Genomic DNA, 72,089 nt, shown 5'->3' with positions numbered 1-72,089 from the left:
TTTATAAGTGTTACTATATACGGTATAGATTTTGCTCATTGTTGAAGGCTGTACATTGACATATAGTTGCATACATCCACGTTATTTGTATCCTCATGTCACAACTTCTTATTTACATAATGTATCAATATAAAGAAAAAGGTCAGCAGTAAAACAGAACCGATCTTTTTGGTATTGTACTATTTCTAAACACAATACAAAAGGTACAAGAATCATGCATTTAAAAAGAAAGAATAAGATTAGAAGCTAATATAATACATCATAAGAAAAAAAGAGGCGAATATGGAGTTCTGAATTTAGATATCGATATTTTAAGATCACACATGAAACAAAAATAGACTAAATAAATTGTCAGGTGAGAACGTTAAATTGTGATAACAAATAAGGAACGAAGCAGATGACGTCTGAATAGGTGATAATGAAAAACAATTATAAAAGAAACATCCACAGGAAATTCAGCATACTTCTAAGAAAACACGGGAAAATGAAAGACAATTCTTCAACTACAGGATGTACTATTGAGGTTGTTCATATTGAACTGTATCATAAAGTGGTTTATATATTGTTGACAATCTTAATAGGTTTTGCTGGAGTTGGTTTAAATTTCTATGTGTTGTACGCCATTAGAACTCACACGACACTGCAGACGTACGCTAATGGATTTGTTGTGAATCTCTGTATAACCGATCTCCTCTGTATAATTTCTTTATTAGGATGGACATCGACATGGATTTACAGACACCCTATTCTAGAATTGATAATGAACAAAACCTTCAGTGTGTCAAACTCTGTATCAATTATGATATTGGCGGCGATTGCAGCAGATAGGTTTGCCAGCCTGAAGTATTCCTTAAACTACTCATCCAGGATGACGGGCACAAAAGTGATGACCATAAATATATGTTTTTGGTTCTATTCAGTTGTCGTTTCTGTTCTTCCTTTGACAATTAAAATGGTGCCAGGTTTCACAAATAACAAGTGTCCAGGAAATTTATTGGCAACTGTCATTGGTAAATCCACCATTGACAAATTGCTAGTTTGCTTGCTGTATCTTCCGTGTCTCATAATAATAATTGGGTCTTATTTCAGAATTTATAGAATAGCTAGGTATCATTCTAGAACTATAGAAGCTGTTGACAGGTCAGTTGTTTATAACTATCCACGTCATCGTGTTCAAAGAAGCGTTAAATACTTGCGTACATTGACATTAGTACTCTTCCCAATGCTTGCCATACTTCCAGAACAAGTATATGGAATATTAGAAGTCATGGATAAGAAGATTTATTTCTATCTGGTACTACTAGCATCAGTTAATTTAATTCTCAATCCATTTATATATGCTTACAACCGATCGGAGTTTCAAAATGCACTGAAACCTCCAACTCCAATTAGAATTCCGGATGCGCAACGAAGGGAACAAGAAATTGCTGAAGCTCTCTCCACAATATTTGGGAAGGAAGGTAACGAATCAAATTGCTCACATTCAGAAAGTAAGTCGGAATTAGAAAGAAAACAATCAAAGGAAAATGAAACAGCCAATGACAATATTTCATGGAAAGGCTTCACCAAGAGGGACAATTCATTTTCTAGAGTATCTGTTAAACTAAATGATGACAAAGGTGATATGCAACTAACCATTGAAGATCTTGATTATATCAATTTATCACGAGCAAGCCTTCAACTGAGCGTTGAAAAATTTGGACAATTAAAACGTCGAGTAACTGTCTGCAGATCCTACAGCAGCAGTTCAGTACACCCTCAAGAAAATACAGCCACTAAAAAAGACAATGATGTTAGTGACAACAAAAAAGTGTGCAACAAAGACATTGTAGAGGTAGTCTCTCTCTAAATTCATTGTTTTTGTTGTTAAATTCCAGGTCATTACCACTAATTGATGGTTTGTTTTAAAGCTGAAGATATATTGATATCAAAACCTGAATTACTACTCAAATTATGTTTCGAAAAAAAAAACCTGAATTAGATTCTGTAGTAAGTAGTGGATTTGATTTGGATAATTTTCTTCTTTAAATAATTGATTAAAGATATTGTCATTTACATTCCATCTTAATTTTTTATACATATCTTTTAAGATTGTATTGTGTCTTCGTTTTGTTCACACATCGTTCTCAATATAATGGAATTTTATGCGATTGTCATAGCTATAAAACCAGGTTTAAACCACCATTTTCTACATAAGAAAATGACTGTGTCAAATCAGGAATATGACAGTTGCTATCCATTTGTTATCCATTTGTTATCCATTAGTTTGATGTGTTTGAGCTTTTGATTTTGCCATTCGATTAGGGACTTTCCGTTTAGATTTTTCCTCTGGGTTCAGTATTTTTGTGATTTTTCTTTTTTAAATGTTTGGTGGTTAAACGATTATTCTATTACTGAAGGCATTGGGTAAGACGTTACTAAATTTAAAATTATGTGTAATTCGTTTGTCCTTTTTGAACAATAAAATATGATTAAACTTAATTATTGACCTATATTAATCAACGAAAGAAACGATTTAAGATGATACATTTTGCATAATAATAAGTGCGACATAAATAAAGTATTATCTTGTCTTGTCCAAAGAAATGTTGGTATATACATTGTGTGTGTAATTAGTGTTCTTTGGTTTGTTTTTTTGTCGATGAAAATCTTTGAAATAAGGCAAAAGCACTTTATTCGCAAATTGACTGATTCAATTACCTTAAATTTCAAAGACAGGTATTTGAAATTAAAACATGAACATGGTCTGCATAATTTCCTTCCCAGATATTTGAATGATAAATATATATATATATATATATATATATATATATATATATATATATGAGAACAATAAAGGTATTTTTAGATGAGTGGTTATTGTTATGTACATCATTTGTGGTTTGGCATATTGTCATTCTCTTTTGCCTTATGATTAAGTCCTTAGTTTTCAATTCTATGAAGCTTCACTAAGAATAATTTCCATGAAAGTCTAAATCTACTGGAATCACACTCATTTCAACTACCCACAAATTTGTTCAGAACTTTTCCTTAAAATCCAAACATATTTTGTTTTGTCACTGGTTATATCAAGAGTTTATATGTCTTTTATAGGAAAGTGCTTATTGTATTTTCCTACGCACAAATGAAAGTTAAAATAGATAATTGAAACAATCTATGTTGTCGTTCTAAGTACTTCCCAGCCGAAAATCATTCTCTACTTCTCACAGTATTTAAAGTCAAGGTATGAAGTAGAACTAGATAGACATCGGCATGTGGTATCTTTTCAACAAAGCTGCAACGATATTCCCTATAGCTAAAGCTTCCTTTTGAAAACATAAGTTGTAAAGATGTCATCATGCTTTAGCTAGTTGCCTGTTTATGATTTTTTTTATCGAAGATAGCCACGAAATTGTACTGTTGTTCATAGCTCTAATTCCAATTTTCTATCAATGATCGAAATAAGTATAACTTGTCATCTGATCACACACATGCAGTGCATGCATATACATATTTAAATAATAAGTATATGAGGCAGGAAAAAATATATGTAAGAAAACTTAAAACTAGGTATTAAAGATCACATACATAAATTTGGTATAAACATGGAATAAATATATTTACAACAAAACATAAATTGTGTCAAGAGTTTTATTCATATGCAGTCGAACATCATTAAGTCGAAGCCAAAGGGACTGGACGAATGCATTTGACTTATACAAGTTTCGACTCATCAGAGGTCGACCATATCGTTTTAAATTTGGTACGCATGAAATACGGTTTAAGCTTTGTGTATATAGTCCAGTCAATCTAGCATAAATTTGACGCTAACCTTAAAGTAATTGCAACAGAAGATGTTTAAGTTTTAATTTTAGCATTATACCCCAAATATACACAGAAAAAAGTCCCATAAAATCTTACTTTTGCATTGAAAAGAGAGATAACTCTGCAAATAAGGTAGACATATCAATAAAAATTGATACAAAATTATAACTTCACCGCTTCTATTCATCAGAATGTATTGAGTCGTGATATTTTAGCCGTCTTTTGAGTATATGAAACAACTCTAAAGGTGTTTTCATATCTTTTATCAAACTACAGTCAAGATTTCGTAATTCATTAGTTGACCATTTATTGAATTGTTCAACATGTCAAGGTAAAGAATCTCAAATTTAATTAAAATAATTAAGCATATATATATATTTTTCTTTTTGTGGCTTAAAGTTTCTTTCAATAATGTAGATGCTGAACAAATATAATATACAGATATTAACAATACCGAATTTTTACATTATTTCTTTTCAAAATGGTCACAAGCCACATATTTGCTATTTCTTTAAAGAAAAATGCACCAAAAAAATATACCCATACATTGTAACACTTCGGTTTTTGTACATTTCAAAAGCAAAAGAAAATGTAATATAGTCAAATAAGAACTTATAACCCCATCAAAGTATCATACTTTACATAAATTTTAAGAAAATCAACCAAAAACTGACAAAAAAAGACTAATTTTTGCAGTAGTTATCTCGCCTTCCAGTGTTAATTGCCTATGGATGTTGATTTTGAGTTTCCTCAAGTTAGATTTTTTGAGACTTTTTTCTGTGAATATCTAGGGCTTAATGCTATACATTTTCTGTTGCAATTAGTTCGAGCTCAAAACTTAGTTTGACTAGACTAATAATAGATATTTTGAAAACATTGCCTTCTTCGACATGTTCCATGTGACAATATATATTTGTGTATTCAATATCCATATGTTTGGTCTATCATAAATATTAAATACACAAGTCAAGGTACAAAAAATTCACAAATAAAATCAATATAAATTTATTTACAAAGGTCACTATGGATTATGAAATCATTCGCTGAAGGAAACAAGTTCTGAAAGAAATGTGGTCGTCTGCTTTGCATTCAATTATTTTACATTTATCAAAATTGTCTTGAATTCTTTTTATTTATTGTAATTTATCAATTTTAATTCTTATTCATTTAATCTCGGCTTTAATTTATTGAATCAGTTTCGTTTTTATGTGTACGACTGTATTCGTATGAACATGTAATAACTTGACAACAGCATTATACATGCCTTTAATTGTTAGTCGGCTTTATTTAGTGCTGCTAATCAGTACTGGATCGATTATCATATATTAACGACGGACACTAAAACAAAGCAGAACAAATCTGCAAGATAACGGTATACCATATATATACCACATAATGTACTGTTTCAAATTCATAGAATAAGCAAAATAGGCATTAATTTACACACCTTAACAACAGTGGTGAATTCGGGGGGGGGGTCCGGGGGTTGAAACCCCTCCGTTTGTTCTGGGTTGGAAACACCCCCTTTTTAAAATGGCTGGATCCGCCCCTGAACAATATGTTTTTTTTTAGTTTAGTTGGCTCAGAAGCCTATGGTGATGAGATTAACTCAACAGTAGTTTACTGATATTGAAATCTCATAAATTCATGTGCATTGACAGCGTTGGTGTCTGTTGCATTACATTCCCACTCACTCAAAATGTCACAACTTGAAATTGAATATAATCGGTAAAATTACAGTATAGACTAATATGTAAAACATGTACCCAGTGAGACCAAGTTAATGTAGGTGCTTACTTAATGATTTTTTACCAATCTTATATACATGTGTATGTTGAAATAATAGTATGGAGCTTCGAGATATTTGTTAATTTTTAAAGCAAGGGAAATTTATAACACAGTCGATGAGTGAAGGTGGACATACATGTGCATAAGCATAATTTTCGCCGCAGAAATTTCCACAGAAAATAAAATGTAAAATTACATAAATACTAAACTCCGAGGAAAATTCTAAACCAAAAGTCCGTTAGCAAATGGCAAAATCAAAAGCTCAAACACACAAACGAATGAATAACAACTGCCATATTCTTGACCTTGTACAAAATTTGCGTATATAAAAAACAGTGGAAGAAACTGGGGTTTAAAGCTAGCTAAACCTTCATGTATGCATTAAATTCTGTTATATTAAAAACGATGTATAAACAAAACAAATAGATTTGATAGTTAAAAATGCAAAAAATAAGGGTACATCACTCAACATTGTGTAGATGGGATGTCTAAATTATAATCATAGAATCTTTTAATAATTTGCCAAAATGTAGTTCATATCCTGCTTGTTTAAAAACATTAATAAAAAGAATGGGTCACCGAACTTATTTTCACGCTACAGGTTGTCAAGATTTTGTATAGATTATGCATGGAAAACCAATTTTTCCGCCATAAAACGCAAACCACACCATAGAATTTAGAGATAAAATATGAGAAGATAGCTTCAATATTATGCTTTCAGATAAGAAAAAGAAAAAATGGGGTCACCGGACTCGTTTTCTTGCTACATGTAAAAATGGGTAAATTCCTAACACATTCTATTGTAAAAGTAACACTATCTGGATTATCTGCCCTTGCATTTGAGTTGCCTCCCCTTATTTGACAAAGTTGGAAAAAAATGAATCAAACAAAAGAATTCTTATTTTTGTAAAATACAATCATAAATATGATCAAACATGGCATTTTCTATATTATAATGAAAATTCTCACACATGAATTACCTACGACTATAAAAATTTGCACATTTCATCAAAGATCTAGACCTTGTTTTCTAGTATTTCAAAATCCAAGATGGAGGAGGACACCCTATCTACCTTACTAGAAAACAAGCACATACCGTATGTCAACAAAGATATACAAAATGGCATTGATCTTTTTTTGTAGCGTTTATCTCTGTTCCTGGCAATAGGAAAACATCTTAAAAATGGGCTACGACCTTATGAAAAGAGAAAGTCCTGTTCACCTGTTTATGTTCAGGCATTTTTATGTTTACAGACGTGCAACTGACAGTAGGTTTGTTTAACAAATGTAACAAGTAAAATAACAAAAATACCGAACTCCGAGGAATTTATAAACGGAAAGTCACAATACGAAATGATTAAATGATGATATCAAAAGAGTTCCACATTCTCCCATTATATACGATATATGATGTGTGTATGAAAAAAAATATTGAAACTTTTATTCTTCTTGAATTAATTTTGCATTGTAATATATCAGTTATTCATTTGGAATCTGAATTTAGTTGTCAAAGATGTAAGATTACACCTGAAACAAAAATATAGTAAACGCTGCGGGAAGTGAGAACGCTTGACGTCATGATTACAAATAAGAAAAAGATGACGTCTGAATAGGTGATAATGAACATAATCATAAACGAATTCCCTATAGAAAACTTTTTCTGTGTCAAACAAATTAACTCGAAAGACAATGTTCAACTACAGGACGTAAATTTGAAGATGTTCATATTGAAATTTATCATATATAGAAGTTTGTGTATTTTTGACAATCTTGATAAATTTCTATGTGTTGTACGCGATCCGAAATCACAACACACTGCAGATATACCCTAACAAGTTTGTAAATCCACATGCACTTACAGACAACCTATTCTAAAATTGATAATAAACAAAACTTTCTGTGAGTCGAACTATGTATTAATTATAATAAAGTAGCAATTGCAGCAGGTATATTTTCTACCAAGAGTTATTATCAAACAAACCGTTTCTATGTGTGTAGGTGTTTGTTAAAGTGGCACTTTAATGTTTCTGTTGTTTCGTTACTTTCCTGTTATACATGATTTGTTTTCTTTCAATAGATTTATGATTTTGAACAGCAGTACTTTTTTATTTATAGTTTGAAGTATCACTTCACTTCTCGAGAATGTCCAGCACAAAAGTGATGACCATAAATATATCTATTTTTATTCTTTTTGGTTGTTATTTCTGTTCTTCCTTTGATATTTAGAACGTTGCTCGTGAAATTCATGGGCAGCTGTCATTTGCAAATCCAACATTTGCAAATTGATGGTATGCCTGCTGTAGATTCCTTGTCTCATTAGTATAAGGTGGTCTTATTTCAGAATTTACAAAATAGCGTGATATCAATTTAGAACTAAAGAAGCTGTTGAAAGGTCCGTCGATTAAAATTACCCACGTCACCGTTTTCTAAGAACCGTTAACCACATTAGTACGTTGACATCAGTAGTGTATCCAATTCCAGTAATGCTTCCAGAGCACATATATGGAATTTAAGATGTAAGGGTCAAGGATATTAAAAAGATTTATATTTTTTTGTATTACTCGCATCCGTTTATTTAGTTTTCAACCAATTTTATACGCGTGCAACATATCGGAGTTTAGAAGTAGAATTCCGGATGTGCAAAGAAGGGAACTGACGAAGAACTCTCACCAATATTTGAGAAAGAACAAACAAAAAACGAACTAGTCGCCCACCTTCAGAAAGTAAGTCGGAATTAAAAATAAAAAATAAATGAAAAATGAAAAATGAGACTGGCAATGAGAACATTTCATTGAAATGCTTCATTTAGAGGGACAGTACATTTACTGAGTATGTGTTTTCCCTCAAATATTACAAAGGTGACAAGCGTTGACAATTGAAGATCTCGATGATATAACAAAATGATGAGCAAGCCTTTAGCAGAATGTGGAAAAAAAAGTTCTGACATTTAAAACGTCAAGTAACTGCACTTAATCGACACCAACCCTCGAAATATCACAGCCTTCAAAAACGTCAGACGATGGAAGTGACAACAAAACCGTGTGCAATAAAGACATCGTAGCCTGATTTTGATTTCTGATAAATACCCCCTCATTTTCACAGATTGGATGATTTTTTTATAAAACCGAGGATGTGTTAAGATTATCACCTGAATGTACAACTAACATTATGGTTCGAAAAAAAGGAGCAATATTGTATTCATGTTAACTTTTATTCTTTATGTATTATTGTCATTTTGTTTATTTTCTTTGGTTACATCTTCTGACATCAGACTCGGACTTCTCTTGAACTGAATTTTAATGTGCGTATTGTTATGCGTTTACTTTTCTACATTGGCTAGAGGTATAGGGGGAGGGTTGAGATCTCACAAACATGTTTAACCCCGCTGCATTTTTGCGCCTGTCCCAAGTCAGGAGCCTCTGGCCTTTATTAGTCTTGAATTATTTTAATTTTAGTTTCTTGTGTACAATTTGGAAATTAGTATGGCGTTCATTATCACTGAACTAGTATATATTTGTTTAGGGGCCAGTTGAAGGACGACTCCAGGTGCGGAAATTTCTCGCTACATTGAAGACCTGTTGGTGACCTTCTGCTGTTGTTTTTTTCTATGGTCGGGTTGTTGTCTCTTTGGCACATTCCCCATTTCCATTCTCAATTTTATTTAGTAAGTCGTGAATTTGATAAGTGTGAATTTTTAGATAATAAATGAAATAGAATATAATCTTGTATTGTTTGTCTATATATATATACATATATACAACTCGTCTAAACATCAACCCAACAATGTTAGATCTGTAAATTTGCTTTCGCAATATATATATATATATAACAACTCGTCTAAACATCAACCCAACAATGTTAGATCTGTAAATTTGCTTATATATATATATATATATATATATATATATATACATTTTATATGGCCTTCCAAATACCGTTTCGATCCCTAACATCACTGAAGAGACATTTATTGTCGAAATCCGGATCCTGGTGTACAAAAAAAATATTAACACTTGATGTTTGTGGCATAACATCGTGGCCACAATTTAATTGTTTTCTGTTTAGTATTAAATTTATATTAAGATCCATTTTGTTACATCTTGAGATCAATTTTATTTGGCAATCGCCAATGGCAGTCAGCAGGGTTAAAGAACATTAGTTGTTCGACCTGTTAGTCAAATGCGTTTTGTTTAAATATACTTCTTCACTTTTTTGGTCTTTTGGAAAATATGGTTTGTGCTGTATTTAGATCTTTTACAACGAAATCTGTTTTACATGCACACGTATAAAAATTGCGGTTTTTATCCAACGCAATCATAGGTTTGAACGTAGTTTTCAATTTAGAGTCGTTTATATTTTTTCGTTTGGGCTTGTATCATATTTTCCCTCCGGTTTATATGATCCGTTTATCCTATATTGACTCTTAAAATTCAAGAGTCTATCTAAAAATGAGGGTACATTTTATATGGCCTTCTAAATACCGTTTCGATCCCTAACATCACTGAAGAGACATTTGTTGTCGAAATCCGGATCCTGGTGTATAAAAAAATATTAATACCTTATGTTTGTGGAATAACATTGTGGCCACAAGTTAATTGTTTTCTGTTTAGTATTAAATTTATATTAAGATCCATTTTGTTACATCTTGTGATCAATTTTATTTGGCAATCGCCAATGGCAGTCAGCAGGGTTAATGAACATCAGTTGTTCGACCTGTTAGTCAAATGCGTTTTGTTTAAATATACTTCTTCACTGTTTTGGTCTTTTGGAAAATGTTGTTTGTGTTGTATTTAGACCCGGGCCTTCTACAACGAATCTTGTTTTACATGCACACGTATAAAAATTGCGGTTTTTATCCAACGCATTCATAGGTTTGAACGTAGTTTTCAATTTAGACTCGTTTATATATATATATATATATAAATATATACAGAAATTGGGCATGCTTAAGTTTGAACACTTGGTTGAATATTATTTACAGTGAATTGTTTTTTCATCAATTACCTTCAATTTGGTGCAATAAACGCGACATGTTTTAATGACAAATTTAACTATTAGAATAAAACAAAATTTTAAAACAGGTGTTTGAAACTAAAAACATAAACATGGTCTTCCTTAAATTTGAACTCTTTCGCGTATATTTGAATAACTTATACTCATCTTCAAAATTATGTGCCGATTTTTGTCGTCATTATTTACAGCAAAATGAATTCGACACCTTTCAGTATTTCTCAACTTCTTCATTGATCATATTTTCCCCATCAAAGGATGCAAATGAATGTTTTGCTTTGGGTAAAATAATTGTTTTGCAAATTCATCTGATTTTATGAAAAAATTCAAGTTCAGCCTTTTGTATTTCTATTTTTGTTGCATATTATATAATTTATATTGTTTCACATGTTATCATCATTCCTATCCCTGATCTAACTTACAAAACGGAGTGTGTTTTGCTCATTTTTGAAGTCCTTATGTCGACCAAAAGTAACCATTGGTTACATTGACATTTGACAATACCTATTGTATTTTTACAATGAACATGCATAAATTTGCATAGAGGGAATAAGGGTTCATTTTTTTTCTATAAATTGCCATTGATTATTAAAGTTTATAGTTAGATAACAGGTTTTATTTCATTAATAAGTGAGCTGTTGTGCGTTGTTTTACCTAAACATATAAGAACAGAATAACCAGCTTTTGACGTTTCATTTGCAGAAAAATAACATTTCATTTTTAAACAAATTACGTGACCGTCAAATACAAACACTCATTAAAAAGGGGAAAATAAATTCAGAACACAACAAGAGGTCTTTCTACTATCCATATAAAGATTTACTTATCACTTTTAATACCTTGTGAGACGTCAAAAGGTCAAATATTCATAAACAGATTTCAAACAGGTCACATTCTTTAAGCAAAAATCGTTTTCGACAAAAATAAGTGATAATTAGATCACCTCTTAGTTTTTGTACTAATTATATTTTTCCTTCTGCCATCTGAGATGTTGTTTTTTTAATTTTTTTATGACATACTTAAAGTTTTGTTTTGGTACGTGATAACATACAGTGATAATTGTTTCACCATTGACATTGCGTTACCGAACACGTATTCATATACTAGTATTTATCTCAATGCAACTTTTTTTTTAATCATAATTCCTCTTTAACCGTAAAAGATAATGATAAATTAAGGCAACAGTAGTATAACGCTGTTCAAAAGTCGTAAAATAATTGACAGAAAACAAATCTGGAACACAAACTTACACTGAGGGAAGTACATAAACTATAAGAGGAAAACAAAGAAAGAACAGAAATACTTTAATGAAACAAAAAACGAACGCAAATGCCAGATACATAGAAACGAACTATTAGATAGCAACTGCCATATTACTGACTTGGTGCAAGACATTTAATCTCAAATATTTCTTCCAAATTGTTAATATCATCAAGTCTGTATATTTTCGAAGGGTTAAATATTTCTCAGTGGTGTCTTGACATGGTTTTGTTTGGACTTGTTTGTTTGCTTTTTGGCCTTGAATGTTTGTCCCTAATATTTTATTAACTGTGCATATGCATTCAGATATCGCAGATCAAATGTATTCGTTTATAGTGTATTAATGTACGTTTTTTGATTGAGTTAAGCCTGCCAATTGATATTTTAGCGTGTGTTTTTCTATGTTGTGATGTTATGCTATTGTTTCAGAAAAGGGAGAAGGTTTGGATTCATTAAAACGTTTAATCCCGCTGTTTGCACCTGTCCTAAGTCAGGAATCTGATGTACAGTAGTTGTCGTTTGTTTATGTAATTTATACGTGTTTCTCGTTTCTCGTTTTTTTTTATTATATATAATTAGACCGTTGGTTTTCCCGTTTGAATGGTTTTACACCAGTTATTTTGGGGCCCTTTATAGCTTGTTGTTCGGTGTCAGCCAAGACTCCGTGTTGAAGGCCGTACATTGACCTATAATGGTTTACTTCTTTTTAAATTGTTATTTGGATGGAGAGTTGTCTCATTGGCACTCACACCACATGCATCTTCCTATAAGTATATTTAAATGAAGTTATTTCCCGTTTCAAATTTAAAAATAACTGGAATGTCGAATAAACTTATACACCGGAAGTCAAAGAGACATAAAGTCTTTTGATATGTAGTCTGGTTTATAAGCAGGAAATTGAGATCAATGCCAAATGTCAAGGTCATGTTATAGATATGTTTTTATTGTTATTCCCCAGAAACCGTAATAGTTAATAATTTCGCCAAAAATTGGTAACGACATTTAGCAACGTCAAGCATTTCAGTCGAACGGTAATATTTTATAGGAGTGTCATCCCCTTATTTACTATTGAAGGTTTTGTGGGTTTCGTGTTGCTCGGTTTTTATTTAAAAACCTATGTAAGACATCCTTGCTATAAACAGTAAACCAACAATTTGTTTAAAATTTTACTTATTGGTAGATCATGATGTCTTGATATTTTTTGGCTATTTAAAGCGTCTATCTATCTTTTAAAGGACGGCTATAGAAACAATTCCAATCGAACAACGCGTATGTAAAATGTGCAGTTAGGGATCTATTGAAGATAAGAAACACTTCATCTTACAATGTGATCGTTACTGAGATTTGAGAAATAAACTATTTTCTCCAATATCACCAGATCCTGCTCATCCTCTACGCATAAATGAACTTCCTCCAAATGCTGCCTTAAATGAACTGTTATCTAACAACAACAAATGTATAGCGACCTTAATTCAGACTGTGATCGTATCAGAAGAGAAATTCTCTAACTATTTACTTTAACTGTTGAATTTTCTAATAATTTAGACATTCGTCCAAAACTAAACTATGTGTTATCAATTTTTCAAAAATTTGAGCTTTTAAAATTTGTCAGTGCATCGTAAACTTATCTGGCTGGCCGTAACGTAGTATTGTATTAATATATATCTATTGTATATATACAGGTTGCACTATAATAAACCATTCTTTCATTCATATAGTTATCAAGATAGAAGCAAAAAAACGTAAAATTTTGGTAAAAATCGTTATTATTTAAGAGCAATTACTCCTGCAATGAGTCGACTGATGATTTCGGCTATTTAATTCATATGTAGATCAATTTTGATAATTTTTAAAAGTTTCTATCTATTTATGAGGTCGTCAGACGATTTCAATATACTAAACTTATTTGTAAAGCTTGCATTGCTGAGAAAGTAAACATATTTGTAGATAGATTTTGACTTACTGGTCTGGTCCTTTTTGCTTATTTAAGTTTCTCTCTAACTATAATAGATGTTCCGATATTAGGCAAAAACTCAAAAATATTATAAATCAAGGCAATAGTAAATATACCGCTGCTAATAAGTCATATATCAATTGAGAGAAAAAAAAATGGATTACAAACTAAACAAAGAGAAACACATCAACAACAAGTGGTAAACAGAGGAACAACAGGAACAGAATAACAATCGTCATTAAAGGCATTAACTCCGAAAAGGAGTTGTATGACAATTTCATTTATTAGACTTATTTCTGGATCTAGTCTTGTTGATCTTTCTTCATATATACATTTCTCTATATATAAGGTTTGTTCAGATATTAAGCATACATGAAAAAATTGTTAAAATTTGTTATTTAAGGGACATTACTCCTACAAGAACTTGTCTGACAGTTTTAAAGTAAATTGACAATATGTAAATCTCATCATACGTAACACTTAAGTTCATAACAGATTGACTTTTTTCATATCGGTTTTTAAGACCAAATTTGCATTTCCCCTATGTTCTCTTTTTTAGCCATATCGGCCATGCTTTGTGGCAGGCGTGGTCGTCGGACACATTTTTAAACACGATTCCCTAATTATCATTGTGGCCAAATTTGGTTTTTGAACCAATAGTTTAATGCCTAGTTCACACGTATATTTAATTCAAATTGAATTCGAATCGAATTTGCTAATCACGTTCACACACTCTTCCTTTTTAATTCAAATTGATTCGAATTGGCTAATTCGCATTAGAAATCCGTTCTTGTCGATACAAATTTTAAAAGTTTTAAACATCTTTCGGACAGTAAAGCAAATTTGACGCGCATTGCAATTCGAATTAGAATTTACGTTTGGACGTAAAATGTGTCGAATGCGAATTAAACTGTCGAATGCAAATTAAACTAAATCGAATTACTTGTGAACACAGCATAAGAGGAGATGACTTTTGTAAAAGTGAACGACAATGACGACGGACTACAACAACGGATGATTACGACAGACGACTTACGCCTAGTGATGAGAAAAACTTCAAACATTAGATAACAAAAAATTTTTGGGACCTTTTTGGGGCTAAAAACATAAAATAAGTGTAATATGCACTTTTCAAACGGTTACTGGCGTGGGGCCTGTATATTTTGTATTTGCTGTAAAGTGTAAGGGTTGGATATTTTCGATGCTCTCTATTAATTGTCTATCATAAAATGATAGTATGGATCCAAAGCTATGAACTGATAAATTTGATGTGGGACTTGTCAATAGAAAATAGACATGGAGAATTCTCGCTGTTTTGTTGTAAGTTAAGTTATCATAACTTCACAGATTTCTTGTTGTAAACAAGATATACTCCGGGGTAAAGAAATTTACAATACGGCCGGCACAAGTTAAAAAAGACAAACAAGCAATTTCTTATCCAAATGTTTGGTTGATATGTTTCACCCAACAAAATGAAGGGAAGTGAGGGGTTCCAAATCAACCAAAGGCTAAGAATGAGTCTGAAATGACAACGAATTTATGAATGACGGTCGACAAATGGAGACATAAAGGCCACACCCATCAGGGAGGTTGCAGTCTGGTCTTGAAAACAGTATTTAATATATCAGTACGGCGAAACAGACATTTCGTTCAGACATGCAAACCCCTGCCACAAAAAAATGATATATAATTCTGCTGTAAATGTTTGTTTCTAATAGCAAAAACAGTGGACATGATTATTGTTGTAAATCCAGATACAGCCAGAATTTTTGTTAAAGGCAAAAATCAGAGTTATTTTTTTCCCTCAAATATCTCAGACTGTCTCCTCAAATCAAAAGGTTCGTACCTTAGACTTTAAATATAAATATACTGACTGGGGATCATTATTCATATGTTATTTTAAAATTGGCTGGGGCGTTTTGGGTTAAACATGTTTTCGAAGGTAAATTATATTGCCGTGGAACTTTTTTTCATGTGAGGGAAATAGTCTATAGATTGTTTGGTGGAATAATGAAATAGAAGTTAATACGTTCTTGCTCAATCCTTTGTCGCTTTGGAGGTGCATGTCATGATTGTCATCCTCAGTCTAAGCAATGTGTTACTGTAACTTGAATTTCAAAATGACTAAGCGACGTTTTTTTCGACGCACTTTTCAACTCCACCACCGAGAATGACATGACTTTGACAATCAGTAAATTCCAGCGAAAAGTATCTTTATAAGTAAATAATTGTCGCATAAAAATTAAATACTACAGTACACGGGAAATGGCAAAGTTCACGAAGACTAGTCTGATTAATCATTTTACCAAAAAAAAAAAAAAAAGCCCGAGCAAAGGGAGGGCGTACACCCTCTAGGCCCCCCTCTGGATCCGCCACTGGTTTAAGCTTGTGGTAGGGGGTCCTTCGTCTAGCCACATCACCAACGTTTACTGATACCACCATTCTTTTGTTATTTTTTTTTTCGGGTATATCCTGGTTTAAATTCGCTGAACAATTATAATATACTCTAATATGAAAAACGTCGTTCATTTGGACCGAACTTATAATGACACTGAACAATGTTGAAAGCAAATGGCACGCAATAAATCAAGCCTTCTTTGTAGACTTGTAGTTCGGAGTCAAACGCGCGAATGACCCACGACTGTTGTGCGACAGTCGTTCGACAGTAACAGGTGCATTCCATGACACGAAAACCTGAAACATTAAACAATTCACGATTGTCGTACGACTGTCGCACGACTTTCGCACGACTCAATTGTGACAAACCCACAACAGTACATTAACACTTCTTTTTTTCTGTACTGCACCCATCGTAGAACCATCGTGGACAAGTCGTAGCTGATGTGACCTGACTACTCGATTTTTTTTTACATTTTGTACGACAGTGCCACGACAACTATTTTATAGATCTTCCACGACAAAAATCGTACGATCTGTTGTGACCGGGGCTTAAGTACATGGCCATAAGTATTCGTGGTATAACATGATTTGCTATACATTTTATATGAAAGTTTTAAAAAGATTGATCGTTGCGCTAGCAAAGCTGTGATTGTTAGAATAACATGCTTATATCGGGAGAGATCTTTTGCGTCAAAAATGCGTCCTTTTCCGCTACAACTTTTTTCTCCAATGCTACGTTTGCGCCACCTGTTTTAAAATTACATGGTATCATTTGCGCCAAAAATAAAACATACGATTGCGCCAATAAGAAGAAAATTACTTCCCTCCCCCTTTATTGGGACTTGGAACCGGTAGTTAACACTGCAAATGTTTCTTTTTCTGAAACATAATTTCTCTTTACTTCTTGGCTGAATAGGTACTTCCCAATTACATGTATGTAGTAGCTTGTATCTTCACAAATATTGTCCAAAAAGACAAAACACTGAAGGATGAAATGCATAAAACTTTTCACAATAATTCCTGTGGAAAGCTTCTGATCCGTGCAGGGGCGGATCCAGCCATTTCAAAAAGGGGGTCCCAACCAAGAGTAAAAAGGGGGTTCCAACTATATGCTCCCATTCAAATGCATTGATCGGCTAAAAAAAGGGAGGGTTCCAACCCCCGGAACCCCCCCTTTTGGATCCGCCAATGCCGTAACTGTCTTGCAGTAGATAAAGTTTCATCCCATACGGAACAACGCACTGTGTCATCAATATTTGTGACTAAAACACAATCAGCAAAAGCTTCTATTAACTTCTCTTTTTGGCATAACTTGTATTAAATATTCAGCAAAGCTTGTACATTGACTGTATGAATGCATTTCATTCATTTCTCTCCAGATGATCATCTTCATGGTGAAATATTTCCGAACATATGATACTTTTTATGCCAAAAATAAGAATAAATATTAATCATTAATATTTATGATAGATATGTATACAGGTAAATTGGCGCAAATGAGTTTCGAATATTGGCGCAATTGATACCTTTGGAAAACAAAATTTGGCGCAAATGATACCCCTGAAAAACAGTTGTTGGCGCAAAAGGACTGCTGCTCTTATATCTTTCCTTCGGCTTCGCTACACTTGGTCCGAGACCACAATTATTTCGTAGTGCATTTCTTGTAGAACATAAATGAAAATAAAAACAATCCCACCTGCGCTTTCTCAAAGAAACTTTTACAGTGTGTTGTACTACTTTTGGGACAAATTATATCAAAATTATAGAAAACTTCATCGTCTCTAACTCAAAATATGGACAATTTTATGTTTAGGGCGTCTTGAAATCTTTTGATAGCTTCCGAAGTGTTAATTTTAAACCTTTTTCAGCTGGACCAAATCACTACTTTCCTTTAAAATTCTGGACCCAAATTTTTTTACAGTGTAATTTCATCCCCTTACTTGCAATTTGAGGCATTAAACATGGAGAAATAAATTTGGAAGGGGTATAAAAATTAATGGCAAGTAACCCACTGTCAACACTAGGGACTATATTTGTGAACAACGAAAATCAAGGAACAACGAAAATCAAGGAACAAAGAAAATCAAGGAACAACGAAAATCAAGGGACGACAATGGTGGTCTCGGACCACTTACCAGCCGCAATATGATCAAACAAAATAAAGTCAAAAAGAGGTCAACATTTACAAAGGATTGTATTTTGTTTCATTTCTACTCAAACATTGTTGTGTTAAGTATTGTTGTGTATTTCATTTAAGAACAAAATTAATAAATTGTAGCAACTTTCAAGGATACATGAAATCAGAGACATATAATACATAAGACATATATAACAATTGTATTATATGTCTCTGATGAAATATATTGTTTATTTTTTTTCAAATTCTAAATGCCGATTTATTCACACTTAACATAAAACAATATATAACAATATATGACAATAACTCATTTAAGGTGAATGGTTTCGAAAAGTTGTAATAAAACGCGAATGTCAAATAAAAAAATATCGATTTGCTATTTGTAATATCTGTATATTATAGTGTTGTCAACGGTTAATCCGTTAACCGGTTGAACGACCGAATACCGAAAACCAAAATCGTTAACCGGTTAACCGGACTTGTTTCAATTTTGACAGATTTGATATAAATTTTGTATTGAAATCATTCAACATGTTCAAGGTTTTATCTTAAAATTGTCGTCGTGGTAATTAATTTGACAGATAAATTGTCCAGTAAATTAATTGCTATTGTTAATCCTATGAACGTAAAATTAATTAGAACTTGTCTCTTAGCTCGGGGCAGGATCTTAACGAAACATAATTAGTAAACATGTTTTTTTTTTAACGGCAGCAGTCCTTTTGCGCCAATTACTGTTTTCAGGGGTATCATTTGCGCCAAATTTTGTATTCCAAATGTATCAATTGCACCAATATTCGGAGCTCATTTGCGCCAATTTACCTTTACACATATCCATCATAAATATTAATGATTAATAAATAATTATTCTTATTTTTGGCTTAAAACGTAACATATGTATTCCGAGATATTTCACCATGAAAATGAGCATCTGGAGAGAAATGATTTAAAATGCATTAGACAGTCAATGTACAGAGAGAGAATAAAACTTATTGCTTTGCTGAATATTAATAAAGATATGCCAAAAGAAAAGAAAACAGAAACATTTGCTGATTATGTTTTAGCCACATATGTTAATGACACAATGATTTGTTTCCACCATGCGTATGGGCTGAAACTCTCTACCGCAAGATGTACCAGTAATGGGGCAGAAGCATTCCATACTGGAATCATAATGAACTGTTTTATAAGTCTCATCCTTCAATGTTTGTGTTTTTGGACAATAAAGTCAAGTTATAAGCTACTACATACATTAAATTGGGAAGTACCCATGTAGCAGCAGTAAGAAGATATGTTTCAGAAAAGGAATCATTTGCCGTGTAAAACTGCGGGTTACAAGTCCGAATAAAGGAGGAGAAACGTCATTTTTCTTCTAATTGGCGCAATCGTATGTTTTAATTTTGGCGCAAATGATACCATATAATTTTAAAACAGTTGGCGCAAACGTAGCATTAATTGGAGAAAAATAGTTGTGGCGCAAAAGGACGCATTTTAGGCGCAAACGGATATCTCCCTTTTTAACAGTAACTCTATATCAGTAATGCGAATAAATTTTGCGATTTGCTTCATTATTTCGTTTCTGATCTAATGTTGTGTAAACCTTCACCTAAATGTGCAACCTCCGTCGTGCAAGGCTTAGTCTTACTTTAAACGAAATGTGCGAACAAAGTAAAGAATCGGTGACCTATAGTTGTAAATTTCTGTGTCATTTTTTATCTCTTGTATAGAATTGTCTCGGTTGGTCAATATAAAAATATTGGCCTGTAGTTTGTCTTTAACGTCTTTATCGTTTCATGATATGTTAGGAGGCAAACAAGTTTTAGCATCAGTATTTCCGTGACAAAAAATTCCGTTGATTTGAATCCAACTGAATAATGAATAAAATACTATATCTATATGTCTTCATCTTTGAAACATTCAAGCAGAGTTTGCATATAATGTATCTTCCAGTTAATCAGAGAGTTGCTGTTTGCAATAGAAGACATTGAACCATGCAATATTAAAAAAAGATGTGGTATGATTACCAATAAGACAACTCCCCACAAGAGACCAAATGATATTGGAAAAGAAAGAGAGAAATATTGTCTAAAGAATTTTTTTTCTTTTACCATTTGGATAAAAGATAGAAAATTAGCAGCCAGATTGATTTTTTTTACGATTTTGAATCTCTGTTTTGAAATCGTTAAGAATATTAGTGTCATCGTCTTCATGTCTCCTTGAAGCTGTATTGACATTTGATGTAAAAAATTCCGGTGAGTTTTTCATTGGAGAAAGTAATCGAGTTTTTTTTTGAGTGGTTGCTTTTTGCGGCTTGCACGAGAGCTTTTCAGAGGAACCTGGTGATGTACTTTGATGGAGTTTGACTGATGGTGGCTTCGGCCAAATATTTTATAGAGGTCTGCACTGTGGTTTTCCTCGATGTTTCTGTGCATTGAGCCTCAACCGTGACTTTTTTCTGACCATGATAGTAACCGAAAAGGAAAAGAAATCATTTTCCAGCTTTAAAACAAAGTATTTTGTGTCAATTTTTTTACTTTTTACGAAATCAAAAGCACATGTCTTAAAAGACAATTTCAAAGAAAACAGGCAAAATGAAGTACATTCAGTTTGTAATGTCTTATCATAAAATAGCAGATGTGTTTGAACTAAAAAGTATCAGATAAAGACCGATTTATATATATAAATCTATTCTATTTTTATTAAAAGCTTCTACCCCTTGAGACGCAAAATCTGACACCCCGAGCGACACTTCATATTCGAATGAAAAACTAGTTTTAAAATCAATTAATTTAAAGTAAGAAGCTGGTATTGGTTAAATTCCATGACAGGAATTCTATTCTATATAAATGATACGGAAGGAAGTCGTCTAAAGTAGTTTTTTATCCAGAAATTTGCATATGAAGCTTCAAAATCTGCAACACAGAAAACTATGGAGAGGTGTTTGTGAAAACAGAGTACTTAAAACGACTGCTTCTGCTGGCAAGAAATAGATTATGTTTCAGTTCATTCCGTGCAATACATTATATGGTACTAAGAATTTTAAAAAAAGAAATTTTGATACTTGAACTTACTTTGATAGTTTTTCTCCGCTTCGAAATTGCAACCCCGTGTCAAACATAGCCGACACCCCGCATGTGGCGTTCTACACGGTGTATTTGCAAAGAAAGAAATATGGATATGAAAATGGCACAAAATAATGAATGTACGCATTGTTATTCAGATAAATCACCAATAAAATAATTTTCATCAGAAAACAATATGGACCCTAAACATATTCCTTCCAAATTTATTATTTTATTTTAGACCGACGAAAAACTATATGTAGGGACATGGTTAACTGGCATATAAGGTACAATATATTAAGAAGATTTTTAAATAAAATTGGAATCTTTTCCAGGTCATTTAAACATTTCTATATCGCCTCTCCTCCTCATCAGAAACCCTGCTAGTATTAGATTTAGTATGAAATTCGTTTTCACCGACTTATTTTCGCCCATTTGTATATTCATCAAATTCACTTTCCCTTTGCAAGATATTTGTTTTCAAGAAGTCCCTGCGCTTTTTTTTTTTATGATGATCAGTTATTATTGTTTAAAGTAAAGTAAAGTAATCTTTATTTAAAGTCGGTTTGCATATATAATAACAAGGAACATACGGTCTTAAAAGCTCTTTAACCCGGCGACTGATATTAATAAACAAAAAATACATGTAATAACATCAGATACATATACAAAACAAACACACAGACAGACCGACAGACAGCACACATATGTATTAATAAATAAAAATAGACGGCTGTCCCCAGTACACGGATGCCCCACTCGGACCGTATCATTTTCTATGTTCAGTGGACCGTGAAATTGGGATAAAAACTCTTTGGCATTAAAATTAGTACGATCATATCATAAGGAACATGTGTACTAAATTTCAAGTTGATTGGACTTCAACGTCATCAAAAACTACCTTGACCAAAAACTTTAACCTGAAGCGGGTTGGGACAGACGGACGGACGGACGCATGAACGTAGGTGGGGCATAACAACAGCAGGCTTCAAGCTCAAATCATGGGACAGCAAGGAGTTACATTATTTACAAGAGCTGTAGGTACAATTTTCTGAAAAAACAGCAGGTGGAGATAAAATTTTTGAACTGTTTGAAGGCTAGAAACTGGCATTTAAATGTTTTGTATGGTTTACTGAAACCTTGGCCTTAACGTTGCACAGGGAGAAATATAAATGTTTATTCGCTGGTTAACGACTACGTTCGTCAATTCCAGTATTATTATTGTTACCAATATCGAGGGGCCTCAAAATCAGCTTCAAAATAACTGCCGTCAAACCTCGGAAATGTCACACAGTTGGACCGCATTTGATGATACGATTCTAATCGTTTTTGGATATCCGGATCTTTTTTTCCAGAAAAAAAAAATAATAACATAACAGATAGGACTCAACTAGAAAGCACCTGTTATTAATACGCCAGTGCAATACAGTTATTATGATAGTATGAATTGATACACAGTTGAAAATGGCAGGAAACTTCTGGCAAAGTTCTCATTTGTATGTACAAAAAGAAGTTTAATAAATATGAGCATGTACCACACAAAAGATTACTATGAAAAATGAAATACTAAGGCATATCAGAACAAATCTTAAATTGGGTTGAATCCTTTCTTTCAAACAGAACTCACATAATACTTTTAGAAAACATGTCATCTTAAAAAGACCAGTCATATTAGGTGTCCTTCAGAGTACAGTGCTACACTGCCAGGACCAATTCTATTCCTTATTTACAGAAACCTTTAAATATAGTAATACCTTATCGCTTTTTGTCCGCCATTACTGGAAATCACAAAGGTTCTTGTAAAATTTTGACGTCATATAAAACAAAAATATTTGACGCTACAATGGAAAACGAAGTGATTGTTGTTTGCCGTCAATAGTTAAGGTTCATCATAACAAATGGACAAATATGGCCGTATTTTCAACTAAAAAATTACTCTGTGTGCAGACCTACCTGTGCAGTTTGGAAAGAGTTGAGGCCTAGCATCCACTAGATATATAAATGTTGTAAAAAGTTATAAAACATGTGTATATATGTATCAACACTACTATGCGAAATTATTGAAAGTGATAAGGAAAATGAACTCAGCAGCATTGTGTTTATTGCTAGACAATTAGGTAGAAGAGGTAAAGATTTGGACATCCTTACTGCAGAAGAGGAATACAAACTTATTAATATCACGGACGTTCTTTTGGAAAAATGAAAAATACTTTTTAAAAAATGATAAAATAAAATACCATTACATCAGCTTTAATGATCTCTTTTGACTTCCTGCAAGGGTCCAATAGTTATGACATTGTACATTCAGTTGGCTGTCTATCCATCTCTGTCATGAAACAAATCGGATGAATCGGAAAAATAATGTTAACTACTAGGAAACTGACAACGTCAAGAAAAGACACCATCAGTCATTTAAAAAAAAATTGAGAAATGCTCAACAAGAAAATCAAATTTAAAAATGTTGTGTATCCATCAAAGCACATGTAAGTTAAATTGGTGAATGAATCTTAGATAGACAGACAGATGGATAAGTAATTTTGTATCTAGCATAATTATATCTAAAACCATCTATCATACTTACTGCCATTCTAAACAATGTAAATTTTTATCTATATCTGTATTTACTTGCCTTCTATTAAAAAAAATTAATATATTGTTGTATTGAGAAAAAAAATTTGTAAGGGTTCCGCGGAACCCAGTGTCTCGCCTATTTTTGCTGTAAATCACAGGCTCAACAACAATGAGGAAAAAAATCAATAAAAATATTCCTCTTGTTACTATTTTATGATTGTAAGAAAATCTAAGTCCATTTGAAAGTAAATTACAGAAAAAAACAGAGTAATCTTTTTACAAACTTTACTTCTGGATACAATCTTATGATCATAAATAAGGTTATTTCCAAGTTTGGTACAAACCCAGGATAGTTTAAGAAAGTTATTTAAATTTTAAAAACTTTAACCACAGAGTGAATGTAATGGTTCCCTGCAGAAAAAACTAAGTCCATTTATAAGTAAAATACGGAAAAAATTGAATTTTATTTTTACAAAATTTTCTTCTGGATACTATCTTATGATCATAAACAAGCTTCTGTCCAAGTTTGGTACAAACCCAGGATAGTTAAAGAAAGTTATTAAAATTCTAAAAACTTTAACCACAGAGTGAATGTAATGTTTCCCCGCAGAAAAAACTAAGTCCATTTATAAGTAAAATACGGAAAAAATGGAATTTTATTTTTACAAAATTTACTTCTGGATATTATCTTATGATCATAAACAAGCTTCTGTCCAAGTTTGGTACAAACCCAGGATAGTTTGAGAAAGTTATTAAAATTCTAAAAACTTTAACCACAGAGTGAATGTTTTGTTTCCCCGCAGAAAAAACTAAGTCCATTTATAGTAAAATACGGAAAAAATGGAATTTTATTTTTACAAAATTTACTTCTGGATACTATCTTATGATCATAAACAAGCTTCTGTCAAAGTTTGGTAGAAATCCAGTATAGTTTAAGAAAGTTATTAAAATTTCAAAAACTTTAACCACAGAGTGAATATTTGTTGACGCCGCCGACGACGCCGACGACGACGGAATGTAGGATCGCTTAGTCTCGCTTTTTCGACTAAAGTCGAAGGCTCGACAAAAAGACAAATTTCAATCTCTACACAAATAAATTGTATTGGCAAACTGTGTGCACAACAAGCTTAAAGGCATCGAGTATAGTTCATCCGAAGTTGGCCGTGTCTTATTCCACGTAAAACATGAATGAAAGACATCATAGTATAAGAATCAGCCTGAGGTACGACATATGTTCTTAATACGCTATTTAGCATATTAATCTATTGTAATAAAAAATCATAATATCTAATAAAATTTGTAGATTTAGCTAAGTCCTTATATTTGTTTAAAGTAACATTGTTTAAAGTGGGAAATTGTTTTAACAATGAATAAGCTACAATTAAAAATTGCTTGCTAGTCCCTCTCTGTGATTACCATTAGATATCTCTGGTTCATTTCCCAATCTATCTATCATCAAGGGAAGATTTATAATTTGATTTTCATTCATAGTCTTTTTCAAAAATGATGAACGATTCTTTATATTGGTATGTAATCAGTTTAAACGTTTCAGATTTATGAAATTATATTTGTACATCAATGTTTTTGATACACCAATAACACAAACTGAAATATATTGAATTGATACATTTTTTAATCATTCAAAATTATATCAGAAACCTAAACTTAATTATAAAATAATGAACCTAATAAAGGGAGACAATACTCGCATAACTTGTTTTCGAATTGGCACATAATACAACGAAATGTCACTCTTGCATACAAATGGCACGTCAATATAATTAATTAACTGTGCAAGTGTACTCCACCTTCAATGATGATTCTTAATTATAAATATAACCAAAAGTTGTTAATCCATAGATAGTGAAGACTAATGAAAGCTAACCCACTGTAAAAATATTTCTTTGCAATTTTTTAAAACTTCCTCAGAAAAATGCTCAAGCCACTTGACTTTCATAGCTCATAATTAACGTTTTTACACAATATTTGAATAAAGTAGTTAAAGATTATTCGCTTCTCAAAGTGTAAGACGCAATAAAAATCGTATGCTTGCACCATCTTACCGAAATATGGATTTAATTAAGTCATCAACATTTCGAATTTTCAACATTTCTTCGTTTATTTTTATCAAAACCGGTTTTAAACAAGTCACAAGTACGTGTTAAGATCCGACTAAATACCTATTTCCTGATATGGTCAGGTAAATTTGCTATCGGTATTTGATTTTTTTTTAATCTAAAAATGGCTAGTGGAAAAAAATCAAAGAAAGTGAGAAAAAAAACCCTAGAAAACTTAATAACAAAAAACAAAAAAACCCAAAAAAGTTGAAAATAAAGATACAACAATTACAGTCAGCTGGGCCCTTCATTTAGTAGTGTCACCAGGGTACTTATTTATATTAATAACATTTGTGTTTTCTCAATAAACATTTTCATTCTGTCGCTGTCTCTTTGAATTTTAGATTTTGACTTTTTCTTTGGTTTTCGGATTTCACATGACTTAACGTGAAAATTGCACATACGGGCAAAATGTCCATGATGTCTGCACTTGTAACAATAAGCGTTAACTGCATAACACTGATGGTAGGTGAAAACGTTCAATGTCTTACCGCAATATTTGCATAGAAAGTCCAAACAGGTATCTGCTTTTCTCATCGGAAACGGGTGTCCATTTCTGCAAGGCTGGTAATTCCAGGATCCTTCCATATTGCTGCTTCTGGAGGTATTTATATATACTAGTTTGGGGGAACTAGCTCAAGATCGTGCCGCGGGTACCTCAACCAATATATAACCGGGAGTTTTCCGTGTTATAGTGATTCAAAGACGGATTACCAATACTTTAAACTGTATTAGCAAGGTCCGGACAATACCAGACCTAAGACCTAAACTGACAACAAAATGACATACAAAAGCATATATAGAAAACAGTTTCTATAGCAAAGGATTAGTGTCTAAAGGATTAACTTGTCATGGTCAGGGTGATTTCCATCACGACAAACATATAGTTAACAATAGAATTAATTAGACACAAAGAAATGTAAAGGTTTGATAAACGGATTAATAAATTGTCACTATAGCACTTAAAATATAGGCACTGGCTACGGTTACATGGAAATGTAACAATAATAAAAATATTATTGTTACATTGGGGACTAAATGCCGGAATGCATGGTTGGATAAGGAACCGATTAATTACGAATGTAACAATAATTATTGAGGCTACGGTTACATTGCGTTATTGTTACATGAAAAACAGCAATGTTCGATGGGACTAGTAATATGTACTAAATAATAAAAGTTGAAGACATTATCTTATATTTACAATACATACAAGTATAACATACAATTTTTTGATTTTTTTATAGTACGTCCTCATGGATTCTGAAATCGGACTCGGACATCTCTTAAACTGAGTTTTACTATGCGTAGTGTTGTGAGTTTGTTTTTTCTACATTGGCTAGAGCTATAGGGGAGGGTTGAGATCTCATAAACATGTTTAATCCCGCCGCATTTTTGCGCCTTTCTCAAGTCAGGAGCCTTTGCATGGCCTTTGTTAGTCTTGTATGATTTTTTGTACGAGTAGGTGTGCAGTTAAATACTTAAAAGTGAACAGTTTTCTCAGCCCGAGTTTTCAACAATAAACCATTGAACTTTATTTTTCGCCTTTGGCACTACTAATTTAAAGTAGTATCTTTAAGAACATCAAATCCATTAATACCTAAAACTATTTAAACACCATTTGTTGAATAATAATATTTATTATTATAACAAGTCAAAAGATTATTTAGTAGACATGAATTAATTAAGCAACACAACTATATAGAAGATTTAAGTTTAATAAATCTAGCGTACATTGCTGTTTTTCATGTAACAATAACCCAATGTAACCGTAGCCTCAATAATTATTGTTACATTCGTAATTAATCGGTTCCTTACCCAACTTTGCATTCCGGCAATTAGTCTCCAATGTAACAATAATATTTTTATTATTGTTACATTTCCATGTAACCGTAGCCAGTGCCTAAAATATATTGTCCGATCTTAATTTATTTCTAATCGCAAATAGTCCAAATCTTCCTGGTTATACATATTTGAACCCTTGTTTTCTTTATCGATTGATGAGACTTAAATAGCATCGGTAAACTACTGCTCCCCTTTCTTATTCAAATAATCTGAAGACTCTGAAAAGTGTGCACACGATACAATCTTATATTTTAGAATATTTTTCTCGATATAAATATCGGTTTTGACTTTATTTACTAGATCAGAAAAATGATTTGTTTCTCGCAGACAACACAAAATAATATACATATTAACTCGACACTTAATCTAAACATCCCTACAACAAAATGGGACGACCAAACATATTTCCTAATTTTGATAAAGGTGAAATATGTAAAATAAGAATTGTGCACTCTGGAATAAGATCATAAATAAAGCCCTATATAGAGTGTAAACCAAAAAAAAAAATAATGTATGAAATCATTGTTTATTACATCTGCTTGCATAATAATATTGAAGTTGAAACTAACAACGATCACGTGTATCCTGTCAACCCCTGAAAAACATAATATTATCTTCTTGACTTCCGCAAACCGTGGTCTGGTAAAATGATATATTGTTATAGTGTATGTTAATAATAACTATCTTTTTTCATATTTTGGATAAAAATTCCCTGAAATTTCGGAAATATATATCTGAATGCATTGATCGTCCAAAAAAGGGGGTTCGTACCCCCCTCCCCTGGATCCGCACCTGAAAGCATCATGTATATTTGCATGTATGCATATTGAAAGACAATATATCACAATACAAATTTGTCAGCACAAAAAAGTTTCTGCTTCTAATATCATTTAATAATAATTGTGGTCTCAGATATTTAACATTTTAATATTATTTTTTTTTCACCTTTTGTGTAGTACAAGTTTATGTCAAAAACCATTCTCAGACATGCTTTAAGAATCGTATATATATATACATAGTAATTTCGTTTTGAATAGCAAGAGTAGTTAAAACAATAAGTGCAAGAAATTTGAAGACAAGGTCTCCATATTTTAACTCCCTATGTCCCAATTTACACAACTGTGCATTTCCACGGATTTTAAATATTTCCAATCTACCAATCAAGAGAGGTGACATAAAAACGTGAGATATAGTCTGTTTGATACCCCTCTATCCTTTCCTTTCCAGTGCAACCACCAGTATGTCCTCTACGGTATCCAAACTTCTGGATTTTAAAAAGAGTTCGCAATTAGGCGAATTTCCCCTATCCATACCTGAAATAAACAGGCAATTTTGTTATTATCTTAAATTAGAAGTAAAAAAAAATGATGTAATACATACATTTCTACAGCTCAGGAGGATTTTACTTTGTCCACAGTGGGAGTGGGCACTGGATGCCCTCTGCCCACCCATAGGAGTGAACATGCAATTTCTTTTGTTGAATCGTAACACTTGCAAGTACAATCAATTGAGAAAAGCAGATAAGTATTGTAATCAATATTTTTACAAAAAAAGGAGATTATAGCTAGAGTGGGCATGGCAGTGTACAACATGTTTTTTAATAAAATAAATATTAAATGTATAAAATAAAAACGAAAAACGAAGAAAAATTGTAAAAAATTATAATACAAAAATATATGACCATGATGCCCAAACAAAAAGTAATAATTAAATAAAACATAAATTTTTTGTAATTACCAGATATGACACAGAACATTGATGGTTTTATGTAACTGAAGAAGAAATATAAATACAACAGTTGTTTTCTCAGACATTTTCCCCCTAAAAACTGAAGTAGTTTATGCTTTTCAGAAAGACAACATGTAATCATAAAATATTGATCCGTTTAATAGATTAGTCAACATTCTTTGCTTCACTCCTGTACTTTTTGTCGAGCCTTCGACTTTAGTCGAAAAAGCGAGACTAAGCAATCCTACATTCCGTCGTCGGCGTCGTCGTCGGCGGCGGCGTCCACAAATATTCACTCTGTGGTTAAAGTTTTTGAAATTTTAATAACTTTCTTAAACTCTACTGAATTTCTACCAAACTTGGACAGAAGCTTGTTTATGATCATAAGAAAGTATCCAGAAGTAAATTTTGTAAAAATAAAATTCCATTTTTTCCGTATTTTACTTATAAATGGACTTAGTTTTTCTGCGAGGAAACATTACATTCACTCTGTGGTTAAAGTTTTTAAAATTTTAATAACTTTCATAAACTATCCTTGATTTGTACCAAACTTTGACAGAAGCTTGTTTATGATCATAAGATAGTATCAAGAAGAAAATTTTGTAAAAATAAATTTCCACTTTTCCGTATTTTACTTATAAATGGACTTAGTTTTTCTGCGAGGAAACATTACATTCACTCTGTGGTCAAAGTTTTTTAAAATTTTAATAACTTTCATAAACTATCCTTGATTTGTACCAAACTTGGACAGAAGCTTGTTTATGATCATAAGATAGTATCAAGAAGAAAATTTTGTAAAAATAAATTTCCACTTTTCCGTATTTTACTTATAAATGGACTTAGTTTTTTTGCCAGAAACAAAACATTCACTCTGTGGTTAAAATTTTTGAAATTTTTATAATGTTCTTAAACTATCCTGGATTTCTACCAAACTTTGACAAAAGCTTGTTTCTGATCATAAGATATTATTCAGAAGTAAATTTTGTAAAAAAAAAATTCACTTTTTCCGTATTTTACTTATAAATGGACTTAGTTTTTCTTCCAGTTAACATTACATACAGTCTGCAGTTAAAGTTTATAAAACATTTATTAGATTCATAAACTATCCTGGATTTTTTACCAAACTTGGAAGCTTCTTTCAATCAAAAGACAGTATCGAGAGGGAAATTTTTATTGATGTTTTTCCTCATTTTTGTTGAGTCTGCGATTAACAGCAAAAGTAGGCGAGACACTGGGTTCCGTGGAACCCTTACCAATTTTATTTGTTATATTGGCGTCTTTGTTATACAGGCTTAAGAACCGAGTGTGTGAGACACTTGTTATACAGTCTTAAGAAATGAGTGTGTCAGACCCTTGTTATACAGTCTTAAGAACTGAGTGTGTCAGACCCTTGTTATACAGTCTTAAAAACTGAGTGTGTCAGACCCTTGTTATAGTCTTAAAAACTGAGTGTGTCAGACCCTAGCTTGTTATACAGTCTTAAGAACTGAGTGAGTCAGACCCTTGGCCTTGTTATACAGGCTTAAGAACTGAGTGTGTCAGACCCTTGTTATATAGTCTTAAGAACTGAGTGTGTCAGACCCTTGTTATACAGTCTTAAGAACTGAGTGTGTCAGACCCTTGTTATACAGTCTTAAGAACTGAGTGTGTCAGACCCTTGTTATACAGTCTTAAGAACTGAGTGTGTCAGACCCTTGTTATATAGTCTTAAGAACTGAGTGTGTCAGACCCTTGTTATATAGTCTTAAGAACTGAGTGTGTCAGACCCTTGTTAGACAGGTACAAGTGCTATAGAGTAAATATGGTTTTAAATTTGTGTACTTACACATTTACATGTAAACAAAATTATTGAAGGTTAGTTGAGGTTTCCAAATAATGTTAGTAATAACCAATGATTTTAAAAATATGTAAAAGTTCAAGTTTTTATGACAATTTTAAATTATTATTGTGTTGTTAACTCATTCTCACATGTATATTAACTTTACAGCCAACAATGGGTGTTAGATCCACCAGAACTGTTTAAGAATAGACAGGCTGATTTGAATGTTTTAACTGAGGATGGATACCAGAAGATTATGATATTTTTTGCAAACTGTGAGTAATTTTATTGTACATAAAACATAAGTTTTTAACAGATTTAACAAGAATTTAGTCTGTGATTGCTCTGACTTCTGACAACTGTTTATGCAACAGAGTATATTTATAACATTCATATAAGGGAATTGCCCACCCTGATTGTGGTTGCATATGTTGCATATAAAATTGAGAATGGAAATGAGGAATGTGTCAAATAGACAACAACCAAAAACCCAGCTGAAGGTACCAATGGATCTTTAATGCAGCAAGAAAATCCTGCACCTGGAGGCGGACTTCAGCTGCTTATGTTTTGTCTCGTGCAAAATCATAAAAGACCCATAATAAAGCAAAAAAACCATACATCATTCACTTACTTCTATATTCATTAAAATATTTGTGTTTGAAAATTTGTCAAACAATGCGTGTCGTTACCAAAAACAAGCTCTTAAATATATTCAACAACATAAGTAGTTTTTATATATATTTTTTTTTTTTTTTAATAAACTTGTTGAGCTTGCTGCAGTAATATCAAGTTTAATCATTCTCCAACTGCACACATTTCTGGTGATTTTGTCTATTTTCAGTTAAAAAATGTAACTTTATAAGAAAATATACAAATGTAAAATTATCAACTTACTGTAATTAATATTGATTTCAAGTTCTTTTTTGTATACATGTGTACATTCAAGTACAAAATGTGTTTTAAAATAAATTGATTTAAATTTTCAGTCATTCAGTCTCTTGGGGAACAGTTAAAATTGAGACAACAGGTTATTGCTACAGCAACCATATACTTCAAAAGATTTTATTCTAGGTAATACCTGTTTTATATAGCAAATTATATACATCTTTAGGTTTTCCATATTACAATTTGTTTACCTATAATGCTATTGGTACCCTAATACTAAAGTGCCGCTAACCCAATGACAATAAGCAGTGAATAAAAGAGTAAACTAAAAATTTTACTAAAGTCATATTTATTTATATGAATAGTAAAGATCTCTTAAATTGGTATTTTTGATAGAGTATTGAAAAATTCATTTTATAGTTGAAAATGTGGTGATCTCCATGTCATTTTGTTTGTGTGACAAATTTTGGTTTGGCGATGATATGGAAAAAAATGATGGAGAACATATGTCAATGAGATAGTAAGCAAAAGATATCCTTTGTTGTAGACTATTGAAACCCACTAAATCTAGATACAGATAGAAGATATCCTTTGTTGTAGTCTATTGTAACCCACTAGATCTAGATACAGATAGAAGATATCCTTTGTTGTAGACTATTGAAACCCACTAGATCTAGATACAGATAGAAGATATCCTTTGTTGTAGTCTATTGAAACCCACTAGATCTAGATACAGATAGAAGATATCCTTTGTTGTAGTCTATTGAAACCCACTAGATCTAGATACAGATAGAAGATATCCTTTGTTGTAGTCTATTGTAACCCACTAGATCTAGATACAGATAGAAGATATCCTTTGTTGTAGACTATTGAAACCCACTAGATCTAGATACAGACAGAAGATATCCTTTGTTGTAGACTATTGAAACCCACTAGATCTAGATACAGACAGAAGATATCCTTTGTTGTAGACTATTGAAACCCACTAGATCTAGATACAGATAGAAGATATCCTTTGTTGTAGACTATTGAAACCCACTAGATCTAGATACAGATAGAAGATATCCTTTGTTGTAGACTATTGAAACCCACTAGATCTAGATACAGATAGAAGATATCCTTTGTTGTAGACTATTGAAACCCACTAGATCTAGATACAGATAGAAGATATCCTTTGTTGTAGTCTATTGAAACCCACTAGATCTAGATACAGATAGAAGATATCCTTTGTTGTAGACTATTGAAACCCACTAGATCTAGATACAGATAGAAGATATCCTTTGTTGTAGACTATTGAAACCCACTAGATCTAGATACAGATAGAAGATATCCTTTGTTGTAGACTATTGAAACCCACTAGATCTAGATACAGATAGAAGATATCCTTTGTTGTAGTCTATTGAAACCCACTAGATCTAGATACAGATAGAAGATATCCTTTGTTGTAGTCTATTGAAACCCACTAGATCTAGATACAGATAGAAGATATCCTTTGTTGTAGACTATTGAAACCCATTAGATCTAGATACAGATAGAAGATATCCTTTGTTGTAGACTATTGAAACCCACTAGATCTAGATACAGATAGAAGATATCCTTTGTTGTAGACTATTGAAACCCACTAGATCTAGATACAGATAGAAGATATCCTTTGTTGTAGACTATTGAAACCCACTAGATCTAGATACAGATAGAAGATATCCTTTGTTGTAGACTATTGAAACCCACTAGATCTAGATACAGATAGAAGATATCCTTTGTTGTAGACTATTGAAACCCACTAGATCTAGATACAGATAGAAGATATCCTTTGTTGTAGACTATTGAAACCCACTAGATCTAGATACAGATAGAAGATATCCTTTGTTGTAGTCTATTGAAACCCACTAGATCTAGATACAGATAGAAGATATCCTTTGTTGTAGACTATTGAAACCCACTAGATCTAGATACAGATAGAAGATATCCTTTGTTGTAGACTATTGAAACCCACTAGATCTAGATACAGATAGAAGATATCCTTTGTTGTAGTCTATTGAAACCCACTAGATCTAGATACAGATAGAAGATATATTTTGTTGTAGTCTATTGAAACCCACTAGATCTAGATACAGATAGAAGATATCCTTTTTTGTAGACTATTGAAACCCACTAGATCTAGATACAGATAGAAGATATCCTTTGTTGTAGACTATTGAAACCCTTTAGATCTAGATACAGATAGAAGATATCCTTTGTTGTAGTCTATTGAAACCCACTAGATCTAGATACAGACAGAAGATATCCTTTGTTGTAGACTATTGAAACCCACTAGATCTAGATACAGACAGAAGATATCCTTTGTTGTAGACTATTGAAACCCACTAGATCTAGATACAGACAGAAGATATCCTTTGTTGTAGACTATTGAAACCCACTAGATCTAGATACAGATAGAAGATATCCTTTGTTGTAGTCTATTGAAACCCACTAGATCTAGATACAGACAGAAGATATCCTTTGTTGTAGACTATTGAAAACCACTAGATCTAGATACTGATAGAAGATATCCTTTGTTGTAGTCTATTGAAATCCACTAGATCTAGATACAGATAGAAGATATCCTTTGTTGTAGTCTATTGAAACCAACTAGATCTAGATACAGATAGAAGATATCCTTTGTTGTAGACTATTGAAACCCATTAGATCTAGATACAGATAGAAGATATCCTTTGTTGTAGACTATTGAAACCCATTAGATCTAGATACAGATAGAAGATATCCTTTGTTGTAGACTATTGAAACCCACTAGATCTAGATACAGATAGAAGATATCCTTTGTTGTAGTCTATTGAAACCCACTAGATCTAGATACAGATAGAAGATATCCTTTGTTGTAGACTATTGAAACCCACTAGATCTAGATACAGATAGAAGATATCCTTTGTTGTAGACTATTGAAACCCACTAGATCTAGATACAGATAGAAGATATCCTTTGTTGTAGACTATTGAAACCCACTAGATCTAGATACAGATAGAAGATATCCTTTGTTGTAGACTATTGAAACCCACTAGATCTAGATACAGATAGAAGATATCCTTTGTTGTAGTCTATTGAAACCCACTAGATCTAGATACAGATAGAAGATATCCTTTGTTGTAGACTATTGAAACCCACTAGATCTAGATACAGATAGAAGATATCCTTTGTTGTAGACTATTGAAACCCACTAGATCTAGATACAGATAGAAGATATCCTTTGTTGTAGACTATTGAAACCCACTAGATCTAGATACAGATAGAAGATATCCTTTGTTGTAGACTATTGAAACCCACTAGATCTAGATACAGATAGAAGATATCCTTTGTTGTAGACTATTGAAACCCACTAGATCTAGATACAGATAGAAGATATCCTTTGTTGTAGACTATTGAAACCCACTAGATCTAGATACAGATAGAAGATATCCTTTGTTGTAGACTATTGAAACCCACTAGATCTAGATACAGATAGAAGATATCCTTTGTTGTAGACTATTGAAACCCACTAGATCTAGATACAGATAGAAGATATCCTTTGTTGTAGTCTATTGAAACCCACTAGATCTAGATACAGATAGAAGATATCCTTTGTTGTAGTCTATTGAAACCCACTAGATCTAGATACAGATAGAAGATATCCTTTGTTGTAGTCTATTGAAACCCACTAGATCTAGATACAGATAGAAGATATCCTTTGTTGTAGTCTATTGAAACCCACTAGATCTAGATACAGATAGAAGATATCCTTTGTTGTAGACTATTGAAACCCACTAGATCTAGATACAGACAGAAGATATCCTTTGTTGTAGACTATTGAAACCCACTAGATCTAGATACAGACAGAAGATATCCTTTGTTGTAGACTATTGAAACCCACTAGATCTAGATACAGATAGAAGATATCCTTTGTTGTAGACTATTGAAACCCACTAGATCTAGATACAGATAGAAGATATCCTTTGTTGTAGACTATTGAAACCCACTAGATCTAGATACAGATAGAAGATATCCTTTGTTGTAGACTATTGAAACCCACTAGATCTAGATACAGACAGAAGATATCCTTTGTTGTAGACTATTGAAACCCACTAGATCTAGATACAGATAGAAGATATCCTTTGTTGTAGACTATTGAAACCCACTAGATCTAGATACAGACAGAAGATATCCTTTGTTGTAGACTATTGAAACCCACTAGATCTAGATACAGACAGAAGATATCCTTTGTTGTAGTCTATTGAAACCCACTAGATCTAGATACTGATAGAAGATATCCTTTGTTGTAGACTATTGAAACCCACTAGATCTAGATACAGATAGAAGATATCCTTTGTTGTAGACTATTGAAACCCACTAGATCTAGATACAGATAGAAGATATCCTTTGTTGTAGACTATTGAAACCCACTAGATCTAGATACAGACAGAAGATATCCTTTGTTGTAGACTATTGAAACCCACTAGATCTAGATACAGATAGAAGATATCCTTTGTTGTAGACTATTGAAACCCACTAGATCTAGATACAGACAGAAGATATCCTTTGTTGTAGACTATTGAAACCCACTAGATCTAGATACAGATAGAAGATATCCTTTGTTGTAGACTATTGAAACCCACTAGATCTAGATACAGATAGAAGATATCCTTTGTTGTAGACTATTGAAACCCACTAGATCTAGATACAGATAGAAGATATCCTTTGTTGTAGTCTATTGAAACCCACTAGATCTAGATACAGATAGAAGAACTCTAGAGTCTGCAGTCACCACAATAATTAACTTAGACTCTTTAAAAGTTAGATAAACAGTCTATAATGTGGAGTTAAATGTGTTTGTTAAAAATATATATAAAAAAGGAAATTAAATAACACTATGCATTGATGCTTTGCAGACAAATGATAGTCAAACCAGATTACATGTCCATTTACAATGTATATGTCGTGTACATGTTGTGATTTTGTACAGGTTATATCATGTACAAAATCATGTACAAAAATTTTGTACATGTTATAATTTGTACAAGGCAAAAATACAAGTTATAACATGTACAAAAGTACATCGTACATGTTACAACATGTACAAAATATTGCTTAAAAATGGGTTTAACTTGTACAAAAATTGAAAATAAAAATATTTTTCTATTATGCAAGTGGAAAGCCAGTATATATTTTACAATGAAATCCTAGATATGTCGAGCAAACAATTCCGCTGCGAACAATTTCCTGTTTTCAAAGGAGATGATAGAAATATAAATAAAGAGTGTTAAGCAAGCAAAAGATGCAGCTAAAACTACTGACAAAGAAATAACACTTCTGAAGCAGTATGAGATATTGGCAGCCTGTTCCCTAGAAAAAAAAAATCAAAAAGAAAAACATCGGATGATGAGTGCTATGTTGATACAGTCTGTTAAAAGGATCTTTTCAAAATTCCAGATTCTTATGACAGAGTACATTTTTGTCCAAATTGCAGCATACTTATAATGATTGCAGTTTGATTAAATGTCGTAGTCACCTCGCTGTAGTACACCAATATGACCTTCGACTCAAGCAATGATCTATTAAATTATCAAAAAAAATATTGCTGCATAAGTTATAGATATTTCATATATTTTGGAAAGTTTTTCGGTGTTTTTGGTAAATTATACCATTGGTTTTGTTGAACACCTCTGCAATAACCTCACGAGACGGAGTTGAGTAGGGTTGCCGAGGGGTTTCAACAAAAAAAAATTGCATACTTATCAGTTATGCTTTAGGTAAAAAAAGTTGAAATAGCAGATTCTATATTTCCATAGATATTTATAGCTAAACTAGGTCCCATGAAAACTAGTTTCTCTCTCTTGCTTTTATATAGAGTACGCATATGATACCTTGCTTTCAATTTTGCATGATACAAAACGAGGGCTGTATAATTCAAAATGTTAAGGCATTGCTTTTAAAAATTTCAGTGAAACCAAATATCTACTTTGTGGCCATTTATGAAATGTATGCTATAATTATTAAACAGACTTACTCTGCTGTAGGTCATGGTGGACTGCATTTATCATACAATAACATGAAAAGGGTTATACCAACATAAGCTGTGAAGCAATAGAAATATTTCTGAAGGTCTGTGCTCTAAAGAAAAACATGTTTACAAAACTTTGAATTTTTCAAAAAAATAAGAATTTTCGTATCCCACACTTAGATTTCCTTAGACGTATTTTGCACAACTTTTTAGAATTTTGTGTCCTCAATGCTCATCAACTTTGTACTTGTTTGGCTCCATAACTATTTTGATATGAGTGTCACTGATGAGTCTTATGTAGACGAATCGCGCGTCTGGCGTATTCAATTATAATCCTGGTACCTTTGATAACTATTTGCAGAGGATTTTTTTATATTATTATTGAGGTTGATGACGTGTGTTGTAATAATACAGACATGTTTTTATTTTCAAATTTTGTACAAGTTAAACCTATTTTTAAGCAATATTTTGTACATGTTACAACATGTATGAGGTACTTTTGTACATGTTATAACTTGTATTTTTGCCTTGTACAAATAATAACATAATAATTTTGTACATGTTATAACCTGTACAAAATCACAACTTGTACACGACATATATACCGAATATGTGAGGGCTACATAGCAAGTCAAGGTCATTAAAAACTTCCATCATCAATGTCATTATGTCTTCTTTAAAATAATCATTTGAATGATAGTTTTATGGAAGAAATTATAGATAGAATTACTATTTATACAAGTGGTTTTCAGGGCAATTTGTCAAAGTTTATCATTTTTCAATTGTGATAAGCACAAGTCACAATTACTACATGAAAATATATGAAATATGAAGATAAAATTAAGCCAATAATTTTGATTTCTTACCAAATAAAAAGACAACAGAGATCAAAATCAAGTAACAAATTGTATATTGTTCTGATAATAAAAAAAGACCGTTCACATTTTTATATTGACTTTATATATATAATTAATCTGACTTGTGTTTTCCAGAAACTCACTGAAGTGTATTGATCCATGGCTTATGGCACCAACATGTGTATTCTTAGCTTCTAAAGTAGAGGTAAACATAGACGGTTTTATATTTATCTTGTTGATGGCTTTAACCGATTTCTATCTATATATTTGAAAATAAAAACAACACTTTTTACCTGTAATGTGTACCAATGCTCTAAATCCAATAAAATTTGTTTGCACATGCATATATAGACTACAGCAGAAAAATAAATTTTATCAAATTGGCATGCATTTAATATATTTCCTTAACTTAAAATACTTCCAAACTCTTAAATGATGCACATGTTGTTACTTATTCATTTATCATGACTGTAATGTTTTACAATTCAAAATTGACATATTTGACCTCGATACGACAACCGTTCATGCTGGCTGTTCAAAGCTCCTCCCTCTGAAAAATCACATTGCAAGATGTTTGCTTGTTTACAAACAAAAAAAGGATGTTCATGGAAGAGCCTACACAAACGCTCTACACTTATACACATCAGACATAGAAATTACCTTAAATGTCATAATCAGAATACTTTATTGTAGTTTTAACATAGTTAGTCATTATATTCGTGTTATTTTATCCCTCACTATTGCTCAGGCTAAATAATCATGATTATAATGCCTACCCATGTTAAAACTACAATAAAGTATAGCTTGCGTCAATTATTTCTTAAAAATATTACATCACCAGATGATGCAATAATGGAAGTCTTTTGGTTAATAAAGATGTGTATATCTGTACAATGCCACTGGTACACAACAGTCAGTAGGTCTTACCTGGGAATTAAAATGTACGAGAAGTATGTGGAGTCTGACTGAATATCAGGACATCTAACCAATGTGTGTTTGAATTTATATAGTTTGGCCAAGTGGCAGAAATTTGTTAAATAACTTTTTTTTTTTCAACTTTAAATATTTATTTCACTACTGGTTGTGAACAATGTCCCTTAGCGCTACAACAATGACACTAAGGTCCCTCCCTGTGTTATTAATTTCTAATGAAACAAGTTGATTTGATTAGCAAAAATAGATCTTATATTTATATTCTGTGTTAGTTGCATTTTACAAAGTATTCATACGAGCACACAATACATATATACATTATTCAATGATCCTATATATATATGAACAATCATATAAGAAAGGGAAAAAAACCCAGATTTTTGTCCATTATTTGTTTTGATATGAAAAAAATCTAGTTTAAACCGAAAGTAGAATTTACCAAACAAGCATGAGGCTCCCCAGGGTCAAAAACGACCTGTGACCTCTTGGCTTTTTAGAGGCGACTTCCGACCTGAGGGCCTTCTAGAAACGACCTGCGACCTGAAAAATTTGGAAAAAAACGACCTCTGACTGACTTCCGTTTTCTGTGTTGGGAAAAACGACCTGCAACCTGTACAGTTCCCTTAAAAACGACCTCTCAAAGAATTTAAAAGCGACCTTGCGACCTGAGGGGGTACCCTGTGGGAGCCTCAAGCATGGCTGGCCACATCATGGCACATGGCGTGACAAATCATTTCATGAAATGGTGAGTTAGTGTATTACAATCATCAAGTCACTTATCAAATGTGTAAATTTTTAAAATTAGGATAATCCAATATTTCAGGTAAGTAATAAATGAATTATAATTAAGAGACCAAGAAAGAAGCTATTGCAAAATTACTAGAAAAACTATTTAGCACTGGATTCAGACTGTATTTTGTCTTTTAAGAAATATTTCAAAATCAGTTCCAATGTCTTGCTAATTGCCATCCTAGAACTGTTTTCAGTAATACACTTTTTAAAATACCTTTTGGTAACAGCAATATATAAATAGAAAGAGAAAGTCCTGCTTGACTTCGTATAAAGTGTGAAAGGTAAAAAAAATTATTCTTTTTGTGCCTCAACCAAACATGAGTTTTCTGCTTCAGTCAGGTTGATAGAAACTACTTGTGATAGATCAATGATATTTTTTATAAAGTTGCATTGCTATCAGTACTTATCCCTGGCTTAGTATATTTCTAGGATTTTGTTTGGTTAACGCACTTTGTAACAAACCCATAGCCACTGGGTGTTACTAACCCATATACCTGGACGTTGCTATACATCACCCAGGGGGTGTCATACCTATTCAGTTTCTCTGTCTCCATATTAAATACGTCTTACATTTGACTACCTGTAGGGTTCTTCAAAAGGTACACCCGTGAAAAATATGCCAAATTGCCAAATATTTTTAGAAAATGAAAAATGTTGCTTTCACATCACACTTTAAGGTCCAATTTTTCTAAAAATCGCCAGATTTGGACTAAGACAGCTATAAATTTGTAATCTACATTCATATCCGTAGATATGGATATTTTAACACCCTTCACTACCCTGTACACCCTTTGGCTTCACCTCAGGGTGTACTTGGATACTTCAGGGTGTTAAAATATCCATATCTACCGAAAGGATGAAGATAACTTATAATATCAGTCTCAACTAATAACCTGTCAATATATGATTTAATTGAAGATTTTGATTTGATTTTCAGGAATTTGGTGTTATATCAAACACAAGGTTAATCAGTACTTGTCAGGCAGTAGGTAGGTAGTATTACAACAATATATTTTAATGCTAAGTCTATATATTCAGAATGTAACAAAGAAATATAGAGAGTTAGTGTATTTTCATTCAAGCACACACTTATTTAAGTAGGTAAACTGGAACTCAAAGTTGACCTTTGATCAATCAAGGAATGTAATTATTATTTTATTAGTTTTCATCAGTTAAACTAGGATTCAAAGTTGACCTTAGATCAAGCAATGAATTCATGTACTATTTCTCTAAAGTTTTCATCAGTGATATTGGCAGATGCTATTTTTAGGTTACATTGTAATAATTTGTAGTCACCTAATTTCAAATTATTAATTATTAATTAAATTCATGCTAATCCTGGATCCCAGGTTTTGTCAAAAGAAAATTCACTTTGGTATGGTCTGAAATTCTTGATTTCCAACTTTGTTCACAATTAAACCATCTGATTTTCTCTTTACTAAATTTTTACTATACATTGAAATTATGTTATCCTCCTCATGAATTTTTCAGTTATTGTTAATTAGCAAGGCCTTTTGATTTGAAATTCTCCACAATTAGATTTGTCCAAACTGTGAGAACTGATATATTAATAAAGTCAATAAACATTTAATCTATATTTCAACAATAACATTTAATACGAAGCAAAACAAGTTTTAAGATCCAATTTATTAAAAGGATCTATTTTATGATTGTAATGCTTTGAAATATTGACTGTTACCAAAAGTAAATATGTAAAATAAAATAATATTCACTGTGCTTTAACAAATGTTTGACCCTCCTTAAAAAATATTTCTTTCCATTTATGGACCCTTCTCTTTTCAAATGGGTTAATTATATATAAGTAGGTTATCATATAAAAGTAAGAGCATGTGATATGATTGCCAATGAGACATTTCTCCACCAAGCCACTCAGAAGTTCACAATTATAGGTCACTGTTGGGCCTTGAACAATGAGCAAAACCCATACCACATAACAAGATATAAAAGGTTCTGAAATCAGAAAATGAAAAACAATTCAAAGAGAAAAGTAATGGCTTGATTTATGAAGAAAATAATAAACAAAATACAAGAAATATGTTAAACAGAGACAAACAATAACTACTTAAAGGCTTCTGACTTATGATTGGCACATACTGAATCTGATGTGTTAAACATGTTTGCTTGCACCAATCGCGGTTTTAATTCTCATAGTCACGACTCAATTTCTAAATATCTATTATGTCACCAATAAACCAGCTTCTTTAATGATTTTCTACCATGCTATATTTCAATTTCAGTGAAGAACAAATTCTCTCATGCACACCCACTGGAATATCCGTACAGAATAAACTTAGTCCTGGAGTGTGAATTTTATTTACTGGAGATGATGGTAAGGTTTAGCAACTTTCCTTCTGCCCTCTTTTTGTGGAGTGTTTAATAATTATATTTGTATCGAAACATCCACAGGGTTTTCGCATTCAAAATATTTTTATACTAGATTATTTCTTTTTATTTGAAGGGCTCTGAATAAAATCAAATGTTTTTCTTAATTTTGTAGATTTTGAAAAACAAAAAATGCTTTTTTTTTTCTTTTTTTTTTTTTTATATATTATGAAATGATAAAACATAAAACTTGTAAAGTATTTTCTTCGAAACTATATAAATAAATTGATACATTGTTATCTGTACAGAATATTAAAGAACTAATCTGGGTAAATACTTAAAATTAGCGGAGAAACTACGCTGCTAACTTTTAATAATTTTGTGAATTTCATACTCAGCGTTATAGTTGAAATTGTATTGTATACGAGTGATTTAATGTATTTCAATGTAGTTTTATTATTATATGTCTGTTTATTTAATATGGTGCATGTATAATTAATTTGTCAAAAACTGAATAATTAAATCTGGTCTATGTATGTGTGACTGACAATAAGACAATTCTCCATCCAAGTCATAATCAGTTTGGAACAACCCCTTAATTTTATAAATATCCCTTTTATGAGGGGTCAATATAAGCAGGGACTTTCTATACTAAGTAAGTAAGTATATAAAGTCCCTGATATAAGTTATAATATATTTTTTTGTAAAAAAAAAACACTTTTTAGTACAAAAAGGCTCATATTTTCCCAAAGAACTATATATCTATCTGGTATTAAATGGTCAAAACATGTCCAAGAATTTTGTAATATTCCTGGACTTTTACCATGTTAACATATTTACTTTAACAGTTCAATATTATTCAAAATAAGTGGAACCCTCTTTTAGAAAATTGGTTTAAAATATGATGTATTTCTCCTCTTTTTGAGTAAAAAATTCTAAGTTTTCAAAGGTTTTTTAGTAGCACTATACAAATTCTTGGTATTTCTACTTTCATTTCTACATCAGTAAAATGACCCCTTGTCTGAGTGAGGGTTGCTCCCAACCTGATGATGACAAACACAGGTGAAAGTACGGCCGTTTACACAGGGCTTTGATCCAGACTGTCATCAAACAGCAAGCTATAAAGGACCCCAAAATTATTAGTGTACATAATTCGAACAGGAAAACCAACGATCTAATTTATATATCGCAACCGGCAAACGGGAAAATACCAATGCACCACACCAACAAACGACAACTGCTGAACGACAGGCCCTGAATCAATCAGAACAGGTGCATAAACATGCAGCGGCTATGGATAGTTTTTTTTCTCCAGCATACAATATAATTGCAGTTGAAGGCAAATCCTTCAGAAGTTCTTTGTACTTTATTCTAACAACGAACATTTTTTGATAGGGAATATGAATAAGGGGGAAAGAAACCAATGTTTTGTTCTTTACAGGTATTTCCGCTGTTATATATTTATATCCACTGTTATATCGGAGCACTCCCACTTTGGATAAATTGGTTTCATGCTGAAACAAATATTCTCACAGATATTTATACAGTGTGGTGGGGTGCTTATAGGTTTAAAATCGTTATATACAGGTTTAGACTGTGATTTTAAAAACAAATGTTGATATCTTTTTATATTGTAACGTGTAACCGGGCGGGGACGTTTAGATATTTTTATCCTCGGGTTCGTACCAGTTTCCTGGGATTTGAAAAGCAATTCAAAAGTTCAAAAGTGAATGAAAAGTTTACACTATCACTATCAAATATGAAACAAATACTATACTACATAAAACGAATTTCAACACCTATCAACCTAACCCGAACCTGTTGAATTAAAACTGTTTAAAACCCTTTCAGTCCAATACTGTTTAAAACCAACTGTTTGAAAACTATAGTCTGAAACCTAAGTGTATGAAACTGGTCAGACGGTTTGGAACTATTGTCTGAAACCTAAATGTTTGGAACTGGTCTAAAACTTAAATGTTTGAAACGGATCAGACGGTTTGGAACTATTGTCTGAAACCTAAATGTTTGGAACTGGTCTGAAACCTAAATATTTGGAACTGGTCTGAAACCGAAATGTTTGGAACTGGTCTGAAAACCGAAACGTTTAAAACGGGGCTAAACCTGAATAAAACGAATGTATGGAAACTATTCAAACTGGTGTAAACTTTCGTATGAAACTTTATTAAATAAACATGTCTATAACTGTCTGAACAACAGGGCAGCACTAAGGCATGGTATGTCAGCAAACACTCACTGCAATAGTGAGAGATGTGAGACGCAAAACCTTAGCACCAGCCCTGTTTGGACAATCTGTACCGAACCAACAGTCTCAGCCCTTTCTATATTCTTTCCGCAGGTTCCAAGCACTTCACTTTACTTAAACTAAACTGTCTGCCTGCTATTCACTACTTCCTTTCCAACCTATCCGATGTTAACTGTCTGCTGTCTTCGGTACAAATGACAATTTGAACTGAATAGCTACCCACTATTTATACTTCTAACGCGGACCTCGAAGAGAGCACCCTAGCAACAACTGTACAGGTAAAGCGTCTGATAGCAACCAAGGATAAAGGGATGATTTTAGATACAGTTTTCAACGATGAACGGATGATATGGGAAACTAATAGAGATATCGGAAAATATATAACTGTAGAACTATTATAACCTCTTAAACTGCAAATTCGTAACACTACCCACGCCTCCGATTTCATGCGTCCTCGCATGAGTTTTACAATTTTATACTGACTTAATCAAAACACAATCAAAACTGTTCTCGTTAAAACTAGCTGACACCATACCAAGGTTCTACTTTAAACCTCAATGTATCCACTCATTCCGCAGAATATCTCTCCCAGCAACTGTTTGTACACCGAGGGTTATACCATGATAACCAACTAATGGCTTTCCTACAACAATCTGTCGACAAGCGTCAGACCTAGGGGTACCTTAGCCTACTCACAGTTCCGGGGTTCCTGTCAGCCTCTTTCGACTTGCATGTTCTTTCTGTTTTGTTTGTTAACTTTCTATTTTCAAAATATCCTACTTTAATTCACATTTGTACAAGCAACTGAATACTGAACTTAAATTAAATTTTGAACAGATATAACCGTTTCAAATATTCTATTTTGAATACCACTTGAAAAGTTATGTTGCCTAAAACCGGTTTAAAACAATTTTGCCTCACAACAGGCCACTTATGGACCCCTCAATAAGAGTTGTTGTAAAGGGTTCTTTAACGTGCACAAGGCGTGGTACTCCCTGAACACGGGACCTCGGATTTAACGTCCCCATCCGACGGACGGACAGTCATAGACAATCACAAAATACTAAACAGAAATGCTCGACAAATCCCACCGCTGTGCCACCATTTGTAACGTGTAACCGGGCGGGGACGTTTAGATATTTTTATCCTCGGGTTCGTACCAGTTTCCTGGGATTTGAAAAGCAATTCAAAAGTTCAAAAGTGAATGAAAAGTTTACACTATCACTATCAAATATGAAACAAATACTATACTACATAAAACGAATTTCAACACCTATCAACCTAACCCGAACCTGTTGAATTAAAACTGTTTAAAACCCTTTCAGTCCAATACTGTTTAAAACCAACTGTTTGAAAACTATAGTCTGAAACCTAAGTGTATGAAACTGGTCAGACGGTTTGGAACTATTGTCTGAAACCTAAATGTTTGGAACTGGTCTAAAACTTAAATGTTTGAAACGGATCAGACGGTTTGGAACTATTGTCTGAAACCTAAATGTTTGGAACTGGTCTGAAACCTAAATATTTGGAACTGGTCTGAAACCGAAATGTTTGGAACTGGTCTGAAAACCGAAACGTTTAAAACGGGGCTAAACCTGAATAAAACGAATGTATGGAAACTATTCAAACTGGTGTAAACTTTCGTATGAAACTTTATTAAATAAACATGTCTATAACTGTCTGAACAACAGGGCAGCACTAAGGCATGGTATGTCAGCAAACACTCACTGCAATAGTGAGAGATGTGAGACGCAAAACCTTAGCACCAGCCCTGTTTGGACAATCTGTACCGAACCAACAGTCTCAGCCCTTTCTATATTCTTTCCGCAGGTTCCAAGCACTTCACTTTACTTAAACTAAACTGTCTGCCTGCTATTCACTACTTCCTTTCCAACCTATCCGATGTTAACTGTCTGCTGTCTTCGGTACAAATGACAATTTGAACTGAATAGCTACCCACTATTTATACTTCTAACGCGGACCTCGAAGAGAGCACCCTAGCAACAACTGTACAGGTAAAGCGTCTGATAGCAACCAAGGATAAAGGGATGATTTTAGATACAGTTTTCAACGATGAACGGATGATATGGGAAACTAATAGAGATATCGGAAAATATATAACTGTAGAACTATTATAACCTCTTAAACTGCAAATTCGTAACAATATCATTTACAAAAAAACGGTGTGGGAAATGGACATGATTACATTTCCAGATGCGGGAAGCGGGAATATAAAAAAAGTTAAAAAATTCTGTTTTGAAAAAAATATGTGTGGGCAGGTCCGTCGAACAAGGAATTAAATTGGTGTGGCCTTATGATAAAATGTTGGATCTACAATTGTTTGTTTTTTTTGTGAATACGTTTGTCATTAAATACATTTTTTTTTCAATACAAATTTTTGCATAGAATAATTGCAATATTAATACCTTAAAGTTAAACTACATCTTTTTACAATAGTAGAAAAAATGTAATCAGTTATTTGATTTTTGTTTTACTCATCAAAACCCAATACACCCTAGTCAATGATGATGTAAAGTGATTGTTTAAGCTTGTACTGAATGAACAAATGCAAAAAATAAATACAAAATTTAATTCAGGGTTTTTCCAGGCAGGTGCCATTATCGCATAAAAAAATAAACTTTTCAAAAGCAAATTGTTATGGTGAAAAAATTTTGAAAATGTTATGACATTTCAACATCCTTAATCTAGCTTTTTTCTGGCTTCCCTGACTTTTTCCATTATCAGTTGTTCTTCTAACCTTGAACTGTTCAAAATTTTTGATCTAAACAGAAAACAATATTCATTTGGTTTGAAAAGTTATAACCATTTGATAACTATCAGCAATAATCTAATCAATAAAAGGTGTTAATTGTATGGATTCATAACATTGTGTGGACAATTGGTCTCAAATGAGTTGTTTTGTCAACTTTTATGAAATTAACGTAATACTTTATTCCAAAAGCAAGTACAGCTTATAGGATATACATTCAATTATTTCTAGGTGAACAGGGAAAATTACTTCATAAATTAAAGAAATGTCAAAGTACAAGTGATAAATCAAGTTTTAAAAAATGTCAAAACCTACTATTTTATGTTTACAAAAAAAAAAAAATAATCGCTCGCCTTAACTTTTCAAGCTTCGCCTCAAAAATTTGCAAATTAAATTTTTTTTTTATTAAAATTTTCAAATGGCTCGCTCGCCCCAAATTTTGGAGTCCAAAAATCTGTAGAACAAGAAATTAAATTGGTGTGACCTAATTTTACTTGTGTAAGCATTTAATGTTAGGTCTGATAAATGTTAATTCTTAACCTTTCGTTTGACATTACCTGACATTTTACAACACTGTTTACCATATTCTTAAGGTATCACAATTTGTTTTATAAGGTGAAATCGTCATCACTGTTTTAAATTGGAACTCTTATGAGGCAATAGATATGGCTTATTGAAGGTTTTAATTGCACTTTTAGTATTATTGTTTAGTATTGTACCATTCTTATCCTACATATTGTTTATTGATTTCAGGATTGTTGTTTAGTATTGTACCATCCTTATCCTACATATTGTTTATTGATTTCAGGATTGATGTTTAGTATTGTACCATCCTTATCCTACATATTGTTTATTGATTTCAGGATTGATGTTTAGTATTGTACCATCCTTATCCTACATATTGTTTATTGATTTCAGGATTGATGTTTAGTATTGTACCATCCTTATCCTACATATTGTTTATTGATTTCAGGATTGTTGTTTAGTATTGTACCATCCTTATCCTACATATTGTTTATTGATTTCAGGATTGTTGTTTAGTATTGTACTATCCTTATCCTACATATTGTTTATTGATTTCAGGATTGTTGTTTAGTATTGTACCATCCTTATCGTACATATTGTTTATTGATTAAGGATTGTTGTTTAGTATTGTACCATCCTTATCGTACATATTGTTTATTGATTAAGGATTGTTGTTTAGTATTGTACCATCCTTATCGTACATAGTGTTTATTGATTTCAGGATTGTTGTTTAGTATTGTACCATCCTTATCCTACATATTGTTTATTGATTTCAGGATTGTTGTTTAGTATTGTACCATCTTATCCTACATATTGTTTATTGATTAAGGATTGTTGTTTAGTATTGTACCATCCTTATCCTACATATTGTTTATTGATTTCAGGATTGTTGTTTAGTATTGTACCATCCTTATCCTACATATTGTTTATTGATTTCAGGATTGTTGTTTAGTATTGTACCATCTTATCCTACATATTGTTTATTGATTAAGGATTGTTGTTTAGTATTGTACCATCCTTATCCTACATATTGTTTATTGATTTCAGGATAGTTGTTTAGTATTGTACCATCCTTATCCTACATAGTGTTTATTGATTAAGGATTGTTGTTTAGTATTGTACCATCCTTATCCTACATATTGTTTATTGATTTAAGGATTGTTGTTTAGTATTGTACCATCCTTATCGTACATAGTGTTTATTGATTTCAGGATTGTTGTTTAGTATTGTACCATCCTTATCGTACATATTGTTTATTGATTTCAGGATTGTTGTTTAGTATTGTACCATCCTTATCCTACATATTGTTTATTGATTTCAGGATTGTTGTTTAGTATTGTACCATCCTTATCGTACATATTGTTTATTGATTTCAGGATTGATGTTTAGTATTGTACCATCCTTATCCTACATATTGTTTATTGATTTCAGGATTGTTGTTTAGTATTGTACCATCCTTATCGTACATAGTGTTTATTGATTTCAGGATTGTTGTTTAGTATTGTACCATCCTTATCCTACATAGTGTTTATTGATTTCAGGATTGATGTTTAGTATTGTACCATCCTTATCCTACATATTGTTTATTGATTTCAGGATTGTTGTTTAGTATTGTACCATCCTTATCCTACATATTGTTTATTGATTTCAGGATTGTTGTTTAGTATTGTACCATCCTTATCGTACATAGTGTTTATTGATTTCAGGATTGTTGTTTAGTATTGTACCATCCTTATCCTACATATTGTTTATTGATTTCAGGATTGTTGTTTAGTATTGTACCATCCTTATCGTACATAGTGTTTATTGATTTCAGGATTGTTGTTTAGTATTGTACCATCCTTATCCTACATATTGTTTATTGATTTCAGGATTGTTGTTTAGTATTGTACCATCCTTACAGACCTTTAACAGAGTACTTTAAAGAACTACAACAAGATGAATCTCTCTTTCCATTGGCTTGGTAAACATGTTATATAAGGATATTAGTTAAGTTAATGTGTGGTATGCATCATTGAGACAGCAAACCAACAGCAACAGATAAGGAGAAAGGATCTGTAGTGATTATCACTCATTAAAAGAGATATGAAAGATACCAAAGTGACCTTCAAAATCATAAGTTGAATAAAAACTGACAAGTTCATGGCCACAAAACACACAAAAAGACAGACATCAGAACACAAAACACAACGAAGATAACTAAAGTCTGAGCAACACAAACCCCAACAACATATGGCATTTCATTACTTTTGTTAATCTCTACAAATGACCAACTCACAAAGATATAACTTAAAACTACTTCTTACACTGTACATAACTTAGGACAAAGACTTTTAAATGCTCTTGTGTCACACTTATTGATAAGTCTTTTAAAAAGATAAACAGAAAAAAAGAGAGAAAAGACACCAAATTAGTAACAAAAAATCTATTAAAAGTAGGCAACATCAAGGCCAAAAATATCACTGATAAAAGGACAAATAACATTAACAAAACACTACATATAAAACTAAAGACTAAGAAACATGAACCCCATCAAAAACAAGAACTATATTTAGTATTTGATAATATTATTGTCAGAGCTGTTGGAGTTGACTCTCCAAACTGTATAATGAAAAACCTCCAAACCATTCAAAAGTATAACAACAAAATTACCGAACTCCAAAGAAAATTCAAAATGGAAAGTCCCTTAACAAATGGCAAAAAACTCAAACATATCAAATGGATTGATAACAAATGTCATATACAGGCATTTCCTTATGTACAATATTCAAAAGAAAGGCAGACTTTTTTTTAGGAATGGTCTAATTAAATGAATTATTTCATCTACTATTTATGCAAAATATATAATATGGTACAGTATAATTGTGTATCTGTCTTACACCAATATCTCACAAATACAAAGTTAAAATATAGTTATATACAGATCTAACATTGTTTGGTTGATGTTTAGACGAGTTGTATGTACAGAATGTACACAGCCATGTACCGCCATCACTGCTGGTGATCCGATGGATAAATTTGTTGTAGAGTTGTCACTGGTTCAGACAACCTATAAATGTAATATATATATACATGTACTAGAATGACAAAACTAGTTAGTGAAACTTATACCTGTAATGCCATGATGATAGAATTAATCATGTATTTATTATTATACAGGAGAATAGTAAACGACAGTCTAAGAACAGATGTATGTCTAACATATCCTCCATACTTGATATCTTTAGGTAAGATTTATGTGCATCAGTGGACTCTGAGTAACTGCTATTATTTTAAATCTATATTCTGTTCATTAATTATAAGTCATAGTTGCTGTAACTCAGCATATAATTTGTTGAATGCCATCTCTGTGTCTATAATACAGCATTATTTCTGTTTCTAGACAAAGAGAATATCTTTACCAAATATAACTTGATATTTTTAATGGAATGATTAGGAAGACATCTATTGATTGACAGTTTTAAGAGTCAAAGGTGAAGTGAACAGCAGCAATTTATGAACTGAAATTTGACAATGTTCAGATAATAATGGTAAAAAAGTTATAAATTGCTTCTATGTTAATTCCATATTATTTACAGCATGTTTACATATAGCCTGTGTTATACAACAGAAGGACCTGCGACAGTGGTTAGCTGAATGTAATGTAGATATGGATAAGGTATGTACATATATCATATAAATCAGGCTGTTTGTCGCGACTATTGAATTATTTTACAATTGGTCATGTTGGAGAATTTTGTAGCTGACTGTAAGAGATTGGATATCTCATTTTTTAGTCTGTACTTTGACCTATAGTAGTTTACATCCTCATCATTTGGTCTCTTGCGGATAGTCGTCTCATTTTCAGTCATACCACATTTCCATAACTGTGGATTGACTGCATTCCTTACAAGACTTGGGATACTGATTTTCAAGGATTTCATGGGTAGAGATGAAGCACAAATTACAATGTTCAACAAAATACAAGTTTTCTATATGCTTGTACACAGACTCCACAAAATCAAATATATATTCTTTCTCACTCTGCAAAATTGGAACCAACAAAAATAATTGGGTTAACATAGGATAATGTAAGCCTTAACATTGCATGAAATTTAACATCACAAATAAACTAAAAATTGAATAAAACAATTAAGAATTGAATGCTTCTTTTGTAACTTCATTTGGGTGTAAAAGCGTTGACCGAAGTACATTTTGAATAAAGCGCGGAAGCCTTTCATTCTAAAAATGTGTGCACGGTCAACACTTTTACAACCCTATGAAGTAACAAAAAGAAGCATTCAATACTTATAATTACATTTTTTAGCTAGGATCATGAAAACACAAATTTTATCATTTTTTTAATTTAATTTACCGGTGCACTTTATTGTGGGACCACGTGTAATCCTGAATGATAATTTTATTGTGTAATGCAATTGCTTAAGGAATAACATGTGATGTGCAGTTACCAAATCAGAATAAAGTATTATAATGAAACATACATCTAATGTAATTATTATGGAATAAAATATCAGACAATTAAAAAATAACCAATCACTGAATATGACTATTTCTACAGTAATAATGACATGATAATGCAGTAAGTGGTGAAACTAAGATTTTAAAACAAGATACCCGCTAACACAGAAGGTACAAATCCTTTATAGATAAATCCAGAAAAATTAATGCTTTGTTTGCAGATTCTTGAAATTTCAAGACAGATTTTGGCTTTGTATGAGTTATGGAAAAGTTATGATGAGAAAAAAGAAATTGCAGCAATATTAGAAAAAATGCCCAAGCCAAATACCAGTCCAACACCGTAAGTATTGATAATGTCAGAAACCAACGATCCAGCCAAATACCAGTCCAACACTGTAAGTATTGATAATGTCAGAAACCAAGGATCCAGCCAAATACCAGTCCAACACTGTAAGTATTGATAATGTCAGAAACCAAGGATCCAGCCAAATACCAGTCCAACACTGTAAGTATTGATAATATTAGAAAAAACAAGGATCAAGCCAAATACCAGTCCAACACTGTAAGTATTGATAATGTCAGAAACCAAGGGTCAAGCCGAATACCAGTCCAACACCGTACGTATTGATAATGTCAGAAACCAAGGGTCAAGGCAAATACCAGTCCAACACTGTAAGTATTGATAATGTCAGAAACCAAGGGTCAAGCCAAATACCAGTCCAACACTGTAAGTATTGATAATGTCAGAAACCAAGGATCCAGCCAAATACCAGTCCAACACTGTAAGTATTGATAATGTCAGAAACCAAGGATCCAGCCAAATACCAGTCCAACACTAAGTATTGATAATGTCAGAAACCAAGAATCCAGCCAAATACCAGTCTAACACTGTAAGTATTGATAATGTCAGAAAAAAACAAGGATCAAGCCAAATACCAGTCCAACACCATAAGTATTAATAATGTCAGAAACCAAGGATCAAACCAAATACCAGTCCAACACTGTAAGTATTGATAATGTCAGAAACCAAGGATCAATCCAAATACCAGTCCAACACCATAAGTATTGATAATGTCAGAAACAAGGGATCAAGCCAAATACCAGTCCAACACCATAAGTATTGATAATGTCAGAAACCAAGGATCAAACCAAATACCAGTCCAACACTGTAAGTATTGATAATGTCAGAAACCAAGGATCAATCCAAATACCAGTCCAACACCATAAGTATTGATAATGTCAGAAACAAGGGATCAAGCCAAATACCAGTCCAACACCATAAGTATTGATAATGTCAGAAACCAAGGATCAAACCAAATACCAGTCCAACACTGTAAGTATTGATAATGTCAGAAACCAAGGATCAAACCAAATACCAGTCCAACACTGTAAGTATTGATAATGTCAGAAACCAAGGATCAAACCAAATACCAGTCCAACACCATAAGTATTGATAATGTCAGAAACCATAGATGATGAATATAACATTAAAAAAAAAAAAACATGTTGCTAGGTATGTCCAATACACGATGTTGTGATGATATCAACGGACTGGTTATGTAAAAGAACATACAAAGCAAACTATAAACAGCAAGCAAGCATACGCTTGCAGTTATTAAAAACAAGCTAAATTTATCTATTTTGTTTGTATGAAACCACCTGAGTGAGTGTTATTCATTGAGGATTTCAAAAAAATTGCGAAAATGCAACCAAATAATCAATGTTGTGATACATGATAATTTCAGCTTAAATGATACAAAAGGGCAATGAAAGCTATTCCCATCACATTTCCTGTAATTTTCCCGTGATAAACATTAAGCTTCTGAAAAAACTTCATAAAATTTTACATGAGTTGATTTTAACAAAAATTAATGTCATCAAAATGATAATCAGGAAGTACTTATATTTCTATTTGTTTTTTTTGGTTATATCTTGTGATTTATTTATTGTAGAACTTCTGCACAAGATGGAAGTCAACAATCTCAATCTGTACAGTGATTGGAGGATTGATTCTAATCTATTCCTGAACTATTACACAAAGACCAACATTCATTGAAATTATATCCTAATAAGGACAACCATTGGACATGTGCATATTACCAAAATTTGTAATCTACTTTATGAAGTTAGGATTATATTAGGGCCTTTTCAATGGTTCCAGTGTATTGCTATGATAAATAAAACTGTGTTGTACTGTTCATCAATGTGTTGTAAAGTATTGTAAATTAAAATAAAATTGGGACCCAACAATTGAAAATTTTGATATACTGAAATGAACTACTATCTTTACAACAGATACAAGAAAAAAGTTAGAGAAAAAAAGATGGTTTCCATTGTATGTAGCAAGATAAAACAAATGTATTTGTATGGGAATGCAAATTCTCAGTAATAAAATATTTTGAATAAGTTCAAGTCATTATGTGCACAATAAAATCAGGTTTAATAATAAGTATATTCTAATAGATACAACTGATGCTATGGTAAAAAGTTTTAGTATGCTAATTATTAACATTAGCATATTTTGTCTATGATACTGGTAATTTAAAAAATTTAAAGACCATACAATAGATTGAAAGTGTCATTTCTCTGTATCAAAATCATCATTTGGTATGCTCAATCAACCATTTACCATTATGCTTTTGTCATTTTATTAACTAACATGTGCAGAACACAACCCTTTGTACCAGTAAGATGTAGATATTGCACCATTTGCTACAATTAGGCACCTTCAATAAGAGTTTATTACAAAATTTAGTGGTAAAATATCCAGTAGATTTTCCCAAAGAAATTGATGTCACAGGTACTGAAAACAGATGTCTTGGAAACGGGAAAAGTCTTGACAATATTTTCAATCTGACAGCTCATTCCTTGTTTTATATAATATGAACTGTATCGGATATAAATCGTCCTTATGCAAGTGCATATATATATACATTTTGTATGTAGATATTAGAAGATGTTGTGTGAGTGCCAATGAGACAACTCTCCTTCCAAGTCACAATTTATAAAAGTAAACCATTATAGGTTTAAGTTCTGTCTTCAGCACAGAGTCTAAGCTCACACCAAACAGCAAACTATAAAGGGCCCCCAAAAATGACTTTTGTAAAACCATATTCAAACAGGAAAACCAATAAACTTTATATTCCAGAGGAAAGAAGATCTTTAGGCGTCATACCTTGTGTACAGATGCCTAATGTTATGAATTTTCCACTTGTCATATGTCCCTTGTCCATGATGTTGAGTGACTGCTTGAAAATTATTTTTTAAATTTTTTTTTCATGTGAATTTCTCACTTTTTATGAGTAATAGCAAACTATATTTGGTAGTTATGAGTTCCTTGAAGACAGGGTACACATAACATCAACCTTATTTCATGGATGTCAGTTATCAAGGTTAAAGTTCCTGACGAGGTCTGTATCTCAGATACTGTTAGCAGCAGGTCAAATACATTTAAGGAATGACTGCAATTTTTTTCTGTCTATAAAGAAATAACATAAAAAATGTGTTGCACACTGAACAACCTTCGTAGTTCATTGTTTTTCCATTTTCTACCTGGGGTTGATTTGAGTAACTATGCTCGTTAGTTTCCATTTTCTACTTAAGTTTGGTTTGAGTAACTATTCTCTATAGTGTCCATTTTCTACCTAAGGTTGATTTGAGTAACTTTGCTCTATAGTTTCCATTTTCTACCTAAGGTTGGTTTGAGTAACTATGCTCGTTAGTTTCCATTTTCTACTTAAGGTTGGTTTGAGTAACTATGCTCTATAGTGTCCATTTTTTACCTAAGGTTGATTTGAGTAACTTTGCTCTATAGTGTCCATTTTTTATCTAAGGTTGGTTTGAGTAACTTTGCTCTATAGTTTCCATTTTCTACCTTAGATTGGTTTGAGTAACTATGCTCTATAGTTTCCATTTTCTACCTATGGTTGGTTTCAGTAACTATGCTCTATTTATAGTTTCCAATTTCTACCTAAGGTTTGTTTGAGTAACTATACTCTATAGTGTCCATTTTCTACTTAACGTTGGCTTGAGTAACTTTGCTCTATAGTTTCCATTTTCTACCTAAGGTTGGTTTGAGTAACTATACTCTATAGTGTTCATTTTCTACCTAAGGTTGGTTTGAGTAACTTTGCTCTATAGTGTCCATTTTCTACTTAACGTTGGCTTGAGTAACTTTGCTCTATAGTTTCCATTTTCTATCTAAGGTTGGTTTGAGTAACTATGCTTTATAGTGTTCATTTTCTACCTAAGGTTGATTTGAGTAACTATGCTTTATAGTTTCCATTTTCTACCTTAGATTGGTTTGAGTAACTATGCTCTATAGTTTCCATTTTCTACCTAAGGTTGGTTTGAGTAACTATACTCTATAGTGTTCATTTTCTACCTAAGGTTGGTTTGAGTAACTTTGCTCTATAGTGTCCATTTTCTACTTAACGTTGGCTTGAGTAACTTTGCTCTATAGTTTCCATTTTCTATCTAAGGTTGATTTGAGTAACTATGCTCTATAGTTTCCATTTTCTACCTATGGTTGGTTTGAGTAACTATGCTTTATAGTTTCCATTTTCTACCTAAGGTTGGTTTGAGTAACTATGCTCTATAGTTTCCATTTTCTACCTTAGATTGGTTTGAGTAACTATGCTCTATAGTGTTCATTTTCTACCTATGGTTGGTATTCTGTTACACCTTTCCTCAATTTGTGTATTTCCTTCGATTATATTTCTTATCTGTTTATGTGTTCCAGTCTAGGAGGATTATTCATCTTTAACCTTATAAGAACATTAAAACATCGTATCATCGCTACCTTTCCCCTTCTCAAACTGAACATTGCAAGGTCATACCAGTTCTGGAGAACTTTTCAGAGGACAAACGTCATCTAGGACACAATTCGTGGCTAACCACAGAGTGAGTTAACTTTACAACATTGTTTTTGAAGCCTTCAAATTACTCTATACATATTTGAACATTCTCTCCGTGAAACACTGGAAATTTAACTGCTCTTGAAAGTACAACATTTTCTCGGATTCAACGGACTGTGCTATCTATTACTTTTGACATTTCGTTTTAATAACATTAATTGAACACATTGTAAAATTGTATTTTATTTGTTTTTCAGTTTTTTACCATTTATAGATTGGTTTAAGAATAAATTGTCAGCACCTGATATTCTTATTGCTTGAGCCCAATCGTGGTTATACTTAATGGTCAGGCCATTACAGTTGGTTTCAGTAACTATGCTCTATTTATAGTTTCCAATTTCTACCTAAGGTTGGTTTGAGTAACTATACTCTATAGTGTTCATTTTCTACCTAAGGTTGGTATGAGTAACTTTGCTCTATAGTGTCCATTTTCTACTTAGGGAGCTACCATTTGATTTTTATGGGGGGGCTAGGATGAAAAATTTTGTCCTACATTTTTTTTAGCTGTAATCTCTGTCCTGCATTTTTATTTTTCACTCTGTTCGGTCCTGCCTTTTTTTTTTTAGTTTTTCCTGACTTTTTTTTACCTAAATTGTCGTCCTGACTTTTTTTTTGCAAGTGTCTCATCCTGCCTTTTTTTTTTACTCAAAACTCCTGTCCTGCCTATTTTTTTCAAATTTCATCCTAGCCCCCCCATAAAAATCAAATGGTAGCTCCCTTAACGTTGGCTTGAGTAACTATGCTCTATAGTTTCCATTTTCTACCTAAGGTTGGTTTGAGTAACTATGCTTTATAGTGTTCATTTATTACCTAAGGTTGATTTGAGTAACTATGCTCTATAGTTTCCATTTTCTACCTATGGTTGGTTTGAGTAACTTTGCTCTATAGTGTCCATTTTCTACCTAAGGTTGATTTGAATAACTATGCTCCATAGTTTCCATTTTCTACCTTAGGTTGGTTTGAGTAACTATGCTCTATAGTGTTCATTTTCTACCTAAGATTGGTTTGAGTAACTTTGCTCTATAGTTTCCATTTTCTACCTAAGTTTGATTTGAGTAGCTATGCTCTATAGTTTCCATTTTCTACCTTAGATTTGTTTGAGTAACTATGCTCTATAGTGTCCATTTTCTACCTAAGGTTGGTTTGAGTAACTATGCTCCATAGTTTCCATTTTCTATCTAAGGTTGGTTTGAGTAACTATGCTCTATAGTGTTCATTTTCTACCTATGGTTGGTTTGAGTAACTTTGCTCTATAGTGTCCATTTTCTACCTAAGTTTGATTTGAGTAGCTATGCTCTATAGTTTCCATTTTCTACCTTAGGTTGGTTTGAGTAACTATGCTTTATAGTGTCCATTTTCTACCTAAGGTTGATTTGAATAACTTTGCTCTATAGTTTCCATTTTCTACCTAAGGTTGGTTTGAGTAACTATGCTCTATAGTTTCTATTTTCTACCTAAGGTTGGTTTGAGTAACTATGCTCTATAGTGTTCATTTTCTACCTAAGGTTGGTTTGAGTAACTTTAGTCTATAGTGTCTATTTTCTACCTAAGGTTGATTTAAGTAACTATGCTCTATAGTTTCAATTTTTTTATCTAAGGTTGATTTGAGTAACTATGCTCTATAGTTTCCATTTTCTGCCTAATGTTGATTTGAGTAACTATGCTCTATAGTTTCCATTTTCTACCTGATGTTGGATTGAGTAGCTATGCTCTATAGTGTTCATTTTCAACCTAAGGTTGATTTGAGTAACTTTGCTCTATAGTTACATTTTCTGCCTAATGTTGATTTGAGTAACTATGCTCTATAGTTTCCATTTTCTACCTGATGTTGGATTGAGTAGCTATGCTCTATAGTGTTCATTTTCAACCTAAGGTTGATTTGAGTAACTTTGCTCTATAGTTTCCATTTTCTACCTAAGGTTGGTTTGAGTGACTTTGCTCTATAGTGGCCATTTTGTAACTAAGGTTGATTTGAGTAACTATGCTCTATAGTTTCCATTTTCTACCTAAGGTTGGTTTGAGTAACTATGCTCTATAGTGTTCATTTTCTACCTAAGGTTGGTTTGATTAACTATGCTCTATAGGTTCCACTTTCTACCTAAGGTTGGTTTGAGTAACTTTGCTCTATAGTTTCCATTTTCTACCTAAGGTTGGTTTGAGTAATTATGCTCTATAGCCTTCATTTTCTACATAAGGTGGTTTGAGTAACTATGCTCTATAGTTTCCATTTTCTACCTAAGGTTGGTTTCAGTAACTATGCTCTATAGTTTCCATTTTTTACCTAAGGTTAGTTTGAGTAATTATGCTCTATAGTTTCCATTTTCTACCTAAGGTTGGTTTCAATAACTATGCTCTATAGTTTCCATTTTCTACCTAAGGTTGGTTTGATTAACTATGCTCTATAGTTTTCATTTTCTACCTAAGGTTGGTTTGAGTAACTACGCTCTATAGTGTTCATTTTCTACCTAAGGTTGGTTTGAGTAACTATGCTCTATAGTTTCCACTTTCTACCTCAGGTTGGTTTGAGTAACTACGCTCTATAGTTTCCGTTTTCTACCTAATGTTGGTTTGAGTGACTTTGCTCTGTAGTTTTCATTTTCTACCTAAGGTTGGTTTGAGTAACTATGCTCTATAGTGTTCATTTTCTACCGAAGATTGGTTTGAGTGTCTTTGCTCTATAGTGTCCATTTTGTAACTAAGGTTGGTTTGAGTAACTATGCTCTATAGTGTTCATTTTCTACGTACGGTTGGTTTGAGTAACTATGCTCTATAGTTTCCATTTTCTACCTAAGGTTGGTTTGAGTAATTATGCTCTATAGTGTTCATTTTCTACCTAAGGTTGGTTTGAGTAACTACGCTCTATAGTTTCCGTTTTCTACCTAAGTTTGGTTTGAGTAACTTTGCTCTATAGTTTCCATTTTCTACCTAAGGTTGGTTTGAGTAACTACGCTCTATAGTTTCCGTTTTCTACCTAAGGTTGGTTTGAGTAACTTTGCTCTATAGTTGCCATTTTCTACCTGATGTTGGTTTGACTCACTTTGCTCTATAGTTTTCATTTTCTACCTAAGGTTGGTTTGAGTAACTATGCTCTATAGTGTTGATTTTCTACCGAAGGTAGGTTTGAGTATCTTTGCTCTATAGTGTCCATTTTGTACCTAAGGCTGGTTTGATTAACTATGCTCTATACTTTCAACTTTCTACCTAATGTTGGTTTGAGTAATTATGCTCTATAGCGTTTATTTTCTACAAAAGGTGGTTTGAGTAACTATGCTCTATAGTTTATATTTTCTACCTAAGGTTGGTTTAAGTAACTATGCTCTATAGTGTCCATTTTCTACCTAAGGTTGGTTTGAGTAACTTTGCTCTATAGTTTCCATTTTCTACCTAAGGTTGGTTTGAGTAACTATGCTCTATAGTGTCCATTTTCTACCTAAGGTTGGTTTGAGTAACTATGCTCTATAGTTTCCATTTTCTACTTATGGTTGGTTTGAGTAACTATGCTCTATAGTTTCCATTTTCTACCTAAGGCTGGTTTTAGTATAAACTATGCTTTATAGTGTTGATTTTCTACCTAAGGTTGGTTTGAGTAACTATGCTCTATAGTGTTCATTTTCTACCTAAGGTAGGTTTGAGTAACTATGCTCTATAGTTTCCATTTTCTACATAAGGGTGGTTAAGGTAACTATGCTCTATAGTTTCCATTTTCTACCTAAGGTTGGTTTCAGTAACTATGCTCTATAGTTTCCATTCTATCTAAGGTTGGTTTGAGTAACTATGTTCTGTAGTGTTCATTTTTCTGCATAAGGTTGGTTTGAGTAACTATGCTTTAAAGTGTTCATTTTCTACCTATGGTGGGTTTGAGTAGTAACTATGCTCTATAGTATTCATTTTCTGCATAAGGTTGGTTTGAGTAACTATGCTCTATAGTGTTCATTTTCTACCTAAGGTTGGTTTGAGTAACTATGTTTTGTAGTGTCCATTTTCTACCTAAGGTTGGTTTGAGTAACTTTGCTCTATAGTTTCCATTTTCTACCTATCGTTGATTTGAGTAACTTTGCTCTATAGTGTCCATTTTCTACCTTAGGTTGATTTGAGTAACTATGCTCTTTAGTTTCCTTTTTCTACCTTAGATAGGTTTGAGTAACTATGCTCTATAGTTTCCATTTTCTACCTTAGATTGATTTGAGTAACTTTGCTCTATAGTTTCCATTTTCTACCTAATGTTGATTTGAGTAACAATGCTCTATAGTGTTCATTTTCTATCTAAGGTTGGTTTGAGTAACTTTGCTCTATAGTTTCCATTTTCTACCTAAGGTTGGTTTGAGTAACTATGCTCTATAGTGTCCATTTTCTACCTAAGGTTGGTTTGAGTAACTATGCTCTATAGTTTCCATTTTCTACTTATGGTTGGTTTGAGTAACTATGCTCTATAGTTTCCATTTTCTACCTAAGGTTGGTTTTAGTAACTATGCTCTATAGTGTTGATTTTCTACCTAAGGTTGCTTTGAGTAACTATGCTCTATAGTGTTCATTTTCTACCTAAGGATGGTTTGAGTAACTATGCTCTATAGTTTCCATTTTCTACATAAGGGTGGTTTGAGTAACTATGCTCTATAGTTTCCATTTTCTACCTAAGGTTGGTTTGAGTAACTATGCTCTATAGTTTCCATTTTCTATCTAAGGTTGGTTTGAGTAACTATGTTCTGTAGTGTTCATTTTCTGGATAAGGTTGGTTTGAGTAACTATGCTCTAAAGTGTTCATTTTCTACCTATGGTGGGTTTGAGTAGTAACTATGCTCTATAGTGTTCATTTTCTGCATAAGGTTGGTTTGAGTAACTATGTTCTGTAGTGTCCATTTTCTACCTAAGGTTGGTTTGAGTAACTTTGCTCTATAGTTTCAATTTTCTACCGAATGTTGATTTGAGTAAATTTGCTCTATAGTGTCCATTTTCTACCTAAGGTTGATTTGAGTAACTATGCTCTTTAGTTTCATTTTTCTACCTTAGATAGGTTTGAGTAACTATGCTCTATAGTTTCCATTTTCTACCTTAGATTGATTTGAGTAACTTTGCTCTATAGTTTCCATTTTCTATCTAAGGTTGGTTTGAGTAACTTTGCTCTATAGTTTCTTTTTTCTACCTAAGGTTTATTTGAGTAACTATGCTCTATAGTGTTCATTTTCTACCTAAGGTTGGTTTGAGTAACTATGCTCTATAGTTTCCATTTTCTACCTAAGGTTGGTTTGAGTGACTTTGCTCTATAGTTTTCATTTTATACTAAAGGTTGGTTTGAGTAACTATGCTCTATAGTGTCCATTTTCTACCTAAAGTTGGTTTGAGTAACTTTGCTCTATAGTTTCCATTTTTTACCTGAGGTTGGTTTAAGTGACTTTGCTCGATAGTTTTCATTTTCTACTAAAGGTTGGTTTGAGTAACTATGCTCTATAGTGTTCATTTTTGACCGAAGGTTGGTTTGAGTAACTTTGCTCTATAGTGTCCATTTTGTATCTAAAGTTGATTTGATTAACTATGCTCTATAGTTTCTATTTTCTACCTAAGGTTGGTTTGAGTAACTATGCTCTTTAGTTTCCATTTTCTACCTAAGATTGGTTTGAGTAACTATGCTCTATAGTTTCCATTTTCTACTTATGGTTGGTTTGAGTAACTATGCTCTATAGTTTCCATTTTCTACCTAAGGTTGGTTTTAGTAACTATGCTCTATAGTGTTGATTTTCTACCTAAGGTTGGTTTGAGTAACTATGCTCTATAGTGTTCATTTTCTACCTAAGGTTGGTTTCAGTAACTATGCTCTATAGTTTCCATTTTCTACATAAGGGTGGTTTGAGTAACTATGCTCTATAGTTTCCATTTTCTACCTAAAGTTGGTTTCATTAACTATGCTCTATATTTTCCATTTTCTATCTAAGGTTGGTTTGAGTAACTATGTTCTGTAGTGTTCATTTTCTGCATAAGGTTGGTTTGAGTAACTATGCTCTAAAGTGTTCATTTTCTACCTATGGTGGGTTTGAGTAGTAACTATGCTCTATAGTGTTCATTTTCTGCATAAGGTTGATTTGAGTAACTATGCTCTATAGTTTCCATTTTCTGCCTAAGGTTGGTTCGAGTAACTATGCTGTATAGTGTTCATGTGCTACCTATGGTGGGTTTAAGAAGTAACTATGCTCTATAGTGTTCATTTTCTGCATAAGGTTGGTTTGAGTAACTATGCTCTATAGTTTCCATTTTCTACCTAAGGTTGCTTTGAGTAACTATGTTCTGTAGTGTCCATTTTCTGCATAAGGTTGGTTTGAGTAACTATGCTCTATAGTGTTCATTTTCTACCTAAGGTTGGTTTGAGTAACTATATATTATGTAGTGTCCATTTTCTACCTAAGGTTGGTTTGAGTAACTTTGCTCTATAGTTTCCATTTTCTACCTAATGTTGATTTGAGTAACTATGCTCTATAGTGTCCATTTTCTACCTAAGGTTGATTTGAGTAACTATGCTCTATAGTTTCCATTATCTACCTTTGATTGGTTTGAGTAACTATGCTCTATAGTTTCCATTTTCTACCTTAGATTGATTTGAGTAAATTTGCTCTATATTTTCTATTTTCTACCTAATGTGTGTTTGAGTGACTTTGCTCTATAGTTTTCATTTTCTACCTAAGGTTGGTTTGAGTAACTATGCTCTATAGTGTTCATTTTTTACCTAAGGTTGGTTTGAGTAACTTTGCTCTATAGTTTCCATTTTGTAACTAATGTTGCTTTGAGTAACTTTGGTCTATAGTGTCCATTTTCTACCTAAGGTTGATTTGAGTAACTATGCTCTTTAGTTTCCTTTTTCTACCTAAGATTGATTTGAGTAACTTTGCTCTATAGTTTCCATTTTCTACCTTATGTTGATTTGAGTAACTATGCTCTATAGTGTTCATTTTCTATCTAAGGTTGGTTTGAGAAACTTTGCTCTATAGTTTCTTTTTTCTACCTAAGGTTTGTTTGAGTAACTATGCTCTATAGTGTTCATTTTCTACCTAAGGTTGGTTTGAGTAACTATGCTCTATAGTTTCCATTTTCTACCTAAGGTTGGTTTGAGTGACTTTGCTCTATAGTTTTCATTTTATACTAAAGGTTGGTTTGAGTAACTATGCTCTATAGTGTCCATTTTCTACCTAAGGTTGGTTTGAGTAACTATGCTCTATAGTTTCCATTTTTTACCTGAGGTTGGTTTAAGTGACTTTGCTCGATAGTTTTCATTTTCTACTAAAGGTTAGTTTGAGTAACTATGCTCTATAGTGTTCATTTTTGACCGAAGGTTGGTTTGAGTATCTCTGCTCTATAGTGTCCATTTTGTATCTAAAGTTGATTTGATTAACTATGCTCTATAGTTTCCATTTTCTACCTAAGGTTGGTTTGAGTAACTATGCTCTATAGTTTCCATTTTCTACCTAAGATTGGTTTCAGTAACTATGCTCTATAGTTTCCATTTTCTACTTATGGTTGGTTTGAGTAACTATGCTCTATAGTTTCCATTTTCTACCTAAGGTTGGTTTTAGTAACTATGCTCTATAGTGTTGATTTTCTACCTAAGGTTGGTTTGAGTAACTATGCTCTATAGTGTTCATTTTCTACCTAAGGTTGGTTTCAGTAACTATGCTCTATAGTTTCCATTTTCTACATAAGGATGGTTTGAGTAACTATGCTCTATAGTTTCCATTTTCTACCTAAGGTTGGTTTCAGTAACTATGCTCTATAGTTTCCATTTTCTATCTAAGGTTGGTTTGAGTAACTATGTTCTGTAGTGTTCATTTTCTGCATAAGGTTGGTTTGAGTAACTATGCTCTAAAGTGTTCATTTTCTACCTATGGTGGGTTTGAGTAGTAACTATGCTCTATAGTGTTCATTTTCTACATAAGGTTGATTTGAGTAACTATGCTCTATAGTTTCCATTTTCTGCCTAAGGTTGGTTCGAGTAACTATGCTGTATAGTGTTCATGTGCTACCTATGGTGGGTTTAAGAGGGAACTATGCTCTATAGTGTTCATTTTCTGCATAAGGTTGGTTTGAGTAACTATGCTCTATAGTTTCCATTTTCTACCTAAGGTTGCTTTGAGTAACTATGTTCTGTAGTGTCCATTTTCTGCATAAGGTTGTTTTGAGTAACTATGCTCTATAGTGTTCATTTTCTACCTAAGGTTGGTTTGAGTAACTATATATTATGTAGTGTCCATTTTCTACCTAAGGTTGGTTTGAGTAACTTTGCTCTACAGTTTCCATTTTCTACCTAATGTTGATTTGAGTAACTATGCTCTATAGTGTCCATTTTCTACCTAAGGTTGATTTGAGTAACTATGCTCTATAGTTTCCATTATCTACCTTAGATTGGTTTGGGTAACTATGCTCTATAGTTTCCATTTTCTACCTGAGATTGATTTGAGTAAATTTGCTCTATAGTTTCTATTTTCTACCTAATGTGTGTTTGAGTGACTTTGCTCTATAGTTTTCATTTTCTACCTAAGGTTGGTTTGAGTAACTATGCTCTATAGTGTTCATTTTTTACCTAAGGTTGGTTTGAGTAACTATGCTCTATAGTGTTCATTTTCTACGTAAGGTTGGTTTGAGTAACTATGCCTTATAGTTTCCATTTTCTACCTAAGGTTGGTTTGAGTAACTATGCTGTATAGTGTTCATGTGCTACCTATGGTGGGTTTAAGAAGTAACTATGCTCTATAGTGTTCATTTTCTGCATAAGGTTGGTTTGAGTAACTATGCTCTATAGTTTCCATTTTCTACCTAAGGTTGGTTTGAGTTACTATGTTCTGTAGTGTCCATTTTCTGCATGAGGTTGGTTTGAGTAACTATGCTCTATAGTGTTCATTTTCTACCTAAGGTTGGCTTGAGTAACTATATATTATGTAGTGTCCTTTTTCTACCTAAGGTTGGTTTGAGTAACTTTGCTCTATAGTCTCCATTTTCTACCTAATGTTGCTTTGAGTAACTATGCTCTATAGTTTCCATTATCTACCTTAGATTGGTTTGAGTAACTATGGTTTATAGTTTCCATTTTCTACCTTAGATTGATTTGAGTAAATTTTCTCTATAGTTTCTATTTTCTACCTAATATTGATTTGAGTAACTATGCTCTATAGTTTCCATTTTCTGCCTAATGTTGATTTGAGTAACTATGCTCTATAGTTTCCATTTTATACCTGATGTTGGTTTGAGTAACTTTGCTCTATAGTTTCTTTTTTCTACCTAAGGTTGGTTTGAGTAACTATGCTCTATAGTGTTCATTTTCTACCTAAGGTTGGTTTGAGTAACTATGCTCTATAGTTTCCATTTTCTACCTAAGGTTGGTTTAAGTGACTTTGCTCGATAGTTTTCATTTTCTACTAAAGGTTGGTTTGAGTAACTATGCTGTATAGTGTTCATTTTTGACCGAAGGTTGGTTTGAGTAACTTTGCTCTATAGTGTCCATTTTGTATCTAAAGTTGATTTGAGTAACTATGCTCTATAGTTTCCATTTTCTACCTAAGGTTGGTTTGAGTAACTATGCTCTACAGTTTCCATTTTCTACCTAAGATTGGTTTGAGTAACTATGCTCTATAGTTTCCATTTTTTACCTTAGGTTGGTTTGAGTAACTATGCTCTATAGTTTCCATTTTCTACCTAAGGTTGGTTTGAGTAACTATGCTCTATAGTGTTCATTTTCTACCTAAGGTTGGTTTGAGTAACTATGCTCTATAGTTTCCATTTTCTACCTAAGGTTGGTTTGATTAACTATGCTCCTTAGTTTCCATTTTCTGCCTAAGGTTGGTTTGAGTAACTACGCTCTATAGTTTCCGTTTTTTACCTAAGGTTGGTTTGAGTAACTTTGCTCTATAGTTTCCATTTTCTACCTGAGGTTGGTTTGAGTGACTTTGCTCTATAGTTTTCATTTTCTACCTAAGGTTGGTAACTATGCTCTATAGTGTTCATTTTCTATCGAAGGTTGGTTTGATTAACTTTGCTCTATAGTGTCCATTTTGTACCTAAGGTTGATTTGAGTAACTATGCTCTATAGTTTCCATTTTCTACCTAAGGTTGGTTTGAGTAACTATGCTCTATAGTGTTCATTTTCTACCTAAGGTTGGTTTGATTAAGTATGCTCTATGGTTTCCACTTTCTACCTGATGTTGGTTTGAGTAACTTTGCTCTATAGTTTCTTTTTTCTACCTAAGCTTGGTTTGAGTAACTTTGCTCTATAGTGTTCATTTTCTACTTAAGGTTGGTTTGAGTAATTATGCTCTATAGTTTCCATTTTCTACCTAAGGTTGGTTTGAGTAATTATGCTCTATAGTGTTCATTTTCTACATAAGGTGGTTTGAGTAACTATGCTCTATAGTTTCCATTTTCTACCTAAGGTTGGTTTGAGTAACTTTGCTCTATAGTTTCCATTTTCTACCTAAGGTTGGTTTGAGTAATTATGCTCTATAGTGTTCATTTTCTACATAAGGTGGTTTGAGTAACTATGCTCTATAGTTTCCATTTTCTACCTAAGGTTGGTTTGAGTAACTTTGCTCTATAGTTTCTTTTTTCTACCTAAGCTTGGTTTGAGTAACTTTGCTCTATAGTGTTCATTTTCTACTTAAGGTTGGTTTGAGTAACTATGCTCTATAGTTTCCATTTTCTACCTAAGGTTGGTTTGAGTAACTTTGCTCTATAGTTTCCATTTTCTACCTAAGGTTGGTTTGAGTAACTATGCTCTATAGTGTCCATTTTCTACCTAAGGTTGGTTTGAGTAACTATGCTCTATAGTTTCCATTTTCTACTTATGGTTGGTTTGAGTAACTATGCTCTATAGTTTCCATTTTCTACCTAAGGTTGGTTTTAGTAACTATGCTCTATAATGTTGATTTTCTACCTAAGGTTGGTTTGAGTAACTATGCTCTATAGTGTTCATTTTCTACCTAAGGTTGGTTTGAGTAACTATGCTCTATAGTTTCCATTTTCTACATAAGGGTGGTTTGAGTAACTATGCTCTATAGTTTCCATTTTTTACCTAAGGTTGGTTTCAGTAACTATGCTCTATAGTTTCCATTTTCTATCTAAGGTTGGTTTGAGTAACTATGTTCTGTAGTGTTCATTTTCTGCATAAGGTTGGTTTGAGTAACTATGCTCTAAAGTGTTCATTTTCTACCTATGGTGGGTTTGAGTAGTAACTATGCTCTATAGTGTTCATTTTCTGCATAAGGTTGGTTTGAGTAACTATGCTCTATAGTGTTCATTTTGTACCTAAGGTTGGTTTGAGTAACTATGTTCTGTAGTGTTCATTTTCTACCTAAGGTTGGTTTGAGTAACTTTGCTCTATAGTTTCCATTTTCTACCTAATGTTGATTTGAGTAACTTTGCTCTATAGTGTCCATTTTCTACCTAAGTTTGATTTGAGTAACTATGCTCTTTAGTTTCCTTTTTCTACCTTAGATAGGTTTGAGTAACTATGCTCTATAGTTTCCATTTTCTACCTTAGATTGATTTGAGTAACTTTGCTCTATAGTTTCCATTTTCTACCTAATGTTGATTTGAGTAACTATGCTCTATAGTGTTCATTTTCTATCTAAGGTTGGTTTGAGTAACTTTGCTCTATAGTTTCTTTTTTCTACCTAAGGTTTGTTTGAGTAACTATGCTCTATAGTGTTCATTTTCTACCTAAGGTTGGTTTGAGTAACTATGCTCTATAGTTTCCATTTTCTACCTAAGGTTGGTTTGAGTGACTTTGCTCTATAGTTTTCATTTTATACTAAAGGTTGGTTTGAGTAACTATGCTCTATAGTGTCCATTTTCTACCTCAGGTTGGTTTGAGTAACTATGCTCTATAGTTTCCATTTTTTACCTGAGGTTGGTTTGAGTAACTATGCTCTATAGTTTCCATTTTCTACCTAAGGTTGGTTTGAGTAACTTTGCTCTATAGTGTCCATTTTGTACCTAAGGTTGATTTGAGTAACTATGCTCTATAGTTTCCATTTGCTACCTAAGGTTGGTTTGAGTAACTTTGCTCTATAGTTTCTATTTGCTACCTAAGGTTGATTTGAGTAACTATGCTCTATAGTTTCCATTTTCTACCTAAGGCTGGTTTGAGTAACTTTGCTCTATAGTTTCGATTTTCTACTTAAGGTTGGTTTGAGTAATTATGCTCTATAGTGTTCATTTTCTACATAAGGTGGTTTGAGTAACTATGCTATATAGTTTCCATTTTCTACCTAAGGTTGGTTTGAGTAACTTTGCTCTATAGTTTCCATTTTCTACTTAAGGTTGGTTTGAGTAATTATGCTCTATAGTGTTCATTTTCTACATAAGGTGGTTTGAGTAACTATGCTATATAGTTTCCATTTTCTACCTAAGGTTGGTTTGAGTAACTTTGCTCTATAGTTTCTTTTTTCTACCTAAGGTTGGTTTGAGTAACTATGCTCTATAGTGTTCATTTTCTACCTAAGGTTGGTTTGAGTGACTATGCTCTATAGTTTCCATTTTCTACTTAAGGTTGGTTTGAGTAACTTTGCTCTATAGTTTCCATTTTCTACCTAATGTTGATTTGAGTAACTATGCTCTATAGTGTTCATTTTCTATCTAAGGTTGGTTTGAGTAACTTTGCTCTATAGTTTCTTTTTTCTACCTAAGGTTTGTTTGAGTAACTATGTTCTATAGTGTTCATTTTCTACCTAAGGTTGGTTTGAGTAACTATGCTCTATAGTTTCCATTTTCTACCTAAGGTTGGTTTGAGAGACTTTGCTCTATAGTTTTCATTTGATACTAAAGGTTGGTTTGAGTAACTATGCTCTATAGTGTCCATTTTCTACCTAAGGTTGGTTTCAGTAACTATGCTCTATAGTTTCCATTTTTTACCTGAGGTTGGTTTGAGTAACTTTGCTCTATAGTGTCCATTTTCTACCTAAGGTTGGTTTGAGTGACTATGCTCTATAGTTTCCATTTTCTACTTAAGGTTGGTTTGAGTAACTTTGCTCTATAGTTTCCATTTTCTACCTAATGTTGATTTGAGTAACTATGCTCTATAGTGTTCATTTTCTATCTAAGGTTGGTTTGAGTAACTTTGCTCTATAGTTTCTTTTTTCTACCTAAGGTTTGTTTGAGTAACTATGTTCTATAGTGTTCATTTTCTACCTAAGGTTGGTTTGAGTAACTATGCTCTATAGTTTTCATTTTCTACCTAAGGTTGGTTTGAAAGACTTTGCTCTATAGTTTTCATTTGATACTAAAGGTTGGTTTGAGTAACTATGCTCTATGGTGTCCATTTTCTACCTAAGGTTGGTTTCAGTAACTATGCTCTATAGTTTCCATTTTTTACCTGAGGTTGGTTTGAGTAACTTTGCTCTATAGTGTCCATTTTGTACCTAAGGTTGATTTGAGTAACTATGCTCTATAGTTTCCATTTTCTACCTAAGGTTGATTTGATTAACTTTGCTCTATAGTTTCCATTTTCTACTTAAGGTTGGTTTGAGTAATTATGCTCTATAGTGTTCATTTTCTACATAAGGTGGTTTGAGTAACTATGCTCTATAGTTTCCATTTTCTACCTAAGGTTGGTTTGAGTAACTTTGCTCTATAGTTTCCATTTTCTACCTAAGGTTGGCTTGAGTAACTATGCTCTATAGTGTCCCTTTTCTACCTAAGGTTGGTTTGAGTAACTATGCTTTATATTTTCCATTTTCTACTTAAGGTTGGTTTGAGTAACTATGCTCTATAGTTTCCATTTTCTACCTCAGGTTGGTTTTAGTAACTATGCTCTATAGTGTTGATTTTCTACCTACGGTTGGTTTGAGTAACTATGCT

The 72,089-nt window shown here is 32.5% G+C and overlaps 1 protein-coding gene across 1 annotated transcript; it reads left to right on the top strand.

Annotated features, from left to right (window-relative positions):
- The first annotated feature begins 22,700 nt into the window (after positions 1 to 22,700).
- LOC143067283 (cyclin-C-like) lies at positions 22,701 to 55,753 on the top strand. The gene is made up of 11 exons (XM_076240411.1): positions 22,701 to 22,908; positions 31,661 to 31,767; positions 32,479 to 32,563; positions 39,398 to 39,467; positions 41,925 to 41,976; positions 43,246 to 43,337; positions 50,760 to 50,851; positions 52,048 to 52,115; positions 52,467 to 52,546; positions 53,568 to 53,686; positions 55,299 to 55,753. The coding sequence occupies exons 1-11, from the start codon at positions 22,877 to 22,879 to the stop codon at positions 55,342 to 55,344; spliced, it is 843 nt and encodes a 280-aa protein (XP_076096526.1). The 5' UTR covers positions 22,701 to 22,876; the 3' UTR covers positions 55,345 to 55,753.
- The last annotated feature ends 16,336 nt before the right edge of the window (positions 55,754 to 72,089 follow it).

This window comes from Mytilus galloprovincialis, chromosome 3 (assembly GCF_965363235.1).
Source record: "Mytilus galloprovincialis chromosome 3, xbMytGall1.hap1.1, whole genome shotgun sequence".
Lineage (NCBI taxonomy): Eukaryota > Metazoa > Mollusca > Bivalvia > Mytilida > Mytilidae > Mytilus > Mytilus galloprovincialis.
The sequence above is the reverse complement of the archived record's forward strand: the minus strand, read 5'-3'. Positions and strand labels throughout refer to the sequence as shown.

Bases quoted from the DNA above. Each gene is read 5' to 3' on its own strand.
- LOC143067283 (XM_076240411.1), top strand. From the start codon at position 22,877: ATGGCAGGAAACTTCTGGCAAAGTTCTCATTT. The intron at 43,338-50,759 runs GTAAGGTTTAGC...TATTGATTTCAG, and splicing joins TTTATTTACTGGAGATGATG to GATTGTTGTTTAGTATTGTA. The intron at 52,116-52,466 runs GTAAGATTTATG...TATTATTTACAG, and splicing joins TCCATACTTGATATCTTTAG to CATGTTTACATATAGCCTGT.